The sequence below is a fragment of the Glycine max genome, chromosome 8 (genome assembly GCF_000004515.6).
Source record: "Glycine max cultivar Williams 82 chromosome 8, Glycine_max_v4.0, whole genome shotgun sequence".
NCBI classification, from domain to species: Eukaryota; Viridiplantae; Streptophyta; class Magnoliopsida; order Fabales; family Fabaceae; genus Glycine; species Glycine max.
The window spans coordinates 37361613-37433701 of NC_038244.2; the positions used below are offsets into that span (position 1 = coordinate 37361613).

The window sequence follows — 72089 nt, forward strand, 5'->3', positions numbered from 1 at the left end:
AAAGAAATAAAGAATAAATAATTTGTAGGGGCTTTTTACCAGTACAATTCAACCTTTAATTTAAATTTTAAAACCTTGACAAAGAGTATGGTTGCATTGTACCGAATTGGGGCTCTAAGATCTAAGTGACTCAAAGATTGTTGCACCGTTCTCTCATCAGAATTGCCCGAGTCATAAGTCGCACCATTGCAAGCTCCCATGGCTTCCTACAACAAGAAGAATCATACACCACCTTAATTTCTCTTTGTCAGCCATTGAAACAGTCGTTGTGTGCACATCTTAATTAAATGGGGATTTAAGTAGACCCTTACTTAGTGCCCTGGTCCTTAGAAGGAGGAATCAATAGTTCATGCGCTACTTGAGTATGAGGCTATGAAGTACGAATTTTGACACCGACACTGGAGATGATATCGATATAGACACTTTGATGATATGATCTATATAGATCTATATAAAAGAATAGTCCATGGAAAATACAATTTTACCCTCATTCCTTTGTTCGACACATGTCCTCCCATAGTTGGTAAAATGAGAATTTTGAAAAATTATATGGTTCCAACCTCTTTTGTTTTCGACACGGTACCGACCTCTCAAACTTTCACCCTTTTCCTTTCCTTCCACAAGACCACGATGGAGACGCTTCGCAGCGTGTTCTCGGTGTTCAGTGAATTGGACGAGGCCATCGTGACTATTCTCTGCTACCTTTCATCACAACATCACCAAAGGAAAACCATTTCTTCCTTTGTGGTTTAGGCAGAAAAAAGAGGAAGAGGGAAGAGGAGAAGAGAAAGCCATCTAGATCTGCAGAGAAGAAGAGAAGACCAAACAACTTAGGTTTGCATACGGTCAGTGGCTTTTGTTTTTCCTCCCTCTATCTTATTTCATTCTGATTTTTGGTTAATTTTTGTTGTTAGGGATTGAGGAACCAAATATGGTTACCAAAAAAAAGAAGGAGAGGGAAGAAGAGAAGAGAAGCATACAGTGCGTGCCTTGCATTTTTCCTCCTTATTTTCTTATTTCATTGTGATTTTAAGTTAATTTATGTTGTTAGGGATTAAGGGACCAAAAAGCCTAGGTTTGCATACTCTATATGATTGTGGTGCTGGCACTGTTTATGATGCAATGTTTTGTGGAAATTGGATTAAGTGTGTGGGTTTGGGCAGAGTTTTCGGTAGAAGTCAGAATCAGGTGTTTGTTGAGCTTATTTTAAATAACTTTTTTTCTCTTTCTCTACTCCAGTGTTCGATTAGGCTGGGAAGTCACTCAGAGTGTTTAAATTATGTTTTGCATTTGTACACGTCATGTTATAATATGCAAAACCTACTCCAAATTCAGAGAAGGTTAGTTATTCAATTTTTATTAGCATTTAAACCAACAAAAAATATCAAAAGGTGAAAAAGAAAGTGTTAATGATATAATTCTTAAGTTAATATTTTTTTCCTTTTGAAGTGCCATGAATTTTTTTTACACTGTTCAAGACCTAATCTATGCATGAACTCTCACAAAATTAAACAATTCCACACCTATTAAAAGTTGCTGTTAATCGAAAAAAATTATTGCAAAATTTGAGAAGGTTAGTTCTTAAATTAACCATTTATTTAATTTTGATTTCTTAAATGATTGGCTCTTATATTTCTTCTATCAATTGATTTATCTTCTCTTCTTTCTTCACTTTCATAGCTTAAGCTGTAAGGTACAAAGACAAAAGAAAATGTAATCACAACTGCAAAAAAGTCATTTAATGACGGTTAAAAATGACTTTCAACAACGGTTAAGAATTATCTTTATAGTCAATGTCATTGAAAGTCGACACCATTAACGACAGTTCTAACTAAAACCATCCTAGAAAAATCGACATTTTTAAGACGGTTGTTAGATAAAAACTGTCTTAAAAAATATGTTTTCTAAGACAGTTGTTAGGTAACACTTGTCTTAGAAAACGTACATTCTAAGACGATTCTTAACGTTTTCTAAGACGGTTGTTAGGTAATAAACATCTTAGAAAACACACTTTCTAAGACGGTTCTTACCTAACAACCATCTTAGAATGTGTGGTTCATTGCATTCAGTAGATTTTGCCATCGGCCTTTTGAATGCATTTCAACTTAAATAAATATACTAAATGTTTTCCAAATTACAATAATCAAACGTTAACCAAAGCATCCCCTGAATAAATTGATGATTAGCCCAAATAACATATGAAAGGAAAAACAACAAAATAAAGACATCTAAACAACATTTTCAAAAAAAAAAAAAGAAAATAGTCCATATAGTGGCATTGTATTGACACATGTCCAATATGGTTGAATACTTGGATGGGCATAAAAATCATCACCACAATATCTTCCTATATTGACAACAGATGGACACAGTTACATGAAAAGGCCTAAGAAACATATTGGAAAAAGAATTTCTTAAGGAAATGATCATCCAATAAGATGCCAATTAAATTCTCCATATTCAATAGGACAAAATCATTTACCACACCAACATATAAGGCTAGGAAAGGCACAATAAGTATTCCTCATATATATATATAAAGACAGAAGTGGCCCTGTTCACACTACATGGTTTCCCTATCAACCAACACAAGATAAAAAAAGCTTAAGACATGTTATTCAGTAAATGGTTGAAGTTTTAACAATAGCAGAATTCATTAGATATGTTGTTGCTGAAGCAAACTTGTTTTTATGTACATATACAAAACTCACTAGGCTTATAGTACATTAATTGCATAATGTAAAATAAACTTATAGGTTTACTGAGAACTCTAGCATTCTATAAAGAGATATATTGGTAGTAATTACCCATTTCCCATTGCAAATCAAGGACATCCATCCAGTTATGTAAGTATTTTAGGCACAAAAAATAGATCAACCAAATTTCAACTTGCCCAAAATCAATCAGACTAGCCCAATTTCGACCAGAAAATAGATCAACCTGACCAAAACCAATTAGACTAGCCCAATTTCAGCCACAACCCTTGTCTAGGCTAAGAAAGGAAAAATATTAATTACATCAGGCCAACTCGATTTCAACCTTCCTCGTTGTTAGGATGATGAAAGAAAAATATGCATATGATCATAATAACAAACACAAGTAAGTGTTGTCAGTAGATCACATAAGCTAAGCAAGACTAATATAATCAACTCTGGCAACTTTATGCTATCAGAACCCATAATCAGGAGTGTAGACTCCCTAGTCCCTATAAGCATGAATCTAGACACAATCAAATTCGAATAATGTCATCTACACATATGCTACCATAATCAGTTCCATAAAATCTTCCATTATTTGTCATTAGGGACACAAACTAAATGCTTTATACATGTAACATGTTTATGTTATTTATAAAATAATTCAAGAAAAATGTATCATTTTAAAACAAAAGGATTGGTAGTAATAACTTTGTTTCACAGTGCAAATCAAGGAGAGCTATTTATACATGGTATATGAACATGTACCAACCAAGCCTTAAACACAAAGTATAGCAGAAGGCCTTTAGGGATAAATGAATGTAAGTATTTTCGACATCTCCAGAAGGCTTGCAAGCCAGTAGTCTCCTTTATCAATTGTAGATGGAAGTATGTACTTTGTAATTAGGTGATGCTCCAATGGTCCACTGTTCGCGACCGACAAGTGTACCCGATCACACAAGTAGTATAAAACGGTAAGAACCGAGTATCGAACTCTTGGGGAACTTGTGTTATTTGGCAAGCTATTTCGGTAAATAGGTGTATGGTATGAAAACATGATTGTGGTTATGAACAAGTATGTAAACTATCTATGCAAAAAGAAAGAAAATCACGCAAGAAAAATATTGTGTAAAAATAAGTAGAGAACGCGTTGGTCTTCCTAATAGGTTCTTGATGCTAAAACAGATGTTCTCTATCTAACAATGCTCATGTATTCCTATGTTGTCTCCTGGACTACTAGACCCTGATTCCTCATGATAGCCTAGCCTAATCCTGATCATGCCTCGTCCGCAGATTCCTCTTGTAAGACTAAACTCAACTAGAACCGCATTAAGACACACATACATAACTAAGTTCTTATACCTCAATTCCTCGTGATAGTACAACAACTTAGCCTCGTACTATCAAGGACTTTAGAATCAAACCAGTTTCCATTGTTGAATGACCCTAACAAAGCATGCATCTACGTGATCAAGGTAAAGGCATACTGGAATGAAAAGTAGATAGCACAGAGAACACACAAAACATCATTACATAGATAGAAATATATTTACATTAGGTACCTACAGGGAAGATCCAACAGAGGATTTAGCTTTCCATAGTCCGAAAACCTCCTTTACAACACAGAGAAGAACAAGATGAAACATTGCAAAAATACAAGTGGTAAGGATGTCTCTTTCACCTCTAGGATCTCACAATCACTCACAAACTCATCTCAAGCTCTCAGAACAGCTTCCGCTTCGAGCTCTTGTCTCTGCAGATCTTCACACAGCAAAATCTCTTAGAACTCTCTGGAACTTGGACCTTTCTCTCTCTAGAACTTCCTAAACATGCAAAAGCTTGAAGCCAAGGCCAGACTCTCGTGCATGCAGAGGCTTCTCAAGAAAAAATGCCAAACTCCCCCAAAAAATTTGATTTCAAGCTTAAATAGGTGGGTTGGTCCATGCTCTCGTGCTTAGCGCAAATCTGAATCGCTTAGCGCGCATAAGTGGATTTTGACTTAGCGCGCTTCTCTCGCTTAGCGGATGAGTTGAAGCGGTGTGCTTGATGACCTGGAGCAGTGCACTCAGTGAACCTGACAGCTCATCTTCTTCTGGCTTCTTCCTCGTGCTTAGCCACTGAGTGTCGCTCTTAGCGAATGCTCGCTAAGCCAGCAGATTGGCTTAGCGAGAAGGTGAAAACAACACTTTTGCCAATTTGCCTAATTAACCTGAAATTGAGAGAAATTGATTATTAAACACACATAACAAAAGTATAAATTATCTATTACCTATATTTAACATAAAGTACTTATAATATTATAAAACAACTATAAATTGGAGAAGTTTGATACAATATACACAAGTTTTATACACAAAAGTTAGTCGTATTCATCGACTAACATCAACCATGGAACTCAACAAGATGACAAATGACTAAGGTAACCCAATATTCTAGCAGATGCTAATTCCAACAATTGCTAATTCCAGCTCTTCATCCCCAAGATTCCAGTTGATCACCTCCAAGCAAAAAGAAACCAATTGCTAATTCCAACTGATGCTTTCCAAGACAAGCATTTTTTAAAGCAACAACTTTATTTTTCTCATCCTGTAATTAAAATTATTGTTAAATCAATGACTTAAATACCATAAATATGAAAAAACAAATGCATGTAGGACAAGGATTTCATTGCTTACACAATCCACATTCAAACTTCAATTCATGCTTATACTCCAACAAGGATAGAGAGAGAGAGATCATGTAACTACTCAATCTAAAGGTGGTTAATTTGGCACTATAAATGAAATTTGGAGTAATCCATCAAAGTATTTCAGTCCTAGTTTGTTTTGAACAAACAAAATTTCATGTTATATAATAGACTTAAATGTGGTTTTAATTACTCAAATTTTGGTAAATTCTATTTGTATTCTCTTAAGTTAAAAAATGTACTTAAAGAATTAGAAAAACTAAACATTTAGGTATTTAGAGAGATGAAAACCAAATTTACATATTTTGAGGATCCAAAAACATGTGATTTCATACTAACTGTTTCTAACATCAATTTAACTATTAGATTTGCATACAAATTTTTCCATCAAACTAATAGTCATGAATGGGTAGGTTTTCTGTTCATATTTTTTACTCGTGATATATTTTTTCTTGCAAAAAACTTGTCATATGATCATAGAAGTGACAACAAAAAGACAAATTGACTAAACTCCTTCATTTTATTACACAATGCAGACCTTATTGCCTAAATGATATCATGATTGTCTAAGTGATTTGAATAATAGACTTGTCCTGCACTAGATTATGTCTATTCACAAAAAAGTTAAGAGACCAAATACTATCTGAAGAAAGTTTTGATATGCATATTTTGAATAACACACTTCAAAGATCACTTAAAATGTTATGTTGTACATCACTCTATCAGTCTAATGTAAGTGAGTAAGTGCTTTATGACATTGATGAACAACAAGACATTATGAAAACACTGTTGTTGCAGATTTGTAAGATAATTTACCTGAAAATTGCGAGAAAGAAAGCCCACAAGAGGCTTATCCTTCTCATCCTTACTGATTTTGAAAATGCCAGCAAAAAGTTGAACTTTATTTAGTGCAATATATAGCAAAGCACAATCCTTGGTAATTTTGTTCTTCAAATACTGAGCTCTTGCCAATTTCTCCATGTAGACCATGACGAACAAAGGAAGTATTAAACTATTTGAATTGGAAAAGAGTAATATACAATGACATTATCAATAATACAAGAACATTATCAATCACCCGTTGCCTGCAATAGTATAAGTAGTGACACTATTTTATTTCATACTTTCTTTATAGATTGGAGGAGGGGGAATTCACCTTTTCTCCACAAACAGGGTCTGTGATGGGATCCTCAACAATAGCCTACCTCAAAAATACATTTCCTCTATTAGCATGAAATAACATTGTCTCAAATACCATGGACTTTTCCCTGGAACAACACCTGCTAAAAACCTCAACTTAACTTGTTTTGATGAATCAGCAGACAATTCCTTGAGAACAAAACAAATAACCAAGAAAAATTCATTAAAGGGTTATTGTCAACAATATTAGTTATGAACAAGTAAGAACTTTACTTGGTCCTGTAATAAAGGTACAGATTCACTACTCAGATGGCGTGATTCCTGTTTTGTCTATGCTACTCCAAGGCTCGACTTTGAGCTGAGTGGAAAGACTCACCAGCTTGAAAAATGGCAATAACTATTTAGTCATTGGCATGTAATATCTTTAGATTTATACATGTAAAATTTTAATCCTACAAAATAACAAGAATACAAAATAGATAAAAAAAAACCATTGTTTTGAAAATATAGGAACTCTAATAATTTTTAACAAATCTTAAGAGTCGTAAAACACAATTTTCTCCTAAACTTTTTACACATATCTAATTATAGACATCAAAGGGAAATAAACCAAAGTAATTAAGTTTCTAGAAAAAAGTACCTATTTTTCCCACCTTCCTAGTCTCATTCCAGTGTCATAGTTTGAGAATAGCCGAAACTCATTTCAAGTTTGTTAGAGTGTTGGGTCCTAAAACCACAAGGATGCAAGCCCAAGAGCTGAAGTATGTGATGTATGTTAAGAGAACAAAAAAGACTCTGACCAACTTCAGATTAAATGACAACCTACAAATTACATGCTGTAATATCAATGTTGCATCCACAAGTCACTGAATCGTGTGCAACTCATACAATGAGTATAAAAAGAGAAATCTAACATCACATGATGAATGAAAAAAAAAATTATTATGCTGAATCCATACAAGAGCACACTCCTAATTTGAAACCCTTACTAGCAAGTAGCAAACCCAATTCAGTAAACAAAATCCAAAAGACGAGAAAAAAACCTTTCTACACTATTAATGATCACCAAAAGGCAAACTCAGAAAACCAAATCATGGCAATAGATACGAGCATGCTGAAACGAGTAACAACACATAAAGTAACATACTAATGTCAAGTTCCCCTTCATTAATCCACTCTCCACCCTTACTATAGCATTCTAATTTGACACGACCACATCAACACTCTAGTTTCATTTAGATTCAAGCTAACTGAAAAACCCTCACTATACACCTAAACGAACATACATTCTAACAAACTGTACCCTCAATGATCAACCTCTCTGTCACTGTAATGAACAACACCACCACTGAAGTCCAAAAAATGTTTTCCACCGAGGTAATTCAACACAACTATGAAATATACCTGTCGTCCCTTTTTGGCCTCCGTTGTCGTCGTCGTTTTGGTATGAGCTCTACCCTTCCATTGAGATTTTCAGGTAGTAATGACATGTTTACAAATAGGAGTGAAGGATTAATTAATTTAACATTGGGAAACAAAAATATACAAAAAAAATCTTCAAATCAACTTACATGGGTCTGATAAGTAAACAAGCTTCAGATTAATTGTCACGTATCATAAAGCCTATCAAAATGAAAATGGATCATAATGACCTACAAAATTGGCACATCTTTTCACACAAGAAATAGTTATCCTGTCCATGCAACTTCCTATTGCGAATAAAATGCATTTTTGAATGGATTTGGTGTAGAAAAAATGAAATACATAAATATAAAAATTTATTGTCAAATAAATGCAAATATTTGTACAATCGTGTTTTTACTATTTACTATAACCATCAAATTCACCATAGTGGTTCGTCCTATATCATCTAAAGCTTTCTACATTGCATGTTTTAAACTTTTACAAAATATGTTGCCCATTTCTTGTGAATTGTTGTTATTGTCTCCGTGTCTAATGTCGTGCCATCAACAAACCACTACAAAATATGAAATATACAAATAATGTCATGTACATGTAATTGTTGTTTTGAATAAAAAAGTTATAGTGAAGTACTTATTCCAAGTTGTTCAAGCAAACATACCGTGCTCCAATCATTTTTTAAACCCCTGCTTACTATGTTCCCCATCCAATGCATTACATAATAGTCACACTCATAGCCTCCTCTTTGAACATGGCTTTACATTCAATATAAATAATCATTGAATCGAACAAGTGTACTGAAGTTACCATCTAAACATCACCAGTCATAAATAAGCATGAATTAAATGACTAACCTTTACTTCAATCCACTTAGGAGTTGCTTGATCATTTTTACCATCCATAATTGTCTTTAGTGTCTTCATTGCACTGGTGAGAAAAATTAAACATCAACGTATATACAACGATAAACAATTGCTCATTCAAAGTTTATAATACATTAAATAAGTTACAGTATAAAACTTAACTTGTTAATTGCAGCTTTGATACGAATATCAAGCTTTTTACGTAATAAACAAAACCAGGCAACAACATCGTTCCTAGGACACAGTACTACCAGCTGCCAATGGGCCCTGAATTAAATAGTGATTAGCTAAGTGTAATGCAAACATTTTTTTACCAGCATTTGCATAAATCCTACTTATTGATTCAAGTAAGCTACTAGGTACACCTCTTGTTGAGATTCCTTCACCCATGTTTGTATGTAATGTTCACATTCAGCACGTCGATCCTTTGCATGGTGTATCAACTGAGGCTCAAGGAATCCATACATCGAACCATGACCCAAACTTGAGCTCCACTCATCCATAAGCCTATTTTGAACATAGAAATGAAACTTAATAGTGATGTATATCATAAGGAATATTAGTTATTAATGAATCATATCAAATTTACTTATATCATCCATAATTGTAGTATAGCTATGTTCAATCATTTGTCACCTCATATTATCTCATTTACATCATAATATGTTAAGAAGAAGGATGCATCTACATTTGGAATCCCAAATTTAGTGGCATCCCACATCAACTCAATGGGCTTCTCGTAAATGTCATATAGACTCTTAATTAACTGACGCAAGGGATCATCTTCAGAAAAATTATTCGTCCTTTGAAGAGGTTCAAGCAGTTTCTTTGGACTAAGATGTGACTCCTATATGGTTAATGAAAATAACATTAGATATTTCTGATGTTTGGAACAGGACTTGGGCGTCATTGTCTATAATTTTTTCCAACACTGATCCTTACCATATCATCGGCATAAGCCATGCTGTGAATGCTAGACCCACCCTCACAAATTTTCCCCAAGGCCGCCAACACAGTACAATTTTCACGTTGCACATATAACCCCATAGTCGGTATGACACGACCATAATGTTCCTCGCCTGATGGGTTCACATCAGTTTCAACATTGCTCCCTTTGGTGCTAACACATGCACCTAATGCCTGTATATCTGCTTCAATGAGGGGTGAGTACTATGATCCCATTTGGGAAAACTCAATTTTTATGGCATCCTTCAACTCCTATTTTAGTTTCTCTAGACTCCACCTGTTTTCTTCTTCAATCTCATGCCTGACTTCTTCCTTAAGGTTTCTAATAATCTCATTCCTCCACTTTTCCTTAAGGCATCCAATTATGTCAGCCAATTGTTGTTGGGTGATTGATGTAGAGGAACTGCTGGAGCCACGTGATGCCCTTCCATAGTATTGACTGATTGTCATACCTGACCCCGCTACACGAACACGACCTGTATGCTCTGGTCGCCCAATGACAGTGTTGAGTATGTCGTCACGACCATGAGGAACAAAACTACCTTGTGTCGTCTGCTCTTGTAACGAGTCTTATAACAAGAACAACATATAAAAACATCAAATGAGGTGGTTATTATAAAACACAAAAATTATATTCAAATTATATGTCAACCATGAACTCACAATTCTATCAGATTTTTCTTGTGCCGCCTGAGATGTCATCTGCCCATATTGCTTTGTGCGAGCCATTTTCCACTTGACATGTCTTTCAATGGGAGATGGAGGGTCCTCAAGCAATGGTGTATTCTCAGTTAGCATTTTCTCCTCTTGCCTTTTCCTTCTTTTCTTGTATATTAGTTTTTTCTCAAGCAAATCATAACCCCCACGAGATAGTACGTGGAGGCAGCCATTGTTTTTTTGAATTTGCTGTGCCTTTTTTCTTATTTCCTGTCATACACCATATAGTATTTGCATCTAATTAATTGAAAGAAAATGATATATTCCGATACCTTATTTAAATTTAAACTAACAAACATCTCACCTGCCAAGCAAGGGTCTTGCGACTTGCAGCAAATTCATCCCAAGTTTGTTGATCTATACCATATTTTATAGAAGGATCTTGTTTTTGTTCACTGTTAGTGTCAACATAGACAAATTTAGTGGTCAGCGAAGACTTAAATTGCCTCCATCTAGTGGCCACCGTGGACATGACCTTCTTCTTGGCATTTGAGGCTTATAGGATATCAAATTTGGCCTGCATAACATATTCAAGATGTAACATTTAGTGCCTATCAACATTTTTAACTATTAATACCTACAAATTAAATACATGTCACTGTTAAGATGACTTACCAAAATGTCATCCTATACTAGGTCCTTTAGAGATTCTGACACATCTTTCCAACTGCTATGTATAATAGGAATCTTTTCTCAAGCTACGACCCCTAAATAGCTGTGGAAATTTTGTTTTTGTGGGCCTGATCCTCTTCCAGTTGCAGGATCGACATTAATCGTTGGTTGGGGCTGATCTAAGGTTCTTAAAGTCAACCTTCTCAACCGTGTGGATTGTCTAGTCTTCTTAGGGGTAACCTCTGAATGACCATCTGAATGCGAAGGGGACCTTAGCGGTGTTGCCATGACCCTGTGCAAATAAAACAAATTCGTTAATGTACATAAATTACAAATAGCATAAACGTAACAAATTGTAAAAATTCACATAAAAGAAATGGGTTACAAATAATGTGATATGATAAACATTACTTTGACATAGCACAGTTATGTGGGAATGTTCTCCCATAGACCTTCATCATGATCATTACGATTTGCATGTACGTCATCAACCTCGTTTTCTTTAATTGTTGAAGGATTTTTTGTGGAAAAAGCAGGCATGTCACAAATGTCAAGTGTTGAATCATCATTATGGTCATTGATACCAGTTGGTCTTCCTTGTAGAACCACTCACAATGTTGAATTACACGGATCTTGGACGTAAAATACCTGTCTGACTTGTTGATGAAAGGTTTGTCCTTGTAACCCACCTTATTAAGGTCTACTAAAGTAAATCCCAATTGTTCTCGATGCACACCGGTAGTTCCGTTAACCCACTTGCATTTGAAAACAGGCACCCTAAATTGAATATAATCAAGCTCCCAGATTTCTTCAATGACTCCAAAATAAGACATCGAGGCTTGAATCGGGTTGTTATCTGATACACTACAAAAGTGTTCAAAATGAGCCTCAACACTCAACCCACTATTCTGCACACTACTTTTATCATCTTGTGACTTTGTATAGAATGAATAATTGTTAATATCATATCCCTTCCAAGTGGAGACATTAAGATTTGGGCCAACAGCCAATAGTCTTAATATTTTAGAAGCACCCTCATCAGCAAAGATTTTTTTCTTTAAACCAGCTTATGAAAGTTCTATTATGCTCTTGCAACACTTTCATCATGTTCATTTTTGGGTGCATAGCTATCAGATATTCTTTGTGAGTACGTATGTAAGGAAGAACCTCTTGTGTGCTATTCAAGATGTACAAATGCACTTGTGAGACATCCTGTTGAGTCATTGTTACAACATTGTATCCTCGTGTACTCTTACCTCCCCTTGTCTGGTCATGACGACTTTCAGGAAGCCCAACAAATTCAAGGCTATCAATGTACTGGGTATAAAACTCAATAGCTTCTTTAGCAACATACCTTTCAACAATGGAAGCTTCTTGTCGGTATTGATTCTTGGTGTAACCCTCTAGTACCTTCATGTACCGCTCAATTGGATACATCCACCGTAAAAAAGAGGACCATATAATTGGATCTCCCTCACCAGATGAACAATTAAGTGAACCATTATGTCAAAAAATGATGGAGGAAATACATCTCCAATTGACAAAGGACAATGGTAGCCTCATTCTCCAAATCATCTAATTGTTGAGGGTCAATAACTTTGCTACAGATAGCATTAAAAAGAAAGCACAAACGAGTTATGGCAACCCTAACTTTGTCAGGCAAGATACCCCAAATGGCTACAGCCAATAGTTGTTGCATTAACACGTGACAATAATGAGACTTCAAGCCAACCAACTCCAGATCATTGAGGGCTACAAGGATCTTGATGTTTGAAGAGTATCCTTGTGGGACTTTATATTCCGCAGACATTGACAAAAAGTTATCTTCTTTGTTGTTGACATTGTGTGGCATGCTGGGGGCAGATATGTTCGCTGACCTTGTGATATCGAATGCAATTGCTTTCGTATTCCCATTTCTAACCATCCTTTGTCTTGCCTTTAATGTTAAGAAGGGTACCAATTAAGCTATCACAAACATTTTTCTCGACATGCATAACGTCTAGACAGTGACACACATGTAGATTAGACCAGTATGGAAGATAAAAGAATATTGACCTTTTCTTCCATATGTTCGTCTCAGTTGATGTCTTCTTTTGGGTCTTCTCAAATATAGTTACTATGTCCTTCACCCGATCATAAACTTCGTTTCCAGCTAATGGTTGAGGCAGACTTTCATTCTCCCGACTTCCATTAAAAGCTTTCTTCAATCGCCGATACAGGTGAAAAGGTTTCAGAAATCTTCGGTGTTTGGTATATATTGTCTTCTTTCCATGTTTCAGTTGGATGAAGCTCGTGTTTCTCTCACAAATAGGACATGCATGATGTCCTTTGACACTATATCCACTTAAATTTCCATATGTTGGAAAGTCATTAACAATACAAAACACCATTGACCGTAAATTGAAGGTCTACTGCAGGTTCCGATCCTACACATCAACCATGTCTTCCCACAATTTTCTCAAGTCTTTAATCAACGAAGTGAGATACACATCAATATCATTCCCTGTATGCCTTGGACTCGCTATCATCATACACAACATAATGTATTTTCGCTTGATGCACAACCAAGGAGACAAGTTGCAAATCATTAGCAAAACAGGCCATGAATTGTGGTTTGTGCTTAAGTTACCAAAAGGATTCATTTCGTCTGAAGCAAGAGCAAGCCTTAGGTTTCTTGGCTCGTCTCCAAAATATGGATACAAACAATCAATTGTCTTCCATTGTGGAGAATCAGTCGGATGTCGGAGCAATTCATCACTTTTTCTGCCATTTGCATGCCATGTAAGGTTTTTTGTATGTCCATTAGCAAACAATCGCTTAAACCTTGGCATTATTGGAAGATACCAATAGACCTTTGTTGGAAAACTATTGTTTTTGCTTGCATCATCACTAAATTTGTCATGCTGCACTTTGTATCGTGATACACCACAGGTGGGGCACTCACGCAAATCTTCCTTTCAAGTTCACCAAAGCTAACATCGTTGACAACCTTGTGAAAGTTTTTATCACTCCACCCAAATCTTGCTTTCAAGTTCACCAAAGCTAACATCGTTGACAACCTTGTGAAAGTTGTGCACCCCGAATACAATGGCATTTTTGAATCATTTTCTATGTTTTCATACAAAGGTGCATGTGCTTGTTCAAAACAATCTTGTTCAAGATCGCGAATCATGTCTTCTATACGATCTCCAATGTCATCATCAATCGGCTGAGTGCAAGAAACAGTTGGCATGTCTGTCAATTCCCCATGCCATATCCATTTTGTGTAATTCGGAATGATATCGTGACATGTAAGATGTGATCTAATTTCATTTACTGATTGTCATCTTTCTTTCACACATGGACAAAAAAATTCTCCCCCCAAACTTTCAGCATTACATTTTGTAAATTGTAGGAATTGTTCAAACCTATTCTCATACTCGTCTTTGCTATTCAAAATCATTAAGTTATCCATCATGCATGCTAAACTCACTTTTGTCATTAAAGCTGTGACCTTATCCCATTCAGGAAGACATTTTTATAGTAAATTCAGACGTATAGGTAAATTCTCTTTTGTTAGATTTGATGAAATTTTGGTAGCATTTCGCATTGGTCTTCAGGTACACAAGATGAAAGTGGTGACATTATACCTCATCACCGTAGTCAAGTATACACCCGAAGAACAATGTGGAATGCAGTATACCAGAATTTCTTCAAATCATGGAAAAGAGAATTTACTTATACATATGAATCAACTATAAAAAAATGTCCCCCCAAACTGTCCAAACGGACAATTCAAGATTCAATACATCGATTAATCCAAACTATCCGTATTAATCAGTGTATTGAATCTCAAACGGGAAACTAAAATTCACTCAGAATGCATGTAACTAGTAACATAAAACAATATTAATATATCAACAAACATGTAATAAATACAACAATTTTAGAAATTGATACATACCTCAAAAGATAATGACTAACAATCACAAGAAGTGGGGGGATGCAGTGGTATGGTATACAAAAATGTGTAGTTGATTACACTCGTCTTAAATTAAGGCTTAACCGGTTCTGAAGAGCAAATGTAATCTATAAGGTAAATATAGGAAATAATCAATACATGAAGTAAAACAAAACATAGTTAGGCACAATTTAAGCTATTAAGGCGTTATGAAATGATTCAACAACAGACTAATAAGCATAATGCTTTATTAAGAAACAATACAAAAAAATATGATTTATGCACAAAATAGAAAATGAAGCATTTGTAATTTCAACAAAAACAAACATGCAACTTGTAAGACTTGATATTAAGAAGGAAAAATTCATAATGCAAGAAGAGCAAACCATCCCCTCAAGTCCATGAACTGTTAGGGAACATGTTTAGTTTCTTTTTCAAGGCTGTGTAATTTGGTTTAAGACAAACTTCATGGAAGTCAATGAGACATTTGGACAGTTCAAATTCAATTTTGAAAGAAACTTTGCCTCTGAGTTCCCCGAGGAACAAAACATTAATCCAAGTTTCTTCGCACTTCAATCGTACGATGCAACCTGAGCGGTTGCTCAAGCTGCAAAGGAATCACAAGGGAAGTTAACTCCTGAACAATTGTTCAGCAAATGATGACCTTCATGAGAGATTAAAAGTAATGGTGTGCAAATTAGAAAGTGCAGAAAATGGAAAACTTATGTGACTTTTACTGGGTGTGTTTACATAGTTTTATGTACTAGGTATGTTGATTAATTTTAAAAATAGTATAATAATGCTAGAAGAATGAGGCATGTCTTGATTTTTAATACCTCGTACTTCTATGTTTGACGTTGTTTCATTATGTAGCTTAAACTGGTCTCTAAGGAAGATCCCTGGTCAGAGAGGGTTGATTTTCTTATTGAAGTAATGGTGTCCTATTATGAGAAGCAAAAATCTGAAAAAGAAGCTATTAATGTTCTTCCCCTTTAAAATCAGAAGATTATGTGGGATGAAAGTCTTGTACCCAACATAAATTACTCTAGAGAAGGTTGCTTAATTACCATTACCCTAGTTGAACTTACAGATCTTAACACTTGATGATTATCTTCTTCGAAATTTTAATATTTTTCGGCTCGAGTCAACATATGAGATAAGTGAGGACATTCAGGAAGTTGTTCCACATCTTCTTGCATATATATCACAGACATGATGGAGGAACAACTTTTCGTGGATGGTCAAGAATGGATGTGCCAATCAAAGAATTCAAAATCACTGAAGTTAAACAACCTTACATTGGAGAAGTCAAACCATCATCTGTGACTGCAGAGGTTACTTATAGTGTTTCCAGTTATAAAGCACATATTACATCACAATGGGATGCACTCAAAGAGCATGATGTATTGCTCAAGAATGGGATGCATTGTAGAGGTTCTCTCTAGCTACAATTCAACTGAAGGTGATGAAAATCCCCCATATATACTTTGCCAAATGTACTTTATGTCTTTATCCTCTTATTTATATTCCCAATGTATGAGTATTGGATAAATATTAATACTAGTGTCAAATCTTCCTATCAAGCAGGTTGAAGCAATCATCTGTGGCATTCAGCCTGGTCTAACTATGGTTGTGGGACCACCTAGTATAGGAAAGACTGATACAGTTGTACAAATTCTAAATGTTGTTTATCATAATTGTCCTTCTCAGAGAACCTTAATAATTACTCATTCAAATCAGGCTTTTAGTGCACCAATTTGAGAAGATAATGTAGGTAGGGTCCTTTATTTGTCCTCTATTCTTACATGTTGCTTTGTGATTTTGAAGTTTTGATTATTTTTAATAGTTAATGTCCTAGTACATTACTAAGTGCTTATTTTGGGGAAGGAGAAGCTCCATTATTGGTCCTCTTTGTAAGAGGGCAAGCCTTGACACAAGGGTAAGTTTGCTACCTTATGGCCTACAACTCACTAGTTCAAATATTGGAAACAACCTCTCTGCTTGCGAGTGGACGACTATTGTACATGCCACTCTCTAGGCTTCACTTGGTGGGAGGCGTATGCATTGGGTCACCATTTATAAGCTTTGTTATTTGCATGTAGTATGATTTTTGTTAATTAATTCATGGAGAATAAGGAAACCGTTCTTATGTATCAAAATCATGAGTTTTAGTATGTTTAAGAGTATTGCATACTTTGATTAAAGAGTCATAGTAATTTATTCTATGTCTACGAGTTAGATTATATTAGTCAATTAAGCCTAGGCATTTGCTATAATTACGTGTCTAAGACATTATATGTTGTGCAAAAGTCAGTTAAAAGCCTTTTTTGAAGTCATAAACCAAGAATTTATTTAGAAACGACAGATACAGATGCAAAAGGATAAGATGCACAAAAACTAAGCCAAGAATGAATTGAAAAAAGCATAAAAAACTAAGAACTTGAGACATTTAACACAACATGCATGGCAATGTTGCTGTACATGCCCCTCAAACACTTCCAAGAAGCTAAATGAACTAGTTGATCCCAAATAAACTCTACAGTCTACAGACAACACTTGACTGGTATAAATTATAGTTCTTTCAATGACATGCACAAAACAATTGCCAATCAAATGCGCATAGTTTTTTTTTTTTGGTCAGCAAAGGTAGATATATATAGATAGAAGTACCAGAGGTACTAAAGATACAGCATAGCTCTAGATTTACTACTGGATTCAAAGATCAAGCTGACTACAGGCTGATAGAATCCAGATTAATTAATATAGATACATGTACATAACCCTCAACCGGCTTGCTATCCTAATTATAGAAAACATCTATTAGGTTGCTAGACCACTGATTAAAGTGTATAGAAAAGTCTTTCTCCTTAGCTCTGAGCCACGTCCAAAGCAGAAACAGTGCACCCTCCAATAGCTTGGCCCCATTGAATGGTTCATTTCGGAAGATGACCATATTCCTTTGCTGCCAAATCGACCAGGTCAGGGCTATCCACCAGCTCTTCCATCTATTGTATGTCTTTGTTCCGGGCCTCCCATTGACATGCTGCATAAAGTGTTGTCTTGGAATTATAGAGTGCACCCCCAAGGTTTGAACCCATGATTGGGATTCCCACCACAAAGGTTGTGTTGCTCTGCAGTCAAAAAATATATGGGATGCATCTTCCTCCTTATTTCTGTAGAAAGGACACATGCTGTCTTCCAGCTCTACCTGTCTCCTTCGAAGGTTAGCTTTAGTTGGTAAACGATCACGAATTAGCCTCCATGCAAAGAATGAGACCTTAGCTGGTATCTTTAGCATCCATAGGTCATGAAGTGCCCCATCCTGATTTTCATCCTCTGAATCACCCTGCAACAGATTATAAACACTCCTTGTGGAGTAATGGCCATTAGGCTCATGCTTCCACACCCATAGGTCAGGGGCTTGTTGCTGGACTTCCACCTGAGAAATCTCCTGCATAAATTCAACAGCAGAGTCGACTTCGTTGTCAAATAAAGACCTTCTCCATGCAAACTTCCATTCCCATTTTGTTTCAGAAAAGCTACCCACTTACTGAATGAGTGTATGTTGCTGGCGTGATATCTGATACAACCTAGGATATTTCAGCATTAATGCTAATCCATGACTAGACCAGCAGTCTTCCCAAAATTTAATTTTATCCCCACTCCCCACTTTCCATGTTGATCCAGTTTCCAGAACATTATTCAGCTGATTTTCTTGAAGTACTGTCATTAGGTCCTGCCACCATAGTGACTCATTAGTGCCTCTTTTTCCTTCTAGCAATGATCTCCACCCGCCATACTTAGACTCCAATATTCTGGCCCATAGCTCTTTGTTATGGTGAAACATATCCCACCGCCATTTTCCAAGTAATGCTTTGTTGAACGTCCTAACATCTTTTATACCCAGCCCTCCCTTTTCTTTTGGTAAGCAAACTGATTCCCACTTCACCCAGGCTATCTTCCTTTGATCCCAACCTCCTCCCCATAGGAACCTTCGCTGAATTTTGATCAGTTTCGCCGCTGTTTTGCTAGGTAACCTGAAAAAAGAAAGAAAATAGATTGGGGTAGATGATAGGGTGGATTGTATAAGGGTCACTCTCCCCCCAAAGGACAGACATCTTTGTTTCCATGTAGATAGCTTTCTCTCACACTTTCTAACAACTGGATCCCACAACTCATTATGCCTTGGGTTTGCCCTAATAGGAATGCCCAGATAAATAAAAGGCAAGGTCATAATACTGCAGTTCAAGTGATCAGCTGCTTCTTTAGTCCACTGGTCAGATTTTCCAAATGCCATAAAACAGCTCTTTGCAAAGTTTATTTTAAGCCCGGACGCAAGTTCAAAACTCCTCAAAATCACTTTGATTGCCTTGATATTTTGCAGTGTAGCCTCCCCAAAAAATATAGTGTCGTCAGCATATTGTAAAATGCTGACTGGAATGTTGTCTTTCCCCACAGCAAATGCAATGAATAGCTTCTTGTGGATTGCTTCTCTCATGAGTCCAGTTAGGCCTTCCGCAATAATGTTAAACAGCAAAGGTACTAGTGGGTCACCTTGTCGAAGACCTCTCGGTGGAGTAAATTGTGGAGTAGGACTACCATTTACCAAAATGGATACGGATCCATTGGATCCATTTATTGCCAAAGCCCATCCTACGCATCATGTATATTAGAAAATCCCAAGAAACTGAGTCGTAGGCCCTTTCAAAATCTGCTTTAAATACCAGGCATGCTTTATTGCCTCTCTTTGCTTCCTCCACCACTTCATTGGCAATGATTGTGCTATGCAGTAGCTGCCTTCCAGCTATAAAGGCAGATTGCCTTCCATCAATGATTTTCGGCATGACTCTCTTCAGTCTATTAGATAAAAGTTTGGCCACGATCTTATAGACATAACCTATTAAGGAAATAGGTCTGAAATCCTTGAGATTTTGAGGGTCTGGTACTTTAGGCACTAAGGTAATAAAAGAGGCATTGCTTCCTTTGGGGAAGATCCCATTTGCATGGAATTCGAAGAGGAAACGGGTGATATCTGGTTTCAAGAGCTGCCAAAACTGCTTGATGAACTTGAAATTAAGTCCATCCGAGCCTGGACTCTTCTCATTGCCGCACTCCCATACTGCCCTCTTAATTTCTTCCTCAGAAAAACACCCTACCAGCAACTGATTTTGCTGCTGGTTAATGCTCTTAAAACTGACACCATTCAACTGCGGCCTGATAGACTCATGTTCTTGAAAGCGCTGTTGAAAAAACCGATAAATTTCCTCTTTCACTTTGGCTGGTTCATCAACCCATACACCATCAATAATCACTCCATTTACTGCATTGCATCTCCGGTTTGAATTAAGCAACAAATGGAAATAATGAGAGTTGTTGTCTCCTTCCTTTATCCACCTTGACCTTGCTTTCTGCCTCATTAGTGACTCATGGGATTGAGCTGCTGTCCATAGATCCTGCTGGAGCATTTTCTTTTTCATACATTCTTCAGGGGTTAAGGTCCTATCAGCTGACTCAGTTTCCAGTTTATTAATTTCTGCCTCTATGTTCTGAACCCTCTTAAATGTGACTCCAAATTGTTCCTTATTCCATAGCTTCAGCCTCTCTTTGAGACATTTGATTTTTTCTTTGAGAACAAATCCTCCCTATCCTCTTGGTTGTGACTGTGACCAGCAATTAATTACCACATCCTTGAAAGACTTGTCTTGAAGCCAACAATCCAGCATCCGGAAAGGCTTAGGCCCCCAATCCACATTCTTAGAGATGAGTAAAATTGGGCAATGATCAGAAAAATTCCTACTCAGGGTGAATTGTGTGCTTCCTGGCCATTTGGTAAACCATTCAACTGTTACAAGTGCTCTATCCAGCCTACTCTTTGCAGCCCCATTAGGTCTAAACCAAGTGAATTTACTCCCCACATGCGGTGGCTCTTCTAGTTCCATATCCGCTATCCATTCATTGAAAAGACTGATATGTCTGCCTTCTGCCCAATGTTGGGATATACCCACCCTTTCTAATGAGGTTCTGACACTATTAAAATCACCCAGCAAGCACCAAAGGTCCTGTGGGTTCATACTTTTGAGTTGTTTGAGTGAGTCCCATAGATCTCTCCTATTCTGAGCATCACAAGGGGCATACAGGTTAACGATATAAACCTTCTGCGCCTCATTAGTCCAGACCTCTTCTAGTAGAATGAATCCCCTACCTATAACCTTACTCTCCACTTTCAGTCTTTTCTCGTTCCACAAACACAATAATCCTCCCGCCGTGTTTGTTGAAGGCTGCATTTCCCAACATACATCAGCCTCTCCCCAAATAGCTTGGCACATGAATTTGTCGATTTGCTCCTTCTTCGTTTCCTGAAGGCAGAGCACATCAACTCTGTGCTTCCTTACCATCCTCCTGATTGCACTCCACTTGACTCCCCTCCCAAGCCCTCTTACATTATATGATAGGATATTCATGAGACACCATTCCTATTTCCCAACTTTTCAGCTTCCTTGCTATCTCTGATTTCCATGTCATTGATCCTTTCAATAATAGCTGCATGGCACATATCTCCTGTCATCCCCATCTCCTGGGCCATTTCCCATTGCTCCTTTGCCTGCTGGAAGTGGTTTTGGTTGTCCGCCGCACTCATTGATGACCCCTCCCCCTTCTGAAATTGACTTGAATTATGCATAGGCTATATAGTACTAGGTATTTCCGAACCCTTGAGGGGCATGGTGCTTTCCAAAGAGGTTATTTTGAGTTGTTGCTGGGCACGATTCTCTGAGTCTTCCTCCGTGAGCTTCAGATAAGTGCTAAGAATACCTTTTTGCTTTTTCCCTTTTCTCGCTCTCGAATAAACGTTACATGAACCAGGGGTCTCTTTCTTATTTTGTATTGGGCTTTGGCTGGACAGGGGTGGTAGTAAAGCTGGGGTGTGGTTAGTAAGGCCCACAGGCAGTGGTCCAAGGTCTGTAACACCCAATTGATGATAAACGTTGTGGTTTTGGGTTGGGTGTGTTTTTAAAATGGAGCGTGCATGTCACGTGGGTTATTACAGGATGCCAACTGTTCCCCACTGCAAGCAACGGTCATGTGAGGCTGTTAACTCTGTTCTAGCTTTTCATTGACCTTTTGGTAAGCCCCTTCTGCCACATGAGGATCCTCCCTACTCCCGATACTGCATATAGGCTCTGCTCCAAGATTTTCCTCATTCATGCAAATTGCCCCTGTCTTCTTTCCGGGATGCGATACTGCTGCAGTTCCATCAGAAGCTTCCATATTTGGCAACCTCGTCGGATTCTCTATGTCATGGGTCTTCGCACAGTGGTTATTGTCCACTGGATGGTCAGGGGTGGTCGTGGCGGGGTTGGGTGATGGACCGCTGGGTAAAATCGACATTCTTCTGTTCGCTGTGGTAGCGGTGGGGTTGCCGTCAACCCATTCCGGTGTGATTGCATGCCCCGCTCCGCTTACAAGCTTCGCAAGGGCTTCCATGGGGTCCTAACGAGTACCCTCGCCCTATTCAGTCTACGCAACTCCTCCACATCATCATCCATCTCCACCAAATCTCCTATCGGGGCGACAATCTTACGGATGCTTGTCGTATCCCATGCCTCTAATGGGATGCCCCAACACAAGACCCATACTAGTCTATGGCCTATTTTGATATTGCTGCTCCATTTCTCCAGTGAGGAAAACAGCGTCGTCCCATGCATATTCTCTTCATTCGCCAGTTGTTCCGCCTTGCTATCCGAGAGACCAAGGACCAAAATCATGTCGTCGCCGAGATACTTAGGCACAACATTATCACCTATCTCCCAGATTATGTCGTCTTCCGCTTTGTCGAAACTTGTCATGGTCTTCAGGCGACCAACCCACGCATCAGAGAACCAAGACTTGGTCCCCGTCGGGATGTCAATGAAAAGTGACGATTGTGATCCAGCGTGCCTAGCGCCAACATCCCCTGGGTACTGCCTTGGTTCTGGTATAGTATTTGAGAGCAAGGCTTTTGCGTACGACGTCGGGGCTACCCTGTGGTGATCATACGTTTGGCGGTGAGTTGGCACACCTTGCCTACGGTTGTGTGTCTGGGTTTTGGGCTCCACTGTTCTTTGTGCATGACATTCCCTCCTCCTCTCGTACTTTGGGATGTTGACATACAGTTTCAGGCCACCTATTACGAGGTTGTCAAGCTGTCTTTCAAGTGTACGTTCGTCGGAGACACCTCTGAACCTCACAAAACCATACCTCTTCCCACCTCTGTTTCTATGTTTGGAGATGAAGATCTCCCAGACGTCCCCCCATCTTTTAAACTGTGCCCACAGGTCGCTCTCTGTTACTTCATCGAGAAATCTTGTAAAGTAAAATGTTGAGATATCTGATCTCTCCCTCCAGGTGTTGTAGGCATGGATGGATGATTGACCAGGCCTTTTACTGGCATAGTTATGCCGGGGATCCTTCCTACCTCTCACTCTCCTCTCACTCCTAGACCTGACTCTTACCCATTGGCTATCACTCTCTTTCTCTCTCTCTCTGTTCCTCTCACAACCTCTCTCTCTCTCTCACACTCTTTCTCTCTCATCTCTCTCACATATCCAGTGCTATTCTTTGAAAGTGGTATACAATTGGTTTACTGTTCAAGTCTTGCACTGATGATCGTTTGATATCATGCACGTAATATCTTGCTTATCTCCTACATTTGGTAGTAGAAAGTTTGTAATTAATCAAAATTTATAAAAGAGCTAAATGGTGGAACAGTATTAGAGGGAAATGTCAGTGACGTAGCAGAGATGTTTCGTGCTTTACATACTGACAAAACAGAACTGCAAATCATTAGTGATTAGATAAATCCTTCTCACCCCCTAAAAATAAAAGAAAATAAATCCTTCTCATAAGCGAGTGGTAAGTTAAGGATGTGAATTCTTTTATATATATATATATATATATATATATAAAAGTAACGTTTCTTTAAAATTATAATTTACTCCAGTAAAAAAGTTATAACAAATTTATATTGTAATTGTTAGCACTTAAAAAAATTAATAATGGTTGATTAGCTTATAGTTTATATAGTTTATTAACGGTTAGCTGAATTGATTAGCTGAGAAAATAAACGTGCCAACAATTTTAAATGTTGAATTCCATTTATTAATTTATTTTATTTTTATTATTTTTATATTCCTTTTTCAGTATTCTACTCAATTATATTAATGTAATACTTAATACACATGCTCGTGTTAAAGATAAATAAATAAATAAATATATATATATATATATATATATATATATATATATATATATATATATAAATTTAATTTAAGAGTAGAAAATAAAGTGTTTAATTATCAAAATAATAGATATTTTTATCTAAAATATAACTCTTAAAAATTAAAAATACGCAAATGATAAACATAAAAATAACGAAGAAAACTACATTTTAAATAAATAATAAAAGTAATTATAATTAATTTTTTTTAAAACACATATACTCAAATTACTGACAAGTTATATATTAATATTAAGTTCATAAATTTTTAAATTAATTTTATTAAATATTTAATTTGAATTTTAAGATTTAATTTATTTATTCAACTAAATAAAATAATAAGTTAATACCTTTTAAAAAATAAGTTAATCAATTGATTGGTTTATAAATCAAACTCCAATTTAGTGAAATATTTATTTAGTCAAACTAAATGATAAAAAAAATAATTTAACTCCTTTTATATCTAGCAACGAGGTGTATCTGCAGAAATTTGAGCTCCAGGGGACATTAAAAAAAAGGTCATGTACTTAGACAAACAGATGTTTTCATTATACATTTTTCTGTTTCCTATTGTAGCTTTGGCTCTACTTCCTGATTTCTTTAGGGATGGGCTGCACATGGCAGGAGCTTTATAGCACCAGGTTGCACATGCACAACATTGAAATAAGGCTAGTGTCTAATTCAATTCAATATTTCAACTTGAAAAAGGTGCATCAATCAGAACTCAGAAGAGGGTAATGTTTCCAAAATGTTATGCTAGTTGTTGTTTAAATAGTGTTCACAACGACCAACTTATTCTTACTCATTTTATGGGGAATATATGGCAGTGAGGTGACATGTTTAAATATGAATTCCACACTCTATTTACACCCATATAATATCAATTATCAAACCTAATGAAAGAAAGATGTTGTCATTTACATAAAGATGAAGTACACACCTGAAGAGGAACACACTAAAAATTAACTGCTTTGTGCATATCTGAATTTGTCTGACATCCTGGAGCCAAAGTTTCACGTGCAGTCTCTAAGAAATGTGATACTGGCTCTAGAAGATCAACCTGAATTTTAGAGAAAACAAGAAAATTAAAGGTGATAATTAACTTAAAATATATCTAAATATCATGCATTAAAGAGTTCCAGATTGCATTTAAAGAAAAATAAATTATAGACAAATGTAAGAAAGGCCAATACATGCGAGGGTCACATCAATGATAACAAAATAAATAAAAGATAGACACCATCTCTAACAAGTTGTAAGAAAAAATTAAATTAAATTAGAGAAACAAGAAAGAGAGAAGCAAAAAATGAAAGAGGTAAAGACATTGACATATCAGGTAAGGCCATCAATATCAGAATTCAGCAGCAAGCTAGGAATTCAAATGGAGCATGTTTAAGTTAGTATATCTTCATTGTTAGAACAAGGCTGAGGCACTAAAATGCTCAACCTGAACACAGCCAGAATAGTTATATAGCTCAACCTAAAAGGCTAGCATGACCTGTTTATAAGTTAGGTTAACCTCCATCGTGAGACAACAAATCTATATAAGCTCAATCCAAACCCATGTATTATAGATTCTGCTCTATATCACAATCCCTGCTTCTTTTTTTCCTTACCCTTCTGAATAGGATAATTGCTTGATATCCCAAAAGCTGTTAAGCCTTGATTGATACACAATTAGACATTAAGTAGAGTTGATCCCACCCCTGACCACCATGAATAAATTTGGTACAACCAGAGCTGGGTAGGCTTTTACCCAGCAGTACACTTCAAATCTATGGACATAGAGGCTAGTCACCACTATGGTTTTGAAAATAAATAGCTTGAGAATTCCCAACTAGCTGTTTGAACTCCAAAGTAGGGTATGCGTTCATTTAAAGAAGGCTTAAACTATAACAACCAAAGTGGAATAATATGGTCCAAAACAGATTCAATCAAGCACCTAAAAACAAATTTCCTGATAATTTCACTATATTTATCTTTACACAAACGACATATTAAATAAAAAAAGGAAGACTACAACATCATTATTCCACTAATTCTCCATTAAGTTTGTCCTCTCTCAAAGGTTAGCTTCTCCTTCTTTCTCTGGATTTGGGCAGAGTTTTCGGTAGGAGTTAGAATCAGTTTGTGGAATGTTCGAATGATATCAATGGCAGGATAGATGCCGTAGAGTTTGTTGACTAGCAATACCATCTGTGAGCTTTACATTTTTTATGCTAGGTGGGGTGTTCCTTTGGAAAATATTTAAGGAGGATTTTAGAAGTGTGGATTTTGGGAATATTGACTCAGGTTAGTTGACTCTTCAATTTGATGATATTGCAATCAATGTGTTATTGCTTGGGAAATGTCTACCTTACGTGAAGATGTAAGTTTAGCATTTAACTCTCAAAAGTGTAGGGATAGCAATTGGATCTGTTTATCCCATAACTTTCCAGTTCATCCATAAATAAATCCAACCAAACTATCCAATTATAAAAAATAAAAAATAATGGATTGGATAGATTGAGTCAATAATATTATTGGATGGTTAATGAACCATCCAACATATTTCTTAAACCATTGGATCATTCGGAGCAACTCCAATGGGTGTGGAGAACCGAGATTGCTTCATCCTCAAACCACCTGGAATAACTCAAATGGGTCCGTAGTCCAGTGAGCCAACCTTGCTTCATTGGTTTACAACTTCAAAATCCATGAAATAAAATTAAAATAATATATTGAATGAAAAAAATAAAACATAGGTTGTTAGAGCTATTGATCAAAGTGAAGCGTGGAACCTTAGCAGAAAAATCACTTATATATCTAGAAAAGAAAGAGGAAGCTTTGTGAGGAAAAACACAATCTAGAAAAGAAAGAGGTAGGAGAAGTGTCTGAGGATTGAGACCAGAGAGTAATTAATCAAATAGAAATGAGGAACCTTAGCAGAAGGAGGAAGCTTTGAGAACTAGAAATGATTACTTTCAATTGGTTAGTTATCTTATTTCTGTTATGATTATTTTGAAGTTGTTGATTTTGTGACTACATTTATAAGTTGATTTACCTCAAAGTTGTTAATTGTCTTATTTCTTAGACTTGAATTTTAGTTATCCTGAAAATTAGCTTAAAATTTTCTATTTTACCTCAATGTTGATTTAATCACTTTTACTATTGCATTTGTTTGTTAAGTTCAACTGTTGGTGTGTATTTAGGCTGTCAAATTGGTTATTAGCAAAACATTAGTGAGTAGAAAAATAGCATATTCACTTGCATTAAGAAAGTTTGGGAAACAACTTGAAGTTGAAGATGATTCAAATTAGTGCAGTTTATTTATGTAGGTAAGTTTGATATTTCCTTATTGGTGTTTCATTGAGTACCATTTTTTGGTCTAGTTGATTGTGTCTTTATGGATCACCCTTGATTTCTTGAAAATGTTAGAATATCCCTTATTTTTTCTACTATTTATTCACTACTTTGCTTTCAGATACTGGTTAGTGTGACTGAACTTCAAGGTATGGGGGAAAACAGGACAAAAACTTTATGGACCAACTACAGGAAATGATTACAAAAACAACCAACTATGTTTTAGCCTCTTTTGCCAGGTTTTAAAAGAATAAAAAACATAACTATTTTGCCTGGCATATATGTTTCAACTTGGGAGGAGGGGGCAAAGGATTTAACAGTTGTACTATCTACCTAAATTATTAGACATAATATGATTTCAATGGAGGTATGACACATTTTAATTGATATAAGAAATACATGTAGTTTGTCATTGGAAATAGTCTCTTTGCAGCATATTCATTAGTAATAATAGGCAGTTCTGAGTACGAGAATGCTACTTGCATTTGAGTTATATGATGAATGTTGTAATATGTGCTCTTTATAATTACTCATATCCATCTAATGTCTACTCTTCTCTTTCCTTATTTTTTCTCTTTGAATTAATCTCCATGCTTTGGAAGTCCCAAGGGTTATGAGTCTTAATTCCAGTAAATATTTCTCTGGACCACATGGTATGGACTAAGGTCATAAATGAAGTTTTTCGAAGGTAACATAAGATCTTTCAGGCATCATGTCCATTCATCACAATGCTAGCAACTATTTCAAATGATGCTTAAATTGAAGAGCTGACATGTTCCAAGAAAACGAAAAAGAGTAAGCTACTTGGTATTTTTTTCTTTTGTTGATGCTAATTACTCAAACTATATGTAAGTATTTAGCTAACAAAATGATTGAACATCTTTTATAACAATTAAATATCAAGTTTACTCATATAATAATATCATAGGTAAAGTGTAATTTTTTTGGCTATTTTATTTTCTTCGGTAAGGGATTTGGTGTTGCTAGGTAGAAACAAGGACTTGAGCTACTTCTGTAGCTTTTGGTAGGAATCCATGTAGAGCTATAAAAGTAAAAAAATATTATCATCTAATCCAAATATAGAAATTTAATTGTTCTCCCTGTCAAAGATATTTTTTCATATTTTTTTTTCTACAAATATATATCGCCTACTACAGTTTACAATAACAATTTAATTATATTTAAAATTAATTTTAAATTTAAATTACATGCACCCCAACTAGGCCTATTTATCTCATATTCTCATTTTTCAAACATTCAAAAAATATTTTACTTTTAATTTCAGTACTAAAATAAAAAAAATAATACAACAAAGCGAAGCATACACACGGGTAACTAACTAGTTAATGTTTAAAAATATAGGATACCAAAACATTACATACACACAAATAAAAATATTCTACTTAAATGAAATATGAGTAACACGTAACAAAATATTTAAATGATAGTATATTCATCTTTTTAAGTATATTAGTTATGTAAAAGTGACAACTTAAATTATCAAATCAATAAAAAAATAATTTTGATTTAGACACTTCAAAAAAAAATATCAGCCAAATGTCGAACAAGTGTCTAAATGTGTTGGTATCATGAGTCTCACACACAATAACACTTCAAACAAGAAAAGTGTGAATGTCCATGATTCATAGGTGTGAGGGAGTAACAAGGATTTGGATTTAGCTTAGAAGAGGAGGAATCAATAGACGTTCCACACTTCCACCTCCTAACATCACCAATTTTGCGGTTTGGATTAGCGAAGTCATTTCTCAAAAGGATGATGAATTTACTGCAAGAGTGTTTGAATTGATTTGGGTGCCCTGGAAAAAGAAGAAATGCTTAATTGGCTTTTCACTAAAAAAAGAAATGCAGCAATTAAACCAGCTCATGGGCATGATGATGAAGACTTTAGGGACTCAGGAAAAAAGATAATGTATTCCCAGCAACGAATACTCACATTGAGTGTAGCCTCCAACACGAGCAAATAAAGATTAATTTTGAATTTTGACACTTGAGTGAAAAGAGGAATTGGCACGAGACTCGGAGCGGTTTTTATAGAGATCATGCAGGGAATCACTTGGCTGCAACAACCTTTTTCATCCCTCACTGCTATGATCCACTTGTGGCTGAAACTTTGGCTTTTCGTTGGTCTATATCAGGACTGCAACAGATTTTAGTTTCTCCAAAACCATTTTTGGAACTGATATAATCAGATGTCATTTTCAGCCCGGAGAAGATCCAATTAGAATTGGTCTAAGAGTAAAACAATTAAAACGTATGTTTTAAGCTCATCAAGTAAACAAACAATTATCATTAATATTTATAAAGTAAAAAAGTTTTATATATATTGATAAAAATGTCACATGTATTAGAAAAAAGTCTTAACATATTTAATTTTTTTAAAATTTATTTTCGACGGACTCTGAACTCAACCATCTTGAATAATCACTGAATTGTTAAGAGACTGAACAATTGTCTTTTTAAGTAGTTTTACGTTTGTCGGATGTTAAAAGAACCGGAAATTTAGTATCTAGCGGACAAATTAGCTACTTTAGCTTTTCACTTTCATGAGATGTATTGCGTTGAGGATGTTCCTCACCAAATTATGTCTTTGCTTCATGCTGATGTATTAGTCCTTGGTGGCTCTGCTGCTTTTCAATAAATGGCATCTTTTACCTAAAAAAAGGACTCAATTTGTACAAAATAGCATAATTACAACACCAAAGAGACCAATAATGCAATTAAATTAGTAAAATAATATATAACCAGGTTGTTTTTGAGGGAATAACCAGAATTTTTTAAGATATATATTTGTTAATATTGATTGATAATTTACTTCTATTGTTAAACAATTAAACAAAATGCAACATTAACATAAATATTTACATTAATCATTAAATTTTTAAGACATCTTATGTTTTTCTTTTTTGTATTTAACAAGAGATGTCACCTTGTATATACTTCATCCTGTTAGGTATTTATTGTCAAATCAATACAAAATACCTATTTAATTCATTAAATAATTCCAAGAATAAACTAATATTTATATTTATTATAAGAAAGATTTGAAAAAACACTAGTTATAGTTATTAAATATCAATAGAGGAGTTATAGATGTATCAATAAAATAATTAAAAAAATATAAACAAATGTCACAAAGAAGATTAAATTTAAGACATGAAGCATACTATCCAAACACTTCACTGTATTGCTTATAAAAAACATTTCACTACTAGTCTTTGAAATTACAATGATTAATCAAATTAGTTCTTAAAATTTATAAAATGATAAAATGGTGTCATAACAAAAAATATATTTATTTAATACATTAAAAATTCAAGAATCATTATATATATATATATATATATTAAGAAATACTTAAAAAACATGTCATAATTATTAAGTATTAATATATGAGTGATAAATGTATCAACAAAATAATTGAATAAAAAGAAGAAAAATATCAATATCTTAATTAAAAAACAAATAAAAAAGAGTGAATGACCAATTTAAACTTTAAAATTATAATGATCAGTTAAATTGGTTCCAATTCCTATAACACAAATATATATTTAATACATTAAAAATATTTAAAGAATCACTTAATATTTGTACTTATTATAAGAAAGAACTAACTAAGAATATCTCTAATGAGAGTGTTTATGTGTTATTTAATTTTAAGCAACATTATTTAATCTTTTATTCACTGCAGTAGAAACATTGTTGCTTAATCAATAAATTTATACCATAAATAAAATATTTTTCAAAGTATCGTAGGATTCGCAAAATTAAGTTAATCACTTCAGCAACTTAACATTGAAGTGAATTTTCATTTAGAATATTTTAAATTTATGTGAAATTGTAAGGCTCGTAAACTTATGATAAGCAATTAATCTAATCAAGTATGCATTGAAGATGCTAACAGAGTGAGCAAATATTAATAGAAGAGTCATAAATGTATCAACAAAATAATTAAAAAAAAGACAAAAAAATATCATTATGTCAATAAAAGAACTAATTAAATGAAATGTACTAGGTGACACCTTATGTTTAAAAAATTATCAATTTTGATAAATATTTTTTAAACTAATCTATTATGACAATTAATTTTTTAATTTTAATCCATTTTGATGAAAATGTCCGAATAAACATTCAAACAAACACGATAACATGTGTCAAATAAAACACTGTTCAAGTTCAAGCCTTACCTTCATTAGGAAACGCAAAACCACTGATGCACAATGTGCGGCTAGTTCAAACCAGAGAGCGTGTGAGAAGCCCATGCCGAAGTCACCGATTTCGACCGACTCTTGAAAGTTGGTCAAATCCAACATTGCTGTGCCCAAAGGCAAGTCAAAGAAGGCCTACTTTTCTTCTCCTATATTTTTGGACAACAAAAGAAATATGAACTATCAACAACAATACGGCTAAACTAATGTGAACTCACGATTTTTAAATTAAATATTCTCTAAACAATTTTCATTCTCAAAAAAGGAGAGATTCGTCACGCGGCACTATTATAAGCCTGTGAAAAGTCCAGAATCTATCGAAAACTCTGGAGGGCCCCCCTTCAACCGTATTTATTAGTTATACTTATTTTACTTTATTTTCAGATTTTGTTGCTTCAAAAAAACACCTATAAATTCTCTTCTCCCAAGTCTGCCTGCAAAACAAATCAATATTCCTTGTTTAACATCGTTGTTTCTTCTCAGCATATGTCTTAAAGGCCTAACGTTCCTCATTCTTGTTCCATAGCCTTCGATCTTCATTCCCACCTTTTGGTCTCTAGTGAGATGAACCCAAACTCCAATTGGTCCTCTTGAATCCAAACCCTTTAATTATACATTCCATTCTTTTATTTTTTTCCTTCAAAATTTTCCCGGAAAATTCTCTCTGAGAAAATCAACCATTACCCACTTCTTTAATTCCATTGATTCTTTTAAAAATAACAATCTTTTTCACGTAACTTGAAATGGGTGTCAAAGGTTTCGTCGAAGGAGGCATTGCTTCTGTGATCGCAGGGTGTTCCACACACCCTCTTGATCTCATCAAGGTAAGAATGCAGCTTCAAGGAGAGACCCAGCAACCCTCGAATCTCCGACCCGCACTCGCCTTCCACCCTAGCTCCGTCCACGCGCCGCCGCAGCCGGCGGCCAAGGAGGGTCCCATTGCCGTCGGAGTTAAGTTAGTCCAACAAGAAGGCGTGGCCGCGCTTTTCTCCGGCGTCTCCGCCACCGTCCTCCGCCAGCTTCTCTACTCCACCACTCGCATGGGACTCTACGAGGTGCTCAAGAAGAAATGGTCCGATCCCAATTCTGCCGGAGGCACCTTGTCGCTATCTCGTAAGATAACGGCAGGGTTAATTTCTGGTGGAATCGGCGCAGTCGTTGGAAATCCCGCCGATGTAGCCATGGTCCGCATGCAGGCCGACGGAAGACTTCCGCCGATCCGACAACGGAATTATAAATCCGTCCTTGACGCCATCGCAAGGATGACAAAAGACGAGGGCATCACTAGCTTATGGCGTGGTTCATCGTTAACAGTGAACCGCGCCATGTTAGTGACGGCCTCGCAGCTCGCTTCTTACGACCAGTTCAAGGAGATGATTTTGGAAAAGGGTGTAATGCGTGATGGTCTTGGGACCCATGTAACGTCGAGTTTCGCAGCGGGGTTTGTGGCGGCGGTTACGTCGAACCCCGTTGACGTGATCAAGACTAGGGTGATGAACATGAAGGTGGAACCTGGGGCGGCGCCGCCGTATTCCGGCGCACTGGATTGCGCCTTGAAGACGGTACGCAAAGAGGGCCCCATGGCTCTTTACAAAGGCTTTATTCCCACGATTTCGAGACAAGGACCCTTCACTGTTGTTTTGTTCGTCACGTTAGAACAGGTTCGAAAGTTGCTTAAGGATTTCTAAGTAGGATAATGATGATGACGAAGAAGAATATGTTTTGAAAGGTTTAATAATGCTAGAGTTATATATAGGACTTTTATTTTTTTGTTATAATAGAGTGTTTGTTCAGTTATTAAATTTTGATTTTGTTTAGTGTTAAGATCTGTGTTATTTAGTTCAAAAATGCAGATTTAATTGGTATTATGTTAATTGTTACCTTGTATTACCGAGAAGCCATCAGACCATCTTTTATTTATTTTTTTTCATTTTAATTACAAGTTTATGAAGTTCTTTACGTTTAAGTAATACCACAAGCGTAATTATGAAGTTCCCTCTTTTTATTTTTATTTTTAAATGAAGATTGCTGTAACCTGTAAGCTTTGTTAACTTGGTTTTTTATTGCATAAATGGAAATATAACGTTGACAGCTGAGGATGACTGGATCAAGGTACTGTTTATGTAGATAATATTAAAAATAAATAAAATGACCAGACATTCTTCTTTTGAAAAGTTCATGATTCTGCTTATGACTCGTGGGTTCTGCTTCGTCTCTGTTTGAGTTGTCTTAGGTCTAGCATTTGCACTCATCATAAATTCGTAATGCACCCCATCCGTTACAGTGATAATTTTGCAATCAGTGATTGTTTATGTTGATCTTAGTAGTGGTGTTGGGGAAGTAAACTCCATAGTTGAAATTATATGCAGAATCATCAAAAATGAAAAAAGAAAAAAGAATTTATTGTGCATGGAATAAAAAATTAGCAATCATTTAAAGCCAATTGTCACTATAAAAACACACCACTTAAGTTAAGCACAATATTTTATAAGAACCACTAGACCTAAAATAAAGACATTTAGAAAAATTAAAAGAACATAACAGTGAAAGGTATTACCCCAATAATCTTGGAATTACATGCTATCATCCTTGTGTCATAGAATATATGTTAAATTACTTTTTTATTCTTTTAATTTATTATTTAGATTTAATTTGATCATTTAATTTTTTTTGGAATTCAATTTTATCCTCTAATTTTAAAATCATTTATTTTATTGAAAAATATATATTTTGTGATAGTTTAAAATCACTTAGTGATAATTTTGAATCGTCACAAAGTGTGATTTCTTATAATTTATATTGATCAAATTAAATCGATTTAAAAAATTAAAGGATCAAATTATACTTGAAAAAAAAACTAAAGAACCAAATTGAATCTAAAAATTAAATTAAAAAACTAAAAAAACTAATATAAGTCTTTTAAGTGTAAGCTTTCCAATTTTCCTACGAAAAGAAAAAGGCACAGCATTACATGGGAATAAAAGAGAGAAAAACACGTTAAAAGAATTTACAGGGTGTCATTTCAAAATCCAAACCATGAAGTTCTCTATTAAAATCAAATCATATGTTCACAATAAGACCCGGAATTTAGTTATTTCTCAAACAATTTCCTCCACGCACAAATTGGATGTTGTTGGAATACAGTGATTCTCAAAATTTTTTATCCTTCCATGTTGTCATTTCCCCCCTGTTCTTCAGCAGGTTCTCTATAAGCAAATGTACAAACACTTTATAAAGGCAATTTGGGAAGGATCTCCATAGTGATATTCTTCACTTGAAGATAACACCCTTAGAATGTCAATGCTGATCTCTAAAGAGTGAATTTTCAATGCTTGGAACTCCATAATTCCAAGGTTTAGTTAGATACGCAACCCAAACTTGAGCAGTATTTGAGTTATTTTTGTTGAATGTGGTTTCCAAACAGGGTTCTTCCTTTGAAAGTTCAGATTTAATAGCCACAGTGGATGAGTTTATTCCTTCGACTACTTGATAGAAATAAAAGAATAGCTCGAGTGTTCCAATGTCTGATAGTATAAGACTAATTGACTAAATTGAAGTACTTCTTATAAACTAAACACTATAATGCGGTTGCTGTGAAACATATTTTACTAATATGAGATTGTTTTGACTATTGATTAGTTCCATTTTATGCTTCTTTTTTCTTACAAAAAAATGGGAGAGAGCTGGTCCCTTTTTTTTTATAAAAAAATATAATTAAAAACAATTTAAAATTTACTCTTTTTAATTCCTCAAATTCACAAAATATTTTTAGTACCTCGGAGTTAATTTGAAGGACTAAAAAAAGAAATTTTTTAGTCATTCAAAATGGAATTTTGGAACTAAAAACATTCCACGAATTTGAGGGATTAATAAGAGCATATTTTTAATTGAGGGACCAAACCAAAAATATTCTAAATTTGACGGATTAAAAACATATTTAAGTTTAAAATTCTATCTTGATAGATCTAAATGGTCTAATATGATATATCTAGAATTTTGGATGATTCAAAATATTCATTATTTTAATGATAACAAAAATATAAATTATTGATAGACTAATGATTTACCTTTGGTGAAACATGACTTATTTGATATAAGCTAGACCGGTAAAAATCCATATCCTTATGCTTTACAAGTAACCGTCCAAAGGTCATTGGAACTTGTTTCCATTAACAACCATATTGAGCGTCCAACATACTATTATAAAACAAGCGTCCAACAATATTGTGAAAATCAATACCAATGTTCTTACGCGTCCCAAATGACATAACTAACTTACACAAATAATTTATATTTAGTTAGTTAACGACCATATGATTAGCTTGCACGTGAAGTTCACTACTACAAAAGCGACATTCAAAGACGGTTGTGGAATCATCTTTGAAGCCAACAATGTTGAAAGTGTTGACGAATGACAATGATTATGTAAAAAACCCGTCTTAAAAAATATATATTTTTATTACAGTTCTTAGCTAAGAACTTTCTTAGAATGTGACTCTTCTAAGATGATTCTTAACTAAGAATCACCTTAGAATTTATTTTAATTTTCTTTTTTTTTTTTAATTTTCTACTATACTATTATTTTTTAATTTTCCTTATCAGTTACCGTTACCTCTTTCTATTCACTTAATTCTCATTTTTGGTCATACCACAATTTGTGCATGCGTGAAACATATACCTTATCCTAATTCACAGTGGATTCTTATAGTAGTATACCTTGCACCTGCCCGCCTACACCACACAGAAAATTGTGCCCTTGACACCTGTAGCGTATCAATAATGAAATCAAACATAATATTTATTAATATCATGACAATTGAAAGTAACAAAAACAAATAGAGTAAAGCTACATGCACAAATTAATATCATGAGCAGTTGACAGGTTAACTAAGGTACAATGTCCAGGAAGAATTATATCTTTAAGGAGCACTATAAATATGCATCATCAGTCAATGAATACTTGCCTTAACTGATAAGGAAAGTGCCAAGGCAACTGCGCCTCGCAGACCTGACCAGATGAGAATAATAGCTTGTTTCCAATCCAAACCATATCCAAAATATCTTAGAAAAAGAAATAATGCTCTGACTACAATGCACCGGGACACTTGAACATATGCGTAAAGAAGCAAGAGGTGGGTCCATGATGTTCCTAAAACAAGCCCAATACTTTGCAGTCACTCTTTTAAACTTTACAAACATGAGTGCTTAAACAACATAAAAAGGCAAGCGATATTGGCAAGAGCTTCTAGAAAATGTAAGCTTATCAAAGCATTGAAATTAAGTTATTGCTGCTTATTTGAGAAGAACACGATCATCATAGTTATTTCTTTCCAACTTTCATAGGCCTATCTCATTGAATAAGGTTTGTTACTAGAGGGAAACCAAGATCTAAAACACAAATCATTTATCAATTTTAATATGAGATTAAAATCCTTCTAACATGAGAAGATGTGTGCAAGAGCTCTCATGCACAGTAACATTATGGAAGACATAGTCCAAGGATATATGATTAAAAGGTAACAATTTGAAGAAATTCTATGATTTTTATTTTGAATCTACATGGACTTGACAATCCCCCCTCCCAATAACTCGTAGATACAAAATATGAAATACAACTTTCTTCAGCATAATTAAAATTCATCAGCAAAGTAATACAAGATTGCAAGGAACTCCCATTATCCCATTCATTAATATTATTTTCATGTACTTGCATTCAATATACTTCATGGTACAAATTTTCCCAATTAAACAAAAACTAAGAATATAATCCACGGCATAGTGCAAATAAAAAAGAGAATATATGAAGTGGTTTTTCAAGTAATACTACCATGATAGAAAACATTTTCGTCACCAAGTATTCCTTCAGCTATTACAACTCCAATGCAAAAAGATATAAGAAAATATTAATGAAAGTGATATACTAGTAAGAATATCCTACATTTGTTCAACCAAAAAACATATTTTTTTTTAAACCCAAATGCATTAAAAGCCTGTTTCACAAGTTATGTCAATAAATTATGATTAAAGATTCCAAACTAAGCTCTTACCTCAAAATGAAAATTAAGGTATTAGCAATCTAAGCTATCAATTCCCTCGAGAAAAATAAATAAAGGATTAAAACACAATTACATTTTCACTACAAAATATAAATATAGAAAATGAGGAGATTTCATATGGAAAATCTAAGGTGTGACCTTGTTGTAGCAACAAGGCATACAATGATTAACTGTTTTAGACTTTTAGCTTAGAGTCAACTTTTTTTTTGTGTCTTTATAGAGATAGTAATAAGAAAAAAAAACAAAAAGAGACAAAAAGGACAAACACACATGATTTGGTTTTACAGTTATTATGATACAGTGTATAGGACCCTTAGATGAAGCATTAGCTGAAATGAAACACACAAAGAGACTACAACCCTTGAACTGCAAGAATATCCAAGGAGGGGGAGGGGAGCCAATAAAATATATGTTTAATGTTCCACATTCAACTAAAAATCCCTTTCTTTTATTGCCATTATATCGAGTGTAACACTGGAAATTAAAAAAAATCCCACACAATGAATTTAATTTATATACACAAGGACCACTAAAAAAAGTCATACCAAAAGTGATGTAAGCTTTGTTGACTTTCACCCTTAAAAGCTGTTCTTGCAAATGTAGAATAAAACCAGTAGAAAAATTTGAATAACTAGATTTGAAGACGCATATAGATTGCATTACTATAGGGAATGCTCAAAGCTAGGTCCCACTTCGGCATGTAGTAAGAGATTTTCACAATATATACAAATACAATACATAGGTGTCACAACCTACCTCACAACGGGACGACAAAAGAAAATAAAAGTGGCGTTTTCTTAAAAAAAACGTGTGGGAGTCACTGTCATACCCTAATTTCATCCGGGGACTACCATCCATTGATGTTTTTGATTCTCGCTAATCGAAAGGTGTTGTTCAACACTGGTTTCTGCACAAGGCATGAGATCGTTCGATGTTTTGGTCAAGGATACAAAAAATACCCAAGGGGAGGGGCAAAAGGGTCATTTTAAGCAATTTTATGGACCCTCGCTCACCCAGGCTAGCCTCTGGCTCGTCTGGGCCCCCAAATTGCTTAGGGGTGAAGGAACAAGCTTACTTGGACGAGCCAACTTACTTCAGGATGAAGCATCAGCTCGCCTGGGCGAGCTGCCATGGTTCCAAGGGCCATTTTTTGCTATAAATAGATGTGAGGGAGGTTGAGTAAAGGGTGGGACATTCATTATTAAGAGGATTTTGAGAGAAATCAGAGAGAAGAAGAAAGAAGAAGAAAAAAATGAGGTCGAGGCGCTATTGAATTGTGATTGTAATCAACTTCTACATCGTTCTTCTTCGTCATCCGGTTAGTTTTTTATTTTAAGGATTTGGATATGATCTATGCACCTTTAGGGGTCCTCTTTGTTGTTTTGTGCATCTTCATCTCCTTCTTCTATTATCAGTAATTCTTTTTCTTCTTGTAAGATAAATTTTAACCAATCATTAGCATCGTAAGTTGTCTATAAAAAGATTGAAAGTTAATAAACAAAACCAACTCACAACTAAACTTATTTTTTTTTATCAAATATCACTCGAGATTGTTTTCAGGTTCAACGCCTTAATGACTCTCTCCGCTTTTCAAATTTAGAAGATTGTTTCAAGGTCCAATGCCTTAACGATTCTCTCCGCTTTTCAAAATTTAAAACATCATTTCAAGGTCCAACTCCTTAAATGACTTTTTTGTTCGTAATTAAAATGAATCTTTCAAAAAACATAAAAACAATTTAACACACAAACATTCAGACTTAAAGAACTACGTAGGTCTAAATTCCTCATCGCACCTGATGATACATAGGAGCAAGGGCAATACCCTTGTCGACCCCAAAAAATAAAATAAAAATATATAAAGGGAAAATAAATAATATTGAAGTGACGTTTTTGCACACTTGATTAAAGGTTGTCGTCCCTTGTGACGGGCGCGTGGAGTGCTAATACCTTCCTTATGTGTAAACAACTCCCGAACCTTTCTTTTCAAAATCTGCAAACCATCTTTTTGTTTTTTCTAACGTTTTCCTCGAATAAACGTTGGTGGTGACTCCCATGCATTTTCCTTTTTTGGAAGATGCATCTTTGGCTTTTCACCTCACCCTCCCGCCGAAGGGTAGGTTGCGACTGTTGGCGATTCCATTGGGGACCGTTAGAGAGTTAAGCCATACGATCAATGTGCAATGTCTTATCGTGACTTCTTCTTTATTTTCCCTCTTCTCTTTTATCTTTTGTTTTGTCCATATTTGTGTATAAACTTTGCTATGTTATTGTGTTTGGTGTGTGTCTGTCTATTACATTCGTAGTTAGAAATATTTTTGTTCTATGCACACATGGCACTTACACCTTTGCGCACACATTGAGATATTAGGCCCTATACCCGGGTCTATGTGAGCCATAAGGAGTGGAGGTTGATCTTTGGTCATGCTGGATCTCCGACTCGCTTGGTAACAGTGAAGCCTCATCTAGAGTTTTCCTCTTTTAGTGATGCATTGTCGCTGATAGTCCCTATCACCACAATGTATTACCTAAGAGGATGATATCTCTAGAAGCCAGTAAAGTTACATGAAACCACCCTTGGGAGTTGTCACTAGAAGGGGACTTTTGGATCCTTTCCATTAGGTTCCTAAATTAGGGGGGCACATAGCAAACTCACTCGTGTTTGTTCCTTGATCGCATCATGCATCTCTTCATGGCATCGTAATGGACATATCATTCATGCATTTATCATTTATCATATTCATGCATTGCATTTGCATGAGTCATTGCATTATCATACATCTTCTTTAGCATGTTGTTGTTCTGCCAATTGCATACATTCTATTTTCATCGTTCACATGTTATGTTCACTCATGCATGATCCTTGCATTTTACTCTGCAAAAAAAAAAAAAACAAAAAAAAGAACAAAAGAAAGTCACAATGAAGCATGGAAGTTTACACCACATTCTTAGTTACATGTGTTGGGTACCGTGATGATATCTATAAACAAACCACGTTGGGATTATGCACCCATTTCTCTTAAAAAAATGATTGAAAATCATGTGAACATGGTACCTAATTGTTAACCAGGAAATGATGGTTCTTCAGGCGTCTCATGTCAATCTCATAATTACATGCATAGCATATGTATGCCCTGATCATTCATCTCTATGATATGTTGTCGAAGTATTGACAATCAAAATTTCTATTCCTTGGATTATGGGGTCGAACCAAGCACATGCTTTTAAGAAAAGGGTTTCATCAAGTCAAGGTCAAGTATGGAGGTAACCAGCTTGCAAAAGTTGGGGCAAAAGATGGATTGAGTTTACATAGCTTCTTTGGCTACTGCCAACACATGATTAAGCTAAATAATTTACAAAATTGAGGACTATTGATGTCCATGTTTTATTTCTAGTTTCACTTTGACAAGATGTGATGAACCATGTTGTTTTAATGAAAATCTGAATTGATTCGACCCTATGTTCTATTGAATGTCCTGTGTAAAATTTGCAATACTTCAACAATGTATCATTCACATACATCCATGCTTATTTTTTTTCATATTGGTTGCATTTCTTATTGCATTCTTTCCTTGAAATCAGAACTGTAATCATTGTAATCTAAAGGAAAGAATGCACTTTATGACGCCCTTACCGAATGCGTGCCAGAGCTAGAGTAATGAGTGAAATAGAGGAGGTGCAAGAGCAAATGAAGGCTAACATGGAGGCCATGAAAGAGAAAATGACCATGATGATGGAATCATTGATGAGTATGAGAAGGATGATGGAGGTCAATGCGGCTATAGTTATTGCCGCAAGTACCGCCATAGAAGTGGACCCGACCTGACTCACCCCATTTCATGCAGGTCTAGAGCAAGCAATTCTTCCCACGATATGACTTGCCTCCCATCTATACACCACCCAATGTTGCACACGCTCCAGATGAGAACGTCGATAACTCTGCTCCCATACTCATTGAAAGCCAACAACCCTAATTTGGTCAGGCATAGGTCCCTCAACACATGAAGCACCCCGAGACGACCATCTAGCCGACTTCAAACCTCACCCCAGATATGCCACTGAGGGGCAAGCAATTGTGGTCCAAACACTTTGGAGGGCCTTCAGTTTTGCCCACAACCACAACCCTTGCATTTTGCGGTGGGAAGAGTCCCTCCTGCCATGGTGGAAAGGGGAAACTTTGATCATATAGAGGAAAGGCTGATGGCTATTGAAGGAGGCGGAGATTATGCCTTTGCTGACATGGCAGAACTGTGCCTAGTGCCCGACGTCGTTATCCCTCCAAAGTTCAAGGTGCTGGATTTTGATAAATACAAGGGGACTACTTGCCCCAAGAATCACCTGAAGATGTACAGTAGGAAAATGGGGGCATAGTCGAAAAATGAAAAATTGTGGATGCATTTCTTCTAGGAAAGTCTTACTGGGGCAACCGTCACCTGGTATACTAATCTGGAACCTTCCTGAGTCCATTATTGGAAGGACCTAATGGTTTCCTTCATTAGGCAGTATCTGTACAATTCTGATATGGCTCCGGATAGAATGCAACTACAGAACATGTGTAAGAAGGAGCATGAATCTTTCAAAGAATATGCCCAAAGGTGGACGGATCTGGAAGCTCTAGTAGCGCCCCCAATGATGGAGAGGGAGATGATAACAATGATAGTAGACACATTACCGGTGTTCTACTATGAGAAAATGGTGGGTTACACACCTTTGAGCTTTGCTGATTTAGTTTTCGTTGGCGAAAGGATCGAAGTGGGTCTGAGAAGAGGCAAATTTGATTATCCTGCTTTGATGAATAGGAAACCTGGGGAAAATGGAGAGAATAAGAAGGAGGGAGGAACCCATGCTGTGACTGTCATTCCTACATGTCCAAATTTCCCACCAGCTCAACAATATCAATACTCAGCCAATACCAACCCTTCTCATTACCCACCATCCTATCAACCAAGAACACCCAATCATCTACAAAGGCCACCCGTAAATCAGCCACAAAACCCGTCTGTTGCACATCCTATACCAAACACCACCCTTAACACGAACCAAAACACTAACCAGGGAAGGAATTTTCCAGAAAAGAAGCGTATAGAATTCACCCTAATTTCGGTGTCGTATGCTAACTTACTCCCACATCTATTCAATAATGAAATGGTAGCCATAATCCCAGAAAAGGTTCCTCAACCCCCATTTTCCCGAGGATACAACTCGAATGCAACATGTGCTTATCATGGAGGAGTTCTGGGGGATTCTATTGAGCATTGTATGACCCTGAAACATAAGGTGCAAAGTCTAATTGATGCAGGCTGGCTATAATTCAAGGAGGACAGTTGCTTATGAATTCTGACATTGTCAAGTGACACTACTCGTGGGGCAATTTGAAGGTTATTGTTAAATGTCTCCAATGACTCATTAGGATTTTCAAGTTTATGCCATTATTGTAAACAACAATCACAATGCTAATAATATGGATAAATTTGATGTCCTTGTCTCTCATTCTCTCACAATTACATCTTTGCTTATTTAACTTTCACTGGAATGTGAATGTAAGCTGTTGGTTTGTTTGCTCAAGTGACCTACGCTCCTGAGTTGATCTTCAAGTCTGTTCAATCAGAAATTGCTCATTCTCCACATTTGGTAAGGGTGCTGTAAACGACGAGTAAAGTAAAAAGTTAAAAAATACGTTCGATTGACTATGTTACAAATAAAAAATAAGAAGTGCAGACTCTCATGTGACCTCATTTTTCTTTAAAGTTGTCTTTTTGAGAGAAAAGTGAGTTTGTCAAGAACAAAAGTTGTTTGACTTAATTTGTCAATTGAAAATCCTTTAAATATTTCTCGTCCTTGAAAATTCATTTTCGAGAATCTACACGATTTCTTTCATTTTTCCTTGCTGCAAGGTCATGACAAAAGACATCAATAAAAACCTCAGAGTCCTACACTAGGGCAATGAGAGGCATCATGCATGAGCCTCAAGCAAACCTAGGGGAAGATCAGAAGTTCTTACCTGGTAGGTTGAAAAATCGAAAAGGCAGCCTAAGCTAAAATTAGGATTAATAAGAAATAAAAAAATAAAAAACAATAAGGAGCGTGTTTATCAAAGGTTTTGTCCCAAAACCCAAAGTACAAACTACAAAAGGATCTAAGTCAAGATTTGAAATGACACATGATCGTGTTTCAACATCCCAAACACTAATTTATCCCTTGCTACCCCCTCTGAGCTAAAGCATATTTGTTTTCTAAAGACAACACAAAAAAAACAATGAAAACAAAATAGGAACCCTGAGTAGGAACCACCGCTAAACTGGCGGGAAGAGCAATGCAAACAACACATGCATGAAGTTGGGCAACAATGAAAAGAAAAAGAAAATAAAATCTGCCAAAGGCGAGTGAAGAAAAAAAGAGACAAAAGATCTCCAGATTTTACAAGGCACAAAAAGTGCAATAAGGATTAATGTATAAGACAAAAGGAGTAGAGCTCAACCCAAAAGGTACAAGCAACGCTCTCGAGGTTCTAACTCAATGTAACCCTTAAACACTATTTGAACCTTTCTATTCCTTTCTTTCACAGCCCTCTTACCCCTGACCACGTTACAAGCCCAATCAAGCCCATGTGGATCAAGGAATAACTAATTTTGCTTTTTAAGTTTGGATTCTAGAATGTGTGGAAGCAATGCTTTCCAAGATTATTTTGATGATGCCAAAGAATCAAGAGTCAAACAAGTTTCAAAGAATCAAGAGTCAAGCAAGTTTCAAGAATCAATATCAAGATTCAAGATTCAAGATTCAAGAATAATCAAGATCAAGAATCAAGATTCAATATTCAAGTAAAGAATCAAGACTCAAGATTCAAGAATCAAGAGAAGACTCAATCAAGATAAGTATTAAAAAGAGTTTTTCAAAAACTATTGAATAGCACAATTTTGTTCAAAAGAATTTTTCAAAAGAAAAATTTTACCAAAAAGTTTTACTCTCTGGTAATCGATTACCAGAAGACAGTAATTGATTACCAGTAGCCAACATTGTTTTCAAACTGATTTACAAAGCTGTAATCGATTACCAATGTTTTAAAACGTTAGATTTCAATTTTCAAGAGTCACAACTTGTGATAAAACATTTTCAAATCATTTCAAACTTGTGTAATCGATTACACAATACTTGTAATCGATTACCAGTGTTTCTAAACGTTTTGATTTTCAAATTTAAACATGAAGAGTCACATCTATTGATGTGTAATCAATTACACTATGATGGTAATCGATTACTAGTGACTTGTTTTGAAAAATAAATTACCAAAAGTCACAATTCTTAAGGTGACTTGTTTCTGAAGATTTTTTCAAAAGTCACAACTTTTTAAAGTTTTCACAAAAGTCACAACTCTTAAAGTGGCTAGTTTTCACAAAAGTCACAACTCTTAAAGTGACTAGTTTTTAAAGAAATTGCCAAGAGTCACAAACTTTAACTTGAGTCATCAAATGATTATAAATATGTGACCATGACATGAATTTCAAATACTGATTCCTTTGATGTATAACAAATTTCTTTCATTCATTCATTCATCTTTCTAAGAGTTTTTGTTCAATACTTTCTTTGTTAAGAAAAGTTCATTGGCCAAAAACTTGTGTTATTCTTCTTCTTCATTCCTTCTCTCTTGTCAAAAGATTCAAAGGACTAACCGCCTGAGAATTCTTTTGTTTTCTTCCCTTCTCCCTCTTGACAAAAGATTTCAAAGGACTAACCGCCTGAGATATCTTCTGTTTCTTACAAAATATTTCAAAGGACTAACCGCCTGAGATATCTTTTGTATCCCCCTTATAGAGAATTCAAAGGACTAACCGCCTAAGAATTCTTTGTCTTAACACATTGGAGCGTACATCCTTTGTGGTACAAGTAGGGCGTACATCTACTTGGGTTGTGATACTGAGAACAAGAGAGGGTACATCTCTTGTGGATCAGTTCAAGTTGAGTGTACATCCACTTGGTTGTTCAAAGAGAACAAGGGAGGGTACATCCCTTGTGGATCTTTGCTTGTAAAGGATTTTTTAAGGTTATTGGAAATCTCAAGAACTGGTTGTTGCTTGGGGACTGGACGTAGGCACGGGTTATGGCCAAACCACTATAAATCTTGTGTTTGTCTTCTTCTTCCCTACACTCTTTACTTTTTCACTATGTACTTTTATTTCCGCTTTACTTGTGTCTAAGTTATTGTTTTTGTTCTTTACTTCCTCATAACTTAGTAGTAAAGTCTAATTGAATCTAGTAACGTTAAGAAGGACAATTTTTTAATTAGTCAAGACATGCTCATAATTAATTCAACCCCCCCTTCTTAATTATTCTGAGGCCACTTGATCCAATATAATGAAACCCACACACACTTGTGATTGTGGAAAAATATATATATATATATAAAAAGAAAAAGAGAATCCTCGAGGTTTCGCACTTGCATAGTTGAGAAGAAAACTCATTTGACCAAGAGCTTGTGGGAAATGCCCAAAGACAATTGTGATAGTAGGGTAACATTTGATGTTAGTCGCTCATGTGGACTCCTTAGGATTCCTTTTGAATCCAATATTGGCCTTTGTAGTATAAATTCTTTCGGGATCAGCCCATGTCATCAAGTTTCAATGGGATCGATAGACCTTTGGCATCACTCTATGACTTCAAATCAAGAAAGTTTCACTTGGTCACATACCAAAGTGTGACAATCCATTGCGATCCTTCAATGGGGTGCACGATCGATCCCAAAGCCTTATGTTTTCATGTTGTGTAGAATAATCGAAATTTTTAAAAAGAAAAGGGAAAACCCTAGGATCAATATTTCGGTTGATTGATTAAAATTCAAATGGCTCCATTGTCATCACTCAAAAATTGTCAAGTGACTAAATCAATCAAAACATACACTCTGAGGGAGTCCCCAAAGAGATTTGCAAAAAGATAGGGAGAGGTCACATGAGTTATCACGTCTTTCAGAAAGAGACAGTCAATCTGTGTTTTCCACAAAAAGAAAAAAAAAGAAGCAAAAAAAACAAATCAAAATCAAAACCATAAAAGTAGGAAAGAATGTCATGAGCATTACACAATTTTCAGGATTCAAAACCTTTTGCATTACTAGCATTTCAAGATGAAGGTTGCATGCATCTGCATCCCAAAAATCATGTTCATATTATGCTATAAGTGTGTATATTTCTCTTCATATACCAATTTCCCAAATCTAATGTCCTATCTTTTAAGTTTAGGATGAGAGGCCCTCTCAAAGAGTCAATCTCTTGCTTTCTCATAAGGTTGAGCCCTTTGGTACTAGTGCTTATTGGCTTGTTTCATAAGACTCAAAGCCCTCGCTTTTATCTTTCATAGGACTCAAAGTCCTCGCCTTTATCTTTCATAGGACTCAAAGTCCTCGCCTTTGTCTTTCATAGGACTCAAAGTCCTCTATCTTTATGCTTTCATAGGACTCAAAGTCCTCTGTCTTTTACTTTCTAAGACTTCAATGTCTTCAGTCATTTATGTTTTCAAAAGACTACAATGTCTTCATTTACATTTCAAAAGACTTCAATGTCTTCAGTCATTTAAGCTTTCAAAAGACTACAATGTCTTCATTTACATTTCAAAGACTTCAATGTCTTCAGTCATTTTCGCTTTTAAAAGACTACAATGTCTTCATTTACATTTCAAAGACTTCCATGTCTTCCGTCTTTTACACTATATAAGACTTCAAAGTCTTTGGTGTTTTATAGGACTCAATGCCCTTGTCTTTGTGCTTCATAGGACTCGACGTTCTCTGTTTCTATGCTTTGAAAAAAAAGCACTTCAAAAGTCTTCAGCTCTACAGGACTTCAATGTCCATTTGTTTACAGGTTTTTCTTCCTTGGTTTTCGCCAGTTGCCCAGTCAAATAACAAGGTCACTCGAACAAAATTAGTGTCCTTATCTTTACTTCCCTTTTATTTCCAATAAAAGATAAGTAAAGAGGGGCAACTGTCATACCCTAATTTCGTCTGGGGACTACCATCCATTGATGTTTTTGATTCTCGCTAACCGAAAGATGTTGTTCGACACCGGTTTCTGCACAAGGCACGAGATCGTTCGATGTTTTGGTCAAGGATGCAAAAAATACCCAAGGGGAGGGGCAAAAAGGTCATTCTAAGTATTTTCTGGACCCTAGCTCACCTAGTCTAGCCTCTGGCTCACCTAGGCCCCCAAATTGCTTAGGGGTGAAGGAACCAGCTCGCTTAGGCGAGCCAACTTACTTCAGGATGAAGCATCAGCTCGCCTGGGCGAGCTCCCATGGTTCCAAGGGCCATTTTTTGCTATAAATAGGCGTGAGGGAGGCTGAGTAAAGGGTGGGACATTCAGTATTAAGAGGATTTTGAGAGAAATTAGAGAGAAGAAGAGGAAAGAAGAAAAAAATGAGGCCAAGGCACTACTGAATTGCGACTGTAATCAACTTCTACATCATTCTTCATTTGTCATCCGATTAGTTTTTTGTTTTAAGGATTTGGATACGATCTATGCACCCTTAGGGGTCCTCTTTGTTGTTTTGTGCATCTTCATCTCCTTCTTGTATCATCAGTAATCTCTTTTCTTCTTGTAAGATAAATTTTAACCGATCATTAGCATCGTAAGTTGTCTTTAAAAATATTGAAAGTTAATAAACAAAACCAAGATAAAACTAACTCACAACTAAACTTCTTTTTTTTTTTATCAAATATCACTCGAGATCGTTTCAAGGTCCAACACCTTAATGACCCTCTCCGCTTTCCAAATTTAAAAGATCATTTCAAGGTCAAATGCCTTAACGATTCTCTTCGCTTTTCAAAATTTAAAACATCATTTCAAGGTCCAACGCCTTAAACGACTTTTTTGTTCTCAATTAAAATGAATCTTTCAAAAAACATAAAAACAATTTAAGACATAAACATTCAGACTTAAAGAACTACATAGGTCTGAATTCCTCATCGCACCTGAGGATACGTAGGAGCAAGGGCAATACCCTTGTTGACCCCAAAAAATAAAAAAAAATAAAATGGGAAAATAAATAATATTGTAGTCATGTTTTTGCACACTCGATTAAAGGCTGCCGTCCCTTGTGACAGGCGCGTGGGGTGCTAATACCTTCCCTATGCATAAACAACTCATGAACCCTTCTTTTCAAAATTCGTAGTCCATCGTTTTGGTTTTTCTAAATCCTTAATCTTTCAAAATCCGCATAAATGACTGAGACATTGTAGTCTTTGAAATGTAAAAGACTGAAGACATTGAAGTCTTTGAAATGTAAAAGACTTAAGACATTGAAGTCTTTGAAAAGCGTAAATGACTGAAGACATTGTAGTCTTTAAAAAGCGTAAATGACTGAAGACATTGTAGTCTCTGAAAGTGTAAATGACTGAAGACATTGTAGTCTTTGAAAGCATAAATGACTAAATGCATTGTAGTCTCTGAAAGCATAAATGACCGAAGACATTGTAGTCTTTGAAAGTGTAAATGACGGAAGACATTGTAGTCTTTGAAAGCGTAAATGACTGAAGACATTGTAGTCTCTGAAAGCATAAATGACTGAATACATTATAGTCTTTGAAAGTGTAAATGATTGAAGACATTGTAGACTTTGCAATCATAAAGCAGAAGACATTGTAGTCTTGGAAAGCGTGAAAGAAAAAGAAACTGTAGTATTTTGAAACATAAAGCAAAGGATGTTGAGTCCTATGACAAAGCAAAGGACGTTGAGTCCTATGAATCATGCAATTGGATTTTGGAAATTGGTATATAATGAGAAATCTATAGACTCATAGCTTGATGTGAAACATGGGTTTTGGAATGCATGGACATGCAAACTTCACCTAAAAATGAAGTAAATGCAGGTTTTGTACGCAACAATGCAATGCAATGAAAAATTGTGCAATGTTCATGACATTCTTTCCTCTTTTGGTGATCTTAATTTTGTTTTCTTTTTTCTTTCCTTTTTTGTGTGAAAAAATGCAGATTGACTATCTCTTTCTAAAAGACGTGATAACTCATGCAACCTCATCCTATCTTTTGCAAATCTCTTCGGGGACTCCCTCAGAGTGTATGTTTTGATTTAATCACTTGACAATTTCGGATGACGACGGTTGAGCCATTTGACATTTAATCAATCAATTGAAATATTGATCCTAGGGTTCATCTCTTTCTTTTTGCTCAAAACCTTTTATTATTTTGCACAACAAGGAAACATAAGGCTTTGGGATCGATCGCGTGCCCCATTGAAGGATGGCGATGGATTGTCACACTTTGGTATGTGACCAAGTGAAAATTTCCTGATTTAAAGTCATAGAGTGATGCCAAGGGTCTGTCGGTCCCACTGAAACTTGACGACATGGGCTGATCCCTAAAGAATTTATGCAACAAAGGCCACCCTTGGATTCCAAAAGGAATCCTAAGGAGTCCACATGAGCGACTAACATCAGTTGTACCCTACTATCACAATTGTCTTTGGGCATTTTCCACGAGCTCTTGGTCGAATGAGTTTTCTTCTCAAATGTGCAAGTGTGAAACCTCGAGGATTCTTTTTTTTAATGTTTTTTTCAACAATCACAAGCGTGTGCGGGTTCCATTCCAGAATCCCAACTTAAAAGAAAATTTAGTCATTCCTTGATCCACATGGGCTTTATTGGGCTTGTAATGTGGTCAGGGGTAAAAAGGCTATGAAAGAAAGGATCAAAGAGGCTCAAAGAGTGTTTAAGGGTTATATTGAGTAAGAACCTTGAGAGCGTTGCTTGTACTTTTATTCATTTCAACTTTTGGGTTGGGCTCTACTCCTTTTGTCTTATACATTAATCCTTATTGCACTTTTGTGCCTTCCTTGTAAAATCTGGAGATCTTTTGTCGCTCTTTTTTTCTTCACTCACCTTTGACGGATTTTATTTTCTTTTTCTTTTCATTGTTGCCCAACTTCATGCATGTGTTGTTTACATTGCTTTTCCCGCCGGTTTAGTGGTGGTTCCTACTTAGGATTTCTATTTTGTTTTTGTTTTTTTTAGAAAATAAATATGCTTGGCTCGGAGGGGGTAGTAAGGGATAAATTAGAGTTTGGGATGTTGAAACACAGGCATGTGTCATTTCAAATCTTGACTTAGATCCTTTTGTAGCTTGGATTTTGTGACAAAACCTTTGATAAACACGCTCCTTATTCTTTCTTCTTTTTATTTTTTTATTACCCTAATTTTTGCCTAGACTGCTGATGTGTCATCATTTTCTCCTATTTCTTAACCCTTTTTGTCACCATTTTAATTACTGATTAGCCTTAATTGTCAAATTAATTATGCAGTTTTATCATTTGGGCCTACTGGACTAATTTTGTGTTTTTAATTTAATTTCAGGAGAATTATAAGGAATTGGGCTTGAATCTAGAATTGGACTTGGACTTAAAGAGAGCAGACAATTTTATTCTACCAAATCTTATCTTATCCAGATTTTATCTCATCTAGATATTATTTCATCTAGATTTTATCTTATCTTATCTTATCTAGATTTTATTTCATCTAGATTTTATTTTATCAAATCTTATCTTATCTTGTCCAGATTTTATTTTATTAATGGGCTTGGACTTAAAAACAGATTTGTAAGCTTTGGGGGCTGAGAACCTATATAATAGCACCAAGGTTTTAGTTTAAAAAAACTCTTTTTGTTTTGGGGAGAAAGAATAATTTTAGGTTTTGCAATTCCAGTTTTTACTATTCATGTAGCAATAAAATTCATTTTCTGCTTCAATCTGCAATTTTGTTTTATATTTTAATTTGCCATTTCGTTTTCTACTGATTAATGGAAGGCTAAGTCTCCATCGTTGTTTTCTCTTGAGGATCAAGCACAACTCTCTTTGAGGTTTTATTATTACTATTGAATTCTGATCAGTTTTTCCTCTTCACCAATTACTCTGTATTTGTTGCTATTAATCCATGCATGCTTAGTGCTTGATTAATTGTCTCTGTGCTTAATTTATGTTCATGCTTAATGATCAGTTTTGTTCATGATTAATTGGTGTATGTGTTGCTTAATCACATAATGACCCTTATGTTAAATTTCGCTTAGTAATTTAATTTAGGGTTGGATTAAGTGGTTGAACTGATAAAGGATAAATTCTCGTAACCTAGGATAAGAGACTTGCTTGTGAATCAAGGGGAAATAACATGTTTTAATTATGATATTTTCTAATTAAATTTGCTTGCTGTATAATTTACAAAAACAAACAACCCCCCCAATTCGTTACTGTTTTATCACTAACTATTATGAACTTGGTTGACCATTGCTTATTGGGAGACGACCTAGGATCACTTCCCAGATACTGTATTTTTAATGTTTATTTGATTCGGGTACGGCCTCGATCAAATTTGGCATCGTTGCCGGGGAGCAGTGGGCCAAAGGTTCATAATAGTGTTTAGTAATCTTATTTTGTGTAGCGTTCTGTTTTGCATTTCAGTTGCATTCCCTGTTTAGCGACTGTTTTAGCGACTGATTTAGCGACTGATTCAACGACTGTTTCAACTTTGTGTTGCTGTGAACAGTGATTAGCGACTGGGAATTAGCGATTGATTTTGCAATTTAATTAGCGATTTTTGTTTTGATAGTTAGAGTTGTTATTTTTGGCTGCTTTTTTGTGTGGTAGCTTCTTTTGATCCATATTTTGTGTGAAAAATACCAGGAGCACTTAGTGTGGCAGTACTTGAGAGATAAAAATTTTGGGAACTTGTTTTTAGCAAAACTTAAAACGACCATAACTTTTGCTTCAGGTATCAGAACGACTATTATTATATACGCATTTGGGGTAGAAAAAAATTTCCCATACTATGACAATTGGCTCTAGCCGGTTGGGGTCTCCCAAGCTCCAAAAATCAGCCGTTTACTAAGTTCTTTTTATTTTTCAAGTATTATTGTCCTATTTTTTGTGCTATCTTTTCATGATCTTAGGGTGTTCCTAACAAAATTTCAGCTCATTTTGATATCGTTTGAGTATAGTCGTAGTTTTACCCCCTTGTTAGGTGCTTGTTGAGAAACACACTATTTGTTGCATATAGTGCATGACTAGGGGCAATCCAGGTGATTTACAACCCTTTGATCGTGAAATAGATAGAACCTTTCATAGATTAGTTAGGCATAGTGTGCATTCTGTGCATTTTGAGTATTCTGAGCATTCTGTTGAGGGTGATTCTGAATATTCTGATTTTGAGCATTCCACTACTAATTTTCATACTGAGAACATGGCTCAACCTCCACCTCGTGAGAGGACTCTTAGGGAGATGGCTGCACCTGATTTCACTTATGAAAGCTTGTGCATTCAATATCCTGATGAGGGTGTTCCATATGTTCTCAAGACTGGACTAATACATTTGTTGCCCAAGTTTCATGGTCTTGCAAGTGAAGATCCTCATAAGCATCTTAAGGCGTTCCATATTGTTTGTTCCACCATGAAGCCCCTTGATGTCCAAGAAGATCATATCTTTCTAAAGGCTTTTCCTCATTCTCTAGAGGGAGTGGCAAAAGATTGGCTCTACTACCTTGCTCCCAGGTCCATTTTCAGCAGGGATGACCTTAAGAGGGTGTTCTTGGAGAAATTCTTCCCTGCATCTAGGACCACTGCCATTAGAAAAGACACTTTAGGCATCAGGAAACTTAGTGGAGAAAGCTTGTATGAGTATTGGGAAAGATTCAAGAAATTGTGTGCAAGCTATCCTCACCACCAGATTTCTGAGCAACTCCTTCTTCAATATTTCTATGAGGGACTTAGCAACATGAAGAGGAGTATGATTGATGCTGCCAGTGGTGGAGCTCTTGGTGATATGACCCCTGCTGAGGCTAGGAATTTGATTGAGAAGATGACTTCCAACTCCCAACAATTCAGTGTAAGAAATGATGCTATTGTCCTCAGAGGAGTCCATGAGGTGGCCACGGATTCATCTTCATCTACTGAAAATAAAAAGCTTGAGGGAAAACTTGATGCCTTGGTAAACCTAGTAACTCAACTTGCCATGAATCAGAAATCTGCACCTGTTGCAAGAGTCTTTGGTCTATGTTCTTCTGCAGATCACCATACATATCTCTATCCTTCTTTGCTGCAATCTGGAATCAATGAGCAACCTGAAGCTTATGCTGCAAACATTTATAATAGACCTCCTCAGTAGCAAAACCAACAACAACAGAATAATTATGACCTTTCAAGCAATAGATACAATCCAGGTTGGAGGAGATGACTACTCAGATGAACCAAGCTCAGTCCCAAAATTCTGACAAATTGCCTTCACAAACTGTGCAGAATTCGAAAAATGTGAGTGCCATCAGCTTGAGGTCTGGTAACCAAATTCAAGTACCTCCACCAGTAGCAGCACCTACACCTAAAAAAGAGGATGAGATAGTTGCACAAAAGAGAAAGCTTCCTAAAAAAATTTCATGCAGGTGGACCTGCTTCTAGTAATTCTGACTTACAGCAGCCTCCTATCCCTCTTCCATTCCCACCTAGAGCAATTCCAAACAAAAAGATGGAAGAAGCAGAAAAGGAGATCTTGGAGACCTTCAGAAAAGTAGAGGTGAACATACCTCTGCTAGATGCCATCAAGCAGATTCCAAGATATGCCAAGTTTCTAAAGGAGCTGTGCACCCATAAAAGGAAGTTCAAGGGCAATGAAAGGATTAGCATGGGCAGAAACGTGTCAGCATTGATAGGTAAATTTGTTCCTCACATTCTTGAGAAATGTAAGGACCCAGGTACTTTTTGTATACCTTGCATTATTGGGAACAGTAAATTTTAGAATGCCATGCTAGATCTAGGAGCATCGATTAGTGTCATGCCTCTTTCCATTTTCAATTCTTTATCTCTTGGACCTTTGCAATCTACAAATGTGGTGATTCATTTGGCAAATAGAAGTGTTGCTTACCCCACAGGTTTCATAGAGGATGTGCTGGTTCGGGTTGGTGAACTTATTTTTCCTGTTGATTTTTATGTTCTTAATATGGAAGAGGGATTTTCCCATGGTTCAGTTCCAATTATTTTAGGTAGGCCATTTATGAAAACAGCCCGAACCAAGATAGATGTTTATGCTGGCACATTGTCTATGGAATTTGGTGATATTATTGTTCATTTTAACATTCTTGATGCCATGAAACATCCATCTGAGGATCATTCTGTTTTTCGTGCTGAGATAATTGATCAGATTGTTGATGATTATATGTTTGATTTTGATTCTGTTCTTCATGGTAGGAAACATCCATTTTTATCTGATCTGCATACTTGTCATTCCTTATGCATTGAATCTGAATTTGAGTTTGAATTTGATCCTGTATCTGATTTTTATGCTGAGAGTGAATTTGAATTTGAGTATGGTGTTGTACCTCTTGATGTTGATTTTTTAGAGTCAGAATGCACAAACCATGTTGTAGGAAGTACATATACTTCTGACTTGCTTTATGAGATAAAGGCTGAGGAACCTTCTTCTTCTCCTACCCTGGTTCCTCCCACTGTTCAGCCACCACCTACACCAGACTTGAAGCCCTTACTAGCAACCCTCAAATATGCTTACTTGGAGGACAAGGAAAAATTTCCAGTGATCATCTCTGCCTCCCTTGCTGCTGAGCAAGAGGAGAAGTTGTTGATAATTCTCAAGAAGCACAAGAAAGTCATTGGATGGACTTTAGCAGAAATTCCTGGTATTAGCCCATCTACCTGTATGCACAAGATACTTTTAGAGGATGGAGCTAAGCCAGTGAAGCAGCCACAGCGGCGACTCAACCCCGTCATTCTAGATGAAAAAGGAGGTGACCAAGATCTTACAAGCTGGAATCATCTACCCCATTTCTGATATCCAGTGGGTGAGTCCAGTCCAAGTGGTTCCTAAGAAGACAGGCCTCACAGTAATTAAGAATGAAAGGGATGAGCTTATCCCCACAAGAGTGCAGAACAGATGGCGAGTCTGCATTGATTATAGGAGGCTGAACCAGGTAACCAAAAAAAATCATTTTCCCCTGTCATTCATTGATCAAATGCTTGAGCGCTTGGTAGGTAAGTCCCATTACTGTTTTCTTGATGGTTTTTCTGGTTATTTACAAATTCATATTGCTCTTGAGGATCAAGAAAAGACCACATTCACCTGTCCTTTTGGCACTTTTGCCTATAGGAGGATGCCCTTTGGCTTATGCAATGCCCCTGGTACCTTCCAATGGCGTATGCTTAGCATTTTTAGTGATTTTTTAGAGAGCTGCATAGAGGTGTTTATGGATGATTTTACTGTTTATGGATCCTCTTTTGATGCATGTTTGGATAGTCTGGATAGAGTTCTTAGTAGATGCATTGAAACTAACCTTGTGCTGAATTTTGAAAAATGTCACTTCATGGTAGAACAAGGTATAGTTTTAGGGCATATCATTTCGAATAGGGGCATAGAGGTAGACCCTGCAAAAATAAATATTATTTCACAATTGCCTTACCCCTCTTGCGTGCGAGAGGTTCGTTCTTTTCTTGGTCATGCAGGGTTTTATAGGCGCTTTATCAAGGATTTTAGCAAAGTGGCCCTTCCACTATCCAATCTGATGCAAAAAAAAGGTGGAGTTTGATTTTAATGATCGGTGCAAAGAGGCTTTTGATTGCCTCAAGCGTGCAGTGACTACCACCCATAAAATTCAAGAACCTGATTGGACAGCCCCATTTGAGCTAATGTGTGATGCATCCAATTACGCATTGGGGGCTGTCCTTGCTCAAAAGATTGATAAGCTGCTGTCATACCCTAATTTCGTCCGGGGACCTTTGCTTGGTGACATGCGACCTTTCTTTGGTCCTTGTGAGGTGCTTGGCACCCATCGTTAGGCAATTTGTGAAATTCCAGGACATGCCGGAAAACCAAAAAAATATTGATGCACAATCCGTAAGTTTCCGTGACACACCGGAAATCAAATGGAAGCATCGTTGCATAATTAAGTGAGGTTCCGTAACATTCCGTAAGTCAAAAAGGGGATGATTATGTAATCTGCAAGGTTCCGTAATATTACGGAAAGAAAACAAGTATCGTTATGAAATTCGTAAGTTTCCGTAACATTACGAAAAAAGAATCACCAAAAAAAAGCAAAGGGGGTGTACTTAGTAAAATGGGGGGTGCAAACAGTAATTTTCGAATCTGGGCCCTTCTAGAGTTTTCTGGGCAATTTTTTGCTTAAGGTTGAAGTAACCTAGCTCGCCTGGGTGAGCTGAGCTCGCCTGGGCGAGCTAGATGGCCACCACACCCCCCGTTTTGTTGAAAAATGGGATTCCGGGGCTTCCGGGACACCCGTAATGCTTCCGTAAAATTCCCATAACTTTAAATAAGCATAATTAACTTAATACGGGTGAGACGGAAGAGAAAAAAAGAAGAAAATCAAGTCCTATATGCTTCCGTAACTTTTCCGTAAATTATGAAAGAAGGGGGTGAACTTATCAAAATTGGGGGGGGGGGGTGCAAATAGCAATTTCGAAATTTTGAATTGGGCCTTCCAGAATGTTTTTTGAAGCTGGGTTGCTTATGGAGGAGCTAAGGTCGCCTGGGCGAGCTGGGCGGCAACCTCCTCTCCCTTTTTCCTATAAATAGGCTGAAGGGGGCTGTTCTAAGGATCCCTCAGCCCCCTGGCTATGTATTTCAGCTGTTTTGGGTGAAAAAAATTGTTTCCGTGAAGAAAATCCAAGCCGAGGTGCTTCCGTAACGCTTCCGAGATGTTTCCGTAAGCAAATCCGTGAAGGTTTTCGTCCGTTCTTCATCGTTCTTCATCCGTTCTTCGTTCTTCAACGGGTAAGTTTTCGAATCCGAGACTTTCAATTCATTTCTTGTTTTTTTAAGCTTTCATCTTTATTTTCGATTTCTTTTCTTTCGTCTTTAACGCGCTTTTACCGTTTATTTAAGCCGTTTTCTCATCTAATAAATGATAAAATGAATTTCAACCGATCATTTGTGTTGTAATCTCATTTAATCACTTTTAAAATGAAATCTAACCGATCGTTCACGCTATAACCTCGGTTAAACCAAAAAAAGTAAAATAATAATAAAATAATCAAAATATCTTGAAAAATAATAATAAAATAATCAAAATATCTTTGAATAAAATAAATTAAAAAAATCAATCGGACGTTTTTCTTTGGAAGTTTCCTTGAATGAATTGATTAATAACCAAAGTGAAACTAAGACTAAAATAGACTCACAAATCAAGTTTTGTCCGAAAATCACTAAAAACCGTTTTAAGGTCCAACGCCTTCAACGGTCCTTTTTGCTTTTATCGGTTAACATGGACCGTTCAAAAGCATAAAATCAACATGTAACTTTACCGCTTTTGCAAGAACTACGTAGGTCTGAGTTCCTCATTGAGGATACGTAGGAGCAAAAGCCCCGCTTTTGTCGACCACCCCAAGAGATCGTTAATGGTCCAATGCCTTAACGTTTCTCTTCTTTCAAAAACAAGAGATCGTTAATGGTCCAATGCCTTAACGTTTCTCTCCTTTGAAAAACAAGAGATCGTTAATGGTCCAACGCCTTAACGTTTCTCATCTTTCAAAATCAAAAGACCGTTTAATGGTCCAACACCTTAAATGACCTTTTGTTCAATAAAAACATACTTTGCAAAAAAGACAAAAACAAATTAACCAAACACTTCGTTCCGAAAGAACTACGTAGGTCTGATTTCCTCATCGCAAATTGAGGAATACGTAGGAGCAAAGGGAAACACCCTTGTCGACCACAAAAAGAGAAAAATATAAAAAGGGTATAAAGGATATAAGGACATAAAAGGGAACATAAAAAATTAAAGTCATGTTTGCACATTCGATTAAAGGCTGCCGTCCCTTGGGACGGACGTGTGGGGTGCTAATACCTTCCCCGTGCGTAAATACAACTCCCGAACCTTTCACTTAAAAGTTCGTAGATCGCGTCTTTTCCGGTTTTTCCGACGTTTTCCTCAAATAAACGTTGGTGGCGACTCCGCGCGTATTCCTTTCATGGAACACGCATCCCGCGAGTCACGCGTCGCCCTCCCGCCGAAGGGTAGGTTGCGACAGTTGGCGACTCCACTGGGGACAATTTTTAGAGAGTTAGGCCATTTAATCTTGTGCAAATGCTTTACCATGACTTACTCCTTTGTTGTTTTCCTTCATTATGTACTTGTGTATATAAACTCTTTGTTGCTTTTAGTGCGTTTTAAAATGTATGCATGAGGTAAATATTTATTCATTTGATGCACACAAACACCAACACTATTTGCACACACTGTGAGTGAAAAAGGGCCCTATACCCGGGTTCATGGGAACATAAGGAGTGGAGGTGAATCTGTGATCATGCTAGGTCTCCGACTTGCTTGATTACAGTGAACCCTCATCTAGAGCTTTTCTCTTTGAAAACTTATTGTTGCTAGTAGTCGCTACTGCTGCAATATGTTCTTCGAAGGGGATGATACCTCTAGAAACCATCAAGAGAGATATGACTACCTTGGGGATTATTACTAAAAGCCTAGTTAGCTCTTTCCCTTATAGGTCCCTTAAATAGGGGCACGGAGCAAACACGTTGCGTGCCATTTTTCACACTGCCATGCATAAGTATCATATACCCTTTTGCTTATATTTGTTTGTGAATATTGTCGTACTATGTACATCCCGTGTTGTGCCTTTCGCATATGCATCATGCGTAGGTTTCGTCTTTGATCCCCTCACTTTAGCAAACCAACGAAGGGTCCGTGTCACCGTTTTAAATACATACGTTGGGGCACTTTGCTACCCCTAGACGTTGTATCTAAGAAGGAGACAGTTTCTCGGGCTCCCGTATTCGTAAATTGCATCTGTGTCATATGCATTTCTTCATGCATTCATCCATTCCACCCATGATAGATGTCGGAGTTTTGATTCGCACTAGATTTTTTTTCACTTTAGTAAAACATGGGATCAAGTCAAAAGCCTTCGTTTAAAAAGAGGTTCTATCAAGTCAAAATCAAGAGCTTAGAGGTCACTAGTTTACGAGAGTTGGGGCAATTAATGGGTCAACTTCAACGGCAAGTCTTCCGCAAAGCCTATGGTAAGATTTGGGACCTAGCTAGGGTAGAAGTCTCCACAGAGTCCATTGCCTCCCTTGCCCAGTATTATGATCATCTGTTGAGGTGCTTCACTTTTGGGGACTTCCAACTATCACCCATGGTGGAAGAATTCAAAGAAATCCTAGGATGTTCTCTAGGGGGAAGGAAACCATACCTCTTTTCAGGGTTCTATCCCTCATTAGCTAGAATTTCTAAAATATTCCAAATCTTGGCGAAGGAATTAGACCTCCAAAAGCAAGTCGAAAATGGGGTGGTCGGGATACCGAGAAAATGTTTGGAGGCAAAAGCAAGAATCTTGGCAGGTAGAAACGAATGGACCCCGTTCATAGATGTTCTCGCACTGTTGATCTTTGGAGGAGTCCTCTTTTCGAATGTGGATGGGTTGGTGGACCTGGCAGCGATCGACGCTTTTCTCGCCTATCATAACCACAAGGAAAGCCCGGTTGTCGCTATGCTAGCCGACCTATATGACACGTTCGACCGGGGATGTGAAAAGAGCAACGCAAGAATTGTTTGTTGTGCACTGGCTCTCTATGTGTGGTTAGTTTCACACCTTTTTCTCCAAGAAGGTAGGCCCGTCTATCCGCTACAAGGTCACCGCTCGTGCGTCGAAAAAGGAAAGGCGAATTGGGACCAACTCTTGGCTAGCATGGAGGGGCGTCTGTTAATTGGTTCCCTCGCTAGAAGGAAGGAAGAATCAGGATTGTATCTTCATGCGAAGGATGTCCAAATGTTCCCTGGATGGGAACATGGGGTTGTATTAATTATAATCCCGTCCTCGCCATAAGACAACTTGGCTACCCCATGAGAGGAGCGCCATTAGACGAAAGCATCACGCCTTTCATTACACGGGGTTTCAGTGACCCCAATGCAAAGGTACTCCAAGGAGTTCGCGAGGCATGGGATGCGGCATGAAGAAAGGACAGAGAGCTTAGGGGAAGCAGTAATGGGATCATCGGTGGCTATCATAAGTGGCTGAGAGTCCGGACACAAGGATTGGATTGGCTCCCAAATCTAAAGACTGTGAGAGACAATGAGGTTAAAGCTTCGGAAGAAAGTGATGAGGTGCAAGCGCTAAAGGCAAAGCTTGAAAGAGCCCGGGTAGTCAAAGAGAAGTTCAAGTCCATAGCCATCAAAGTCTGAAGAGAGTATGATGAACTAAGGGACGTTAATATGGCCACCGATGAAGCCTTGGAATGAGAAACCAAGAAGGCCTGAAAGGAAGAACACGACCAAAACAAGTTTTGAGGGGCTTTATAGGGCAGCAATAGTGAGCTCAAACTCTGAAGAGGTGAAAGGAATCATCATGGGTCAAAGGCATGATCTGGAAGGACGAGCTAAAGGCTTGCCTTAGGTCGAAAAGAGATTTGTCCCAACAGTTAAAGTGAGACTGAAGGGAATATGTGGGCCATCATCGATGAGTGCAAAGAGAAGCTAAATCTAGCGGCGACTCACGAGCAAAGGCTAGAAGATGAGTACGCCAAGATATCAGCAGAAAGGGAAGCAAGGGAAAGGGTAATTGATTCATTGCACCAAGAGGCAACCGTGTGGATGGACCGATTTGCTCTTACCTTGAACAGGAGTCAAGAACTTCCCCGATTGCTAGCCAAGGCCAAAGCAATGGCGGACACCTACTCCGCCCCCAAGGAGATCCACGGACTTCTCAGCTATTGTCAGCATATGATAGACTTAATGGACCATATGATTAGAAACCGCTAGGAAGTTTGTATTGTCGCTTAGATCTTGAATAGTTATAAACTTTCTGAATAAAATGAGTTTATCCCACGTTTTTACTCCAAAAATCAGTGCGAATCAAGTCACTCCCTCATTTGATCTCTAGCATGCATTGCATGTTGGTCTCGTCCTTTGTCACGGGAAGCCGGAAGGTCCATATCACCTTCTTAATTGTACACATGGGGCACTGCGCCCCCAAATGCGCAAGTAAGAAGAGATAATTTTCCGGGCTCTCGTGTCCGTAAAATGCATTCATATCATGCATCGCATAAGCATCCCTTCATAGCATCATAATGAACATATCGTTCCTGCATTTGTCCGTTATCACATTCCCATTTTGCATGAGTCATTGCATCATGCATATACGTTCAACAAACTTTTTGATCTGCAAAATTGCATACCATTTGTTTTCATCCTTGCATTTTCCTTTGTAAAACAAAAACAAAAAAAGGGGGGGAGCGTGAAACTTCACACTACATTCTTAGTTGCATGTGTTAGGCACCATGAGCCAACCATGTTGGGATCATAAACCCATTTCACTTAAAAACAAAATGATTGAACATGGTACCTAATGCATGTTTAACTAAGAAAGGATGTTTCTTCGGGCATCTCAATTTCATAATTACATTTTCCATGCATAGCTTAAAGTATGCCCGAGTCATTCATCCCTATGAGATGTTGTTGAAGTATTGGCGATCAGAATTGCCATTCCTTGGATTATAGGGTTGAACCAAGCTCATGCTTTTACAAAAAGGTTCATCAAGTCAAGTTGAAATATGGAAGTAACCGTCTTGCAAAATTGGGGCAAAAGATGAATCGAGTCACATCACTGCTTCGTCTACTGCCAAACATATTTAGGATTGTTGATGTCCTTGTTACTTCCAGTTTCACCTTGACAAAGATGTCATGGATCATGTTGAAAATCTAAATTGATTCAACCCCATATCCTGCATAAAAATTCGCAATACTTCAACTGTACATCATTCGCATACATCCATGCTTTTCATTGGTTGCATTGCTCATTGCATTCTTTCCTTGAAAAATAAAATAAAATAAAATAAAATGAACTCAATCGTTGTTATATATATATATATATATATAAAAAAAAACATGCTTTACGGCGTCCTCACCGAACTTGTGCTAGAGCTAGAGTAATGGGTGAAGTAGAGGAGATACAAGAGAAGATGAAGGCCGACATGGAGGCCATTAAAGAGAGAAAATGGCCACAATGATGGAGGCCATGATGAGCATGAAGAAGATAATGGAAGCCAATGCGGTTATAGTTGCCGCTACTAGCGCTGTCGCTAAGGTGAACCCGATGCTCCCATCTGGCCTCAAGCAAATGAATCATCCAACCTCAAATATGGTAGGCAAAGATTTGGGAAGTACGGATGACCCCATGATGTGCAAATTCAAAACGAGCACGCCTTCCCATCATATGGCTTGCCTCCCAACTATACACCACCCAATGTGGCATACACTCTCAATGAAAATCTCAATAACTCCACTCCGATACTCATTGAGAACCAATAACCTCATCAGGCACATATCTCTCAAACCATGGGGGAGACACATGAAATTCCCCACCACAATCTAGCTGACTTCGAGCCTTGGCTCGGATATGCCACTGAAGGGCAAGCAGTTGGTGGTATACCCTTTGAAAACACTTTGGAGAGCCCTCAGTTTCGCCCACAACCACAACCATTGCATTTTGCGGTGGGAAGAGCCCCTCCTGCTATGGCCGAAAAGGGAAAGGCGGATCATCTAAAGGAAAGGCTCAGGGCCATTGAAGGAGGTGAAGATTATGCCTTTGCTAACCTAGAAAAGTTGTTCCTAATACCCAAACATGGTCATTCCCAAGTTCAAGGTGCTGGACTTTGACAAGTACAAGGGGACTACTTGTCTCAAGAACCATCTAAAGATGTATTGTCAGAAGATGGGGGAATACGCAAAAGATGAGGAATTGCTGATACATTCCTTCCAAGAAAGTCTTACTGGGGTAGCTGTTACCTGGTACACTAACTTGGAACCTTCCCGAGTCCATTCTTGGAAGGACCTAATGGTTGCCTTTGTTAGGCAGTATCAGTACAATTTTGATATGGTTCCGGATAGGATGCAACTACAGAACATGTGCAAAAAGGGGGACGTATCTTTCAAAGAACACGCCCAAAAGGTGGAGGGATCTGGCGGCCCAGGTGGTACCCCCAATAATGGAAAGGGAGACGATAATCGTGATGGTAGACACATTATCGGCACTCTACTATGAAAAGATGGTGGGCTGCGCACCCTCAAAGCTTTGCAGATTTGGTCTTCGCCAGTGAAAGGATCAATGTGTGTCCGAAAAGAGGCAAATTTGATCATCCTACTAGGACGACTGAGAAAACTGGGGCAAATAAAGAGGGTGAGGATGAGGGAGAAACCCATGCTGTGACTGCCATTCCTGTACGGCCAAGTTTCCCACCAACCCAACAATATCTTTACTCAGCCAATAACAAACTTCCTCCTTACCCACCACCCAGTTATCCACAAAGGCCATCCCTAAATCAACCACAAAGCCTGTCTATCGCACTTCCAATGACGAACATCACCTTTAGCACAAACCAAGAGCACCAACTAAGAAATGAATTTTGCAACGAGAAAACCTGTAGAATTCACCCCAGTTCCAGTGTCCTATGCTGACTTGCTCCCATATCTACTTGATAATTCAATGGTAGCCATAACCCAACCAAGGTTCATCAACCTTCATTTCTCCGAGAATACGACTCGAATGCAACGTGTGCTTGTCACGGAGAAGCCTCGGGGTGTCCCATTGAGCATTGTAGGGCTCTGAAGTGTAGGGTGCGAGGTCTAATTGATGCTGGCTGAAATTTGAGGAGAATCGTGTGTAAATCCTGACATTGACAAGAGATGCCACACATGGGGCAATTTTGAAAGCTGTTGTTAGATGTCTCTAATGACTCACCAGGATTTTCAACTTTCACCGGAATTGGGTGCAAGCCATTGGTCTATTTGCTCAAGCGACCTGTGACCATTCAATCAGAGGTTACTCGTCTTGCACGTTGGCGGGGCTGCCGTAAAACAACAAATAAAGCTCAAAACAAATAAGTTTCAAAATAAAAAAAAAGGGAGTTCAAAAAGAAAAAAAATAGCATTTGATTGACTGTGTTTTCAAGACATTCATGTGACCTCATTATATCATTCCGGAAAGTTTTTCTTTTTAGAGAGAAGTGAGTTATCAAGAATAGGATGTTGGACAAATGGCCTCAGTTATTTTAAGAAAGGGGGGGGGGGGGGTTGAATTAAGATGCAAAGACTATTCCCCAATTGAACTATCACTCTTTCTTTTTGGATTAACAATGCACCCTTAACATGAATTCCTCAAAAGACATTTCAAAATAAACTTCTTTAAAGCAAAAGATAAATAGCAATAAATAAAAGAAGTTTAAAGGAAGAGAGGAATGCAAACTTGATTTATACTGGTTCGGCCACTTCCCGTGCCTACATCCAGTCCTCAAGCAACCCACTTGAGATTTTTCACTCTCTTTGTAAAACTCCTTTTACAAAGCCTGAACCACACAGGGACAACCCTTCCCTTGTGTTCAGGAATCCTTTACAACAAGAGACCCACGGTCTCTTAATCCCTTTTCAGAAATAAGAAGAGAAGAAGAAATCTCTCTTAAAAGAGGTAGATTGTAAAATGAAGATCAATCAAAAATTCCTTATTGAATATGCAAGTGGTTGACCAAGGAATCTTTTTGAGAGGATAAGACATTTCAGTTCAAAAATACTCTTGATCTTTCGAGAGGATAAAACTGTTTGGGCAATAAAAACTCTCTTTAAAACATTTGAATGGCCGTTCATAAAACATTTGAATAGATATGTCTCTTGGAAATTATTTTCTGAAAATCCCCTCTGGTAATCAATTACAAGACTTATGCAATCGATTACAGGTTTTAAAAATTTGAATTAAAACATTTTCAACTACTGGTAATCGATTACCAGAGAGCAAATCTCAATTTGAAATGATAGAATTATTTGGTCAAACCTTTTGTTTGTTTCAATTTGGAAACTTCTTCCTAAAGATTCTAAGAGATCAAACTTGATCATATATCTTGACTTTCTTGGATTCTTGTCTTGAATAAAACTTAAAAGCACTTGATCCTTTAGCATCATCAAGACATCAAAACATCTTGCTTCTACATAGGAGTCATTTGACTTAATCCATCAACTGAAAAAAAATCCTTCAACTATTTCTCGTCCTTGGAAAATTCTTTTTGCAAAAATCAATTGCTTCTTTCATTCTTCCTCACTACGAGGTTGTGAAGACAAGACAACAATTGGTACCTCTAAGCCCTACACTGGGGCAACGAAAGGCACCATGCAAAAACCTCAAGCGAACCTAGGGGCAGATTAGAAGTATTCACCCAATAGGTTCCCAGCTACAAGGTCATGACGAAAGATAACAATTGGTACCTCAAAGCCTTACACTGGGGCAATGAGGGGCATCGTGCATGAGCCTCAAGTGAACCTAGGGGCAGATTAGAAGTTCTCACCCAATAGGTTCCCTCCTACAAGGTCATGACGAAAGACAACGATTGGTACCTCAAAGCCTTACACTGGGGCAATGAGGGGCATCGTGCATGAGCCTCAAGTGAACATAGGGGCAGATCAAAAGTTCTCACCCGTCGATGTTTTTAAACAAGAAAAAAAAAGGGGAGACAAACCCTGGAATTTCAATAGATTGATTAAACATCAAACGGCTCCATTCCCGTCACTCCAAAACGATCAAGTGACTAAATCAAACAGAACATACACTCTGAGGGAGTTATCGGGGAGATTTGCAGAAAGATACGATGAGGTTGCATGAATTATCACCTCTTTCAAAAGGACAGTCAATCTGTGTTTTCCAAAAAAAAAATAATAATAAAAAATAAAAAAAATTAAATCAAAATCAAAATCACAAAACAAGGAAAGAATGACATGAACATTGTACAACTTTCCATTTCATTGCATTATTTCATATGAAATCCGCATTTACCAAATTTCACAACAAAGGTTGCATGCATCTGCATCCCTAAAAATCATATTAACTACATAGATCCCCTACATCTAAATGTCCAAATCTTTTGAATTTGGGATGACCGGCTCTCTCGATGAGTCGATCTCTTGCTTTCTCATAAGGATGGACCCTTGGGTACTAGTTACCCTCGCCGTTAAGAGGACTACACGTCCTCACCTCTAGAGGACTACATGTCCTCGCCTTGAGAGGGCTACACGCCCTCACCTTGGGTACTAGTTACCCTCACCGTTGAGAGGACTACACGTCCTCGCCTTGAGAGGACTACACGTCCTCACCATCAGAGGGCTGCACGCCCTCACCTCCAGAGGACTACATGTCCTCGCCTTGAGAGGGCTACACGCCCTCACCTTGGGTACTAGTTACCCTCACCGTTGAGAGGACTACACGTCCTCGCCTTGAGAGGACTACACGTCCTCACCATCAGAGGGCTGCACGCCCTCACCTCCAGAGGACTGCATGTCCTCACTTTCGTAGGGCTACACGCCCTAATCTCCAGAGGGCTACACGCCCTCGCCATCAGAGGACTGCATGTCCTCACCTCTAGAGGACTACATGTCCTCGCCTTGAGAGGGCTACACGCCCTCACCTTGGGTACTAGTTGCCCTAACCTTCAGAGGGCTACACGCCCTCGCCATCAGAGGACTGCATGTCCTCACCTTCAGAGGGCTACACGCCCTCACCTTGAGAGGACTACACGTCCTCGCCAACAGAGGGCTGGACACCCTCACCTTGAGAGGACTACACGTCCTCGCCATCAGAGGGCTGCACGCCCTCACCTCCAAAGGACTACACATCCTCGCCTTGAAAGGGCTGCACGCCCTCACCTTTAGAGGGCTACGTGTCCTCATTTTCAGTGTGCTCCACATCCACACCTTAAGAGAATTTAAGGTCCTCTGCCCTTATATGCTTAACCGAGACTTGCACTCCCGGTTAAGGGGCCAGTAGTTTCCTTTTAACGATTCTTGGGCCACCCCCTGATATTGGAGGAGGGCCAACTGTGCGAGCACAACCAGAGAGGGAGGCTATTACACTGCTACTATGCATACCAGGGTAAGATTTCACCCGTGCCGCTGCAAAGAGACGAGTGCGGATCATGCGCACCAACATGACCACTCTTACATAGATATAGATGACATTGCTACTTAGCAATATTCTGCCCAGCGACCGCAATGCCAATCTCCCCCTGCAAAAGTATCAGTTGGTCTGTGTCGTCCCGACATGGGTAAGTATGCATATGGTTCAACTGATTTCTGATACCATCTATTGTTTGCAGGGATCGCACCCACAAGACACCCAGTGGACCCGGAAAAGTCCAACAGGGCCCTGGGGTTTCCAGCTTTGTTTACGGGCCTCTATCAATCCTACAGGGTGCCCGTACCCCCCGGCAAGGTCACGTCATCATAGATAATTCTACAGAGTACCTGTCACCTCCAGCAAGGGCATCAGGCCCCTTTACTAATCGAGCTTTCACCAAGAAGTACTGCATCTCCAGGCAGGCGCAAGGCGAAACACCACAGTAGCCTGGGGATGGCCGGCAGCGGGCAACAGACGCACCGCCATCTCCTCTAGAGTTCACCTCTACTCATCCACAAAAAGGTTAGAGCGTTGCTTACGACCCTTGGCCGACCAATAAGCGACCAAGTCCAAAGCCAAAGGTAAGCAAAGTACTAGGTCAGTGACCGACAAGTCATAAGGCGTCCAGCTCAAGACGTTAAAGAAGCGCTACTAGGAGGCAACCTAGTACCTTTTGAATCTATGCTTGTTATTTGATCACTTTTTATAGTAGGACGCACCTAGTTGCTCATGATCCTGGGAATTTAAATAAAACAAGCGCAAGCTCGGAAGGTAGTCATACCTCACAAAATATATATATGTATGTTTAGGTAGTGAAAATACCTTAGATATGCATGTATGTAAACAAAAAAATACTTCACAAAATATATATATGTATGTTTAGGTAGAAAGATACCTTAGATATGCATGTATACAGCAAAAATACCTTACAAAACATATATATGTATGTTTAGGTAGCAAGATACCTTGGATATGCATGTATATAGCAAAAATACCTCACAAAAATATGCACATGTTTAGGTAGCAAAATACCTCATGAAAAAAAAAAAGAAAAAAAAACAAACAAGAAAAAGAAATAAATAAATGATAATGATAAAAAAAAAGGAGAAAAAAGAAAAAATAAGTTGTCAAGCTGAAAAACCAACATGCTTTTGAAAAGAGATGACTTCCAACTTTTCTTTGGAAAAATTCACTGATCATAACTAGTTTTTGAAAAAATGTGTATACACCTGAAGGGTGAATGCTGTGAAGATTTTCCCAGACGCCCAAAATGGACTCGGATGAATGCACAAATTGATAAAAGAACATACTTTGGAAACGTTGGGTTGACTAAAATAGAGGAAATGAATCCTGAGCCCTAGCATCACATGACCATAAAAATTTGACACTTGAGTGTCCGCATAGGTGCATGCATAACCAGTTTTGCATAAAATTTCCAAATCATCATTTTTGCATTTGTGTCATGGAAATAATGTGGGGCATCCCTTTTTATCCTTGAACCAAACCAAACCCTGACATGTATCATGTCTAGCCATTCTACAAGCCTTGAGCCAAAATCCTGACTCACCATAAACCTTACCCTCGGAAGCAAAAAAAAAAAAAAAGGAAAGGAAATTTCCAATCAAAGAGAAAGCAAAAAAGGAAGGAAAGGAAATTCCCAATCAAAGAGTGGGAGAAAGAGAAAAAAGAAAAGAAAGGAAATTCCCAATCAAAGAGTGGGAGAAAGAAAAAAGAAAAGAAAGAAAATTCCCAACCAAAGAATGGGAGAAAGTAAAAAAGAAGGAAGCTCCTGGTCAAAGAAACCAGAAGAAATGTGCAGAGAGGTCTTTGGACCAGACAATATCTGAATAGTACAGAATTGTCATCAAATGAACAAAAGAAAGAAAAGGAAACCATGACCTAAAGTGGGCTTCTCCCTTTGATTACCAACCAAAATCCTGTGCGTCGGTGACTTGTTCGCCTCGCGCAAAACCAAAACAGAAAAGGAAAAGGCAAAAAAATAATCAAAAGCCGAAAAACTCCCCAAAAGAACCCATTCCCAAGGGAAGTCCTATTTGATCCATGATCACACATGTAATTTTTGATTTGAGAGGAAATAATTTGCAAAGTCAAGTCATGACATATCTATGGTTCGGAATTAGGATGAAACACTTACCTGTGCGAGATTGATACACTTTGAGTGGATTTCTTCTATTTTTGTCGAACCCAGTGTTTCCTCTAAATGGTCATTTAGAAACGAAATGCTAACATCCAAAATCTCATTTATGGTTATGGGAGATTTCATCAGCAGACTCTCCTTCCCCGGTAGACGCATTGTTTTTCACTAAAAAAAAAAAGCATATGCTGCTCTAAATCAGTTGGAATATTTGTCTCTTTGCTAAAGCATGTTTGCATTTTAGTGGAGAAAACACCGAGACTTTTTCAAGTCTCACAAGTTATCCAGAACTACGTAGGTCTGAGTTCCTCATTGGAGGATACGTAGGAGCAAGAGCCTCGCTTTTGTCGACCACACCGCCTTTTGTTGCCATGACCCAAGAGCTGGTAGCCCGCGGAGACACCTTACGGTTATTCGCACCTCGTCATTCAGTGACCCCAAGTGTGATTAACGAGCAGAGGCCAATGTGGTCATCTGCGCCCTTTCCGGAGATGTCAGCATCTTCCGATGGCGACTTTTCAAGTCTCACAAGTTATCTAGAACTACGTAGGTCTGAGTTTCTCATTGGAGGATACATAGGAGCAAGAGCCTTGCTTTTGTCGGTCGCCCCATAATCTTTGTCATACTGACCCTGAGGTCATGTGACATGCACCCTTGTGTCATCCAGAGGCGGCGGGCCCGATGATACGCGGAGATACCTTACGGTTATCCGCACCCTTTTGTCATCCAGAGGCGGCGGGCCCGATGACAAGCAGAGACAAAATTTGGTCATTCTGCACCCTTGTGTCATCCAGAGGCGGCGGGCCCGATGATACGCGGAGATACCTTACGGTTATCTGCACCCTTGTGTCATCCAGAGGCGGCGGGCCCGATGATACGCGGAGATACCTTACGGTTATCCGCACCCTTTTGTCATCCAGAGGCGGCGGGCCCGATGACAAGCAGAGACAAAATTTGGTCATTCTGCACCCTTGTGTCATCCAGAGGCGGCGGGCCCGATGATACGCGGAAATACCCGAGTGGTTATCCGTATAAACATTCTTTTGCTATCTGTAAGACAGAACGCTTGATAGCACGCAGAGACTGACATAGTCTTCTGCACCTTTTGTTCCTCCGGGAACAGCAAGTCATTTGCATGCGGAAATTTTATGGTCACCCACGACTCTCGTCAACCGAGAGGAGCGAAATTAGTGTCATACACTGATTTTCGTCCGAGGACCTTTGCTTGATGACATGCGACCTTTCTTTGGTCCTTGTGAGGTGCTTGGCACCCATCATTAGGCAATTTGTGAAATTCCGGGAACGACAAGTCATGGTCACCCGCGACTCTCGTCAACCGAGAGGAGCGAAATTAGTGTCATACCCTAATTTTCGTCCGGGGACCTTTGCTTGATGACATGCGACCTTTCTTTGGTCCTTGTGAGGTGCTTGGCACCCATCATTAGGCAATTTGTGAAATTCCGGGAACGACAAGTCATGGTCACCCGCGACTCTCGTTAACCGAGAGGAGCGAAATTAGTGTCATACCCTAATTTTCGTCCGGGGACCTTTGCTTGATGACATGCGACCTTTCTTTGGTCCTTGTGAGGTGCTTGGCACCCATCATTAGGCAATTTGTGAAATTCCGGGAACAACAAGTCATTTGCATGTGGAGATTTTATGGTCACCCACGACTTTCGTCAAATCGAGAGGAACGAAATTAGTGTCTTATCTTTACTTTCCTTTTATCTCCAATAAAAGACAAGTAAAGAGGGGCAACTGTCATACCCTAATTTCGTCCGGGGACCTTTGCTTGGTGACATGCGACCTTTCTTTGGTCCTTGTGAGGTGCTTGGCACCCATCGTTAGGCAATTTGTGAAATTCCAGGACATGCCGGAAAACCAAAAAAATATTGATGCACAATCCGTAAGTTTCCGTGACACACCGGAAATCAAATGGAAGCATCGTTGCATAATTAAGTGAGGTTCCGTAACATTCCGTAAGTCAAAAAGGGGATGATTATGTAATCTGCAAGGTTCCGTAACATTACAGAAAGAAAACAAGTATCGTTATGAAATTCGTAAGTTTCCGTAACATTACG

The 72089-nt window shown here is 37.4% G+C and overlaps 2 protein-coding genes across 2 annotated transcripts; one reads left to right on the plus strand and one right to left on the minus strand.

Moving 5' to 3' along the window:
• Positions 1-22499: 22499 nt before the first annotated feature.
• LOC106799597 (uncharacterized) lies at positions 22500-23535 on the minus strand. Its single transcript, XM_014778499.1, has 2 exons — positions 23532-23535; positions 22500-23368 (listed from the first exon to the last, which is right to left on the minus strand). The coding sequence occupies exons 1-2, from the start codon at positions 23533-23535 to the stop codon at positions 22500-22502; spliced, it is 873 nt and encodes a 290-aa protein (XP_014633985.1).
• An 8471-nt stretch (positions 23536-32006) lies between these two features.
• On the plus strand, positions 32007-33953 carry LOC100797888 (mitochondrial uncoupling protein 5). The gene has a single exon (XM_003531936.5). The coding sequence runs from the start codon at positions 32607-32609 to the stop codon at positions 33549-33551; it is 945 nt and encodes a 314-aa protein (XP_003531984.1). The 5' UTR covers positions 32007-32606; the 3' UTR covers positions 33552-33953.
• Positions 33954-72089: the final 38136 nt, after the last annotated feature.

What these genes read in the sequence shown, in the direction of transcription:
- LOC100797888 (XM_003531936.5), top strand. Translation starts at nt 32,607, where the DNA reads ATGGGTGTCAAAGGTTTCGTCGAAGGAGGCATTGCTTCTGTGATCGCA.